Source organism: Spinacia oleracea, chromosome 4, assembly GCF_020520425.1.
Source record: "Spinacia oleracea cultivar Varoflay chromosome 4, BTI_SOV_V1, whole genome shotgun sequence".
In the NCBI taxonomy this organism is placed as follows: Eukaryota; Viridiplantae; Streptophyta; class Magnoliopsida; order Caryophyllales; family Amaranthaceae; genus Spinacia; species Spinacia oleracea.
Window position 1 is genome coordinate 118,663,393 of NC_079490.1, and position 72,089 is coordinate 118,735,481.

Consider the following 72,089-nt stretch of genomic DNA (forward strand, 5'->3'; position numbering starts at 1 on the left):
TTTGCCTCGAAATATAATTAGAGCCAGTACAAATAGTTGTTCCTAAAATAATGTATATTAAGGGCAGCCATTTAATTATGCCTCTAAATATAATTAGAGGCAATATCTTATTTTTAAAATAATATTATTTAAACGCAATTTGATATTGTCATAAAATGTGTTTAGAGGCACCGAAAATAAAGCTAACGTATATATTTCATACATTGTAACCACGGTCAACTATAAGAAATAACCATGATAAAAATAGCAAAAGTAAACCACCAAATTTCATAGGAATCGAAGATTTATCAACTATTATTCAATCTCTAACCAAAAAAATACCATAGGCTTGCAACAACACGCAAGCACAAAACTAATAAAAACCACAAAAAAAACATGTCTTAGAGATTTCTCTAGATTTATCAGCAGGTCAACCGTGTCTGCAGACCAACAATATCAGTAATATGACAGCAGCAAGACAACAGCAGGTCAGCGGGAGAACAGTAGCAAGACAGCAACAGGACAACAGTAGCAAGACAGCAACACGACAACAGCAGCGTAGCAACAGCGTGACAGCAGGAGCGTAGCAGCATGACAGCAGGAGTGTAGCAGCATGACAGCAGGAGCGTAGCAGCATGACAAGCAGCAGTAACAGTAAGACAACATCAACATAACCAACAAATCAGCAGCAACAACAAACATTATCAGTGTGTAACACAATGCAACAACTCTTATCCCGAAGGCCATATAGAGAGTACTATTTAGACAAGCGATTTCAAAAAATAAGATGAGATAAGCTATTATCATGTTAGTTAAAAACAAGGTAAAACAACCATGGTAAGTCTTAAAGTGGCAAGTGACGTATTAGCATCGAGGCAGAAGTCTTTGAACAATGTCCTGCAATAAGTGGAAAGAACAAGCATGACCTGAAATTAAGATTTTGTAAGTGCCACCAAAATGAGTAGATCAATATGCTACACTTGCAAGCTTGTGTTTCCACTAAATTGCTAAGGTTCAGCAACTTGAACCTAACCTACTCTGGAGAATTGAGCATCAAACACCCTTGTGCTAGAGTTAAAACTAACAGCTTGAGGCTATATCAGGCTATATGAAACTATGCACTACTCTTCTCTCTTATATTATAGACTTCCAAACTACCTAATTAGTTGTTTTCGTTATAGATTTATACTATAATGGGTAATTGATTAGAGAATAGTTATATCTATGTAGTTATATGTAATACATATAATAAATAGATTATGTTGAGTGCTTAATTCTGATCAAATAAAATAAGTGTAACTCAATGAAATAAGACAGCAATATATTGCACAAGACACATGAGAATCTTAAATTTAATAAAGTATCACTGCATAAGACACATGACATATATTAAATTCAAACTAGAAAGATCGTATTCAAACTAAATTGAATTGTATTAAGATATCTCAGCACAATTAAGCTGAACCTAGAAATCTGATATGAATCTAAATATGAAAAACCCCAAATACCTATTTCTTAGCAAATTTTTATCACGCAATCTGTGCCAACCCATTAATCCCAACTGTTGGAAACAAGTGCGTGAAATGTAACAAATCTCTATCTAACTCCCTCGCACGAACCAGACATATATTAGATATCAGATAATAGACCACTTAAAGCAGTTCAACTATCATTGGATTAAACTTGAAATCAATAAACTTGTATTACAGCACAAATACAGAAACATATTGCCTCCACCATGAATCAGAAATTACTGATAGATCCATAATTAGAACCACAAGCCTTGGAGAGTGAAAAAAAGATTTTGAAGATCATGAAGTTTAAAAGAATTCCAGACTTTTCTACCATGAAAGATTTTGAAGATCATGCAGTTTAAAAGAATTCCAGACTTTTCTACCATGAAGATTGAAGAGTCTTATTCATACATCATGTTGGAAACTTACAATTGTTCCAATCTTGTATGGTTTCCAATCTCTAAAGGCAGGGATCAAGAGAAATTGTTTGGACCAAGACCCCTAAATACATATAGAGTAAGACATTTATCAGTATTTATTGCATTAAGATTTCCCAGAAAAAATTAAACAGATCCTATAAATCTGGTATGAATCCAGACATGAAAATACCGAATATCATTTCTCCTTCTCTCGAGAAGGGGACTCAAAAATTGATGAGCTCAAGTAAAAGATGAAGCAAATTATTGGATAAAGATATGCAACTTGAGAAACCAAGTGTTGTTGTCTCACCCTAAGCCACGACCGCATACCACTTAGTTGAGCAAGACCCTCATCTGCAGCAAGGCAGCAAGCAATATACCCAATTCCTACAGTATAACTGGTGAATATTTGCACTTGTCAGTTGTCATATAGACAAATAAATAAATAGTTGAGTTTAGTCCTTTCGCTTCTGAATTGTGTATTAATATAAGATTTCAATAGTTTGCATAAACCTAATTGAGCAAATTAAAGCAAATGCAGGCTTTCTCAATTATTTTCAACACATTCAAAGCAGGAACAACATCAATCAAGCATAAACAACAAAGTTCCACAAGAAATTCATCAGTAGACTTAGTAGGGACAAAAAAATTACTGTATTACAAGAAAAAACCAAATGAACCAAAGCCTTAGCACAAATTGCAGAGAACAATGGGAAACTTGGAAATACTCACATAATTAGATAACCTTTGACGAATTAGGGTTTCATAACATAGAAACCAGAAAATCAAATTAATCAACAAAACCCTAATTTTTTTTTAATAAATCGTAATTTTTGAAGCTCAAAACAAGGGGATTTGAGAAAAGAATAAAATTGAGGAGAAAATTACCCACTATTGCTGAGAATGGTGACTCGGAGAAAGGGACGGCGACGAGTTGACATTAATGATAGGAATTTATCAGATAATTTCAAGAATTTTACGGAAATATTTGGTCTTTTAGAGTTTTCTGGATGAGAGAAGAGAGCAGCGGAACCAGTAGCGAGAGAGAGGAGGGACGTCGGCGAAAAACTCAGGCGACGGAAGTAGAGGGCAGCAGTGGTGGAGTTTGGCGTGGGTTGTGGTGGGCGAAGCAGCGTGGATGGTATAGCGTCGGAGAAACCCGGGTTTAAAATGTTGCAAGAGATGAAATGATTTTTTTGCAAACCCAATGAGAAAAGAAACCGACCTCTTAACTTTGAGTAAGCTTGAAGATGAATATGGCCAGATGGTGGTTAATAATAAAGGATTGATTAGAGTTTGTTCCTCAAATTAAGATTTTAGAGTTTGTTCCTAGATTATCGGGTTGATCGCTCGGTTTTGTATTGGGTTGATCGCTTGGTTTTGTATTGGGTTGATCGCTCGGTTTTGTACCGGGTAGAACAGATATGGATTAAGCTAGGTCAGGTTGAAATGGGTTCATTTGTCTAACTGGTTGATTTTGGTTGATTTTAAAAACTAGCGGGTATATTTTGTACACGTAGTTTCAAATTGGGTCCGATTATAACCAGGGCAATTTATAATCGAGTTAACAACTATGATTAGTTTAATAACCAGTATTGAAGAGTATTAAATGTTTACAAATTCTTATTTACAAGGGTTGTACAATAAATATTGTACACCGGAGTAAAAGTTATCTCAAAATGCTTAAAAGTTAAGGTTATATATGTAAAAGTTACCTTTTTTTTAGTGATAAATTTTTTCATTTTAATAAAACTTATTTCTTCAAAATCACTAATAATGTATAAAATTAATCATTTAACCCTTTAAAATGTTTATCTATCAAATTTTTCTTTACTAATATAAAAGTTAATCAAAGCTAAGTTAGAGTTTAAAAAAATTGGGTAAAAGTTATCTTGGTGTACAATAAATTTATTGTACACCTTGTGCGCGCAAGACCTTTTGTTAAATGTTTATCATTGTACTGTATTAAATTATTTATATATTACTTAGGTTTGTGTAATTATAATCGATTAAACACAATTTTATAACATATAATAGTGATATAGAAGTAATTAATTAAGTGTGTATAATATTAAGTAACATTGACATAGTTGACTTGCCAAGTAACATTGACTTGTCCAATTAAATATAATTTACTCCCTCTGTCCTTGAATGTTAGTATCTTTTAGAATCTAAGACAATCTGTAATACCCCGAATTTTTAAAACTTGGTTAATTAGGCTTAATTATTTTTATTTAGCTTAAAATCGTTTTAAATCCTAATTTCGATCTTTATTTTTTTTTTTATTATTTCGAAGTTTTATTTCCCGCGAAATGTTAATATCATTACACGATTTTAATTTCAAATTTACGAACTCAACGACTCTTTTTTTTTAAAATCTTAATTATTTCGGATTTTTACTAATTTCGAAACGTTTTTATTTTATTCGAAAACTAAATTTTATTTTTCGTAACAAAAGATTATTTGGAAACTTGATTTTAATTAAACATTACTATTCTAATTAATTTCCTAAAATAGCATCAAATTTTCAGAAATCTTGCCTAACTAAGTGAAATGACCAAAATGCCCCTAAAGGAACAAATTGGCATCTTTCCTTCTCTTTCCTTGCTATTCACGTTCAAACAACAGCATACAAACAAGAGCAAGAATGAAGGAATTCCTTCATTCCTCTCCACCCACAATTCCGTCCAAATGCATGCCTTGCTTCCCAAGAATTTCAGCTTATTGATCACTCAACTTCACACTATAAACAAGCCACAATTGTCACCATTTTTCCAACAAAAATCAGTTAACCAAAAACTAAAAATCATTCTCTCTTGCTCCCTCTGATTCGAACCACCACAACAAACACCATCAACAACCGCAACTGCCACCACCTCAACCACCAACTACCACCACTATCACCTTCGTCCCACACCACTCAACCACCTCTGTCTCCGCCCAGAACTCATAGGAAAACACCCCTCAAACCTCCCCTGCCCCTCGTCTCTTTCTCCCCTGCCGCACCACCATACCGCAGCCACCACCACTCCCAGCCATCGTCCACCATCACCACCCTGCACCCTGATCTCCGTCGCCCAAAAACCCCCGTCGCGCCGCCCTTATCTCCACCCAAAACCACCCAGAAATCAAACACGAAACCCCCCTGCTTCTCACCCAAAACCGCGCCCCTCCTTCTCTCTTTCGCTGCTCCGCCGCCGCGATCAACCCACCGCCACCGTCGCCTTAGACGGCGCAATCCGGCGACACCGAGCCCCTAGCCGCCCAACCTCCTTCTTCCTTTCCCTCACCTCCCTCGTGCCCCTCCCCTGTTTCCCCTGCTCGTGCCTCCCTTTCCAGAAATCCAAATAAATCAAGTTTCAATTTGAAACTTGATTTATTCTCCCAAGCCCAACTTGAATTAGCCCATTTTAATTGTTTGGACTTTTGGGTGAGTTATACCAAATTTTCAGAATTTCTTAGTTATGGATTTTCATGTTTTGATAAAGTTTAATCATATAATTATTTACTAATAAATTATTTATTATTTTTCAGGTTTAATTATCGATTTTATTAGAAATAAGTTACTAGCTTTATTTATCAAATATGGAATTTAAATAATATTTCCATGAAAATCGATTTATGAAATATATAAATATATTTCGATTAAAATTTCGTTTAATAATATTTTCATTAAATTATGAAATTATATTTTTATTAAAATACGTTATTTATAAATTAATTATTTATAAACTTAATATTTATAAAATATCAATTTTATACTTATTTTTCGATTTAATACTAATTCGATAACTTAATATTTTGAAAGAAATTGGACTCGGGGCTCAGGAAGGACGATCCATCAGACAGGAAGTATAAAAACTACGGTTGAGGTAACGGTTATTGCTAGTACCCGCAATCCCTTCGAAATGTATTTATGAATGATGTTATGAATGATTGATGTTTTATAATGATGTTTTATGATTTGCGGGATTACAAGCATGATTTGATTGAATTATTTTATGGTAATGCAGCTTTATGCAAATTATTGATTTAACGAATTATTATTCCTGAAAGAATGATTTTATGAAATAACGAAATTTAATGGTTTTGTTGAACCACCCTGAATGAATGAGATTTTCCTGATTAATGTTCTATTAAAAGAAATGTAAACATGATAAATAAAAGTGTAAGAACTGGTCAAGTTCCCCTGATATGGAGCCCAGGCTCCCCCTGATAAGAAGCACTGGCTTCCCCTGATATGGAACCAAGGTTCCCCCTGATAAGAAGCACTGGCTTCCCCTGATATGGAACCAAGGTTCCCCCTGAAATGAAGCACTGGCTTCCCCTGTTATGGAGTATTGACTCCCCCTGTTATGAAGCACTGGCTTCCCCTGTTCGTAGGAGACGTCCTACCATGTTTTCTTGTAAAGTCATGACGACCAGAATAAATACTATTAAAAGGAAAAAGATTAATGAAATAATGTTCCTGAAATGATGTTTCTAAAATTAATGTTCCTGAAATGATGTTTTTGAAATGATGCTTCTGAAATATTGATTTATTAAATGTTTTACTATATTCTATTCTCCCTGTTTATTAAATAAAATGAATTGAAATGATGTTACGATGCTAGGGTAACTTGTTACTAAGTCTTCGGCTCACCGTTTTGTTTTCCGTTTTAGGTACTGCTGGGGACCACGGAAACGAGTAGTGGCGAGGATTTCACTATTACCAAGTTCACCTAAGTTAATGTTAAGTTGTAACAAGTTTCAGTAAAGATTCGAGATTAAGTTATGTACTTTGATTAAGGAATTGAGAAGGATGATTATGTGAATTTTTGGAGTTTAATAGCTTATGATTGATAGTTGCCTTGTAATTCCCAAGAGGGAGTTACGGCGGGTAATGTCCCGACCGAATTAGGTTAATTCCGCTGCTAATTATGCTTTAATAAGTGAGTTAGAGGTCGGGGCTTTACAGTTTGGTATCAGAGCCAAGGTTCTGGACCATAAGTGCTAAACCTTACGGGTTTTGCACGTAATAGAATTCAATAGGTTTTAAGCAAAGAATTTTTAAGGAATGAGTTAAAAAGAATATGTTAAAATCATGTTAAGTTAAAATGAAATGAGTGTGAGTGTAGGAACGGGCTAAAAAGGGATTATTTTCCTGTTATTTATGTTTTCCTGATTGAATATGTTATGCGAAATATCGATTATCGAGGTTACTAACGATGCCACGAACGAAGCTCACAACAAAGCGCAATATTCACGATGACGTCGCCCACAATGATGTTTTCCATGATGATTCCTGTGACGAACAATTTATAGAAGACCACGAGGAGATGATGAAACGATTAGGAACTGCAAGTACAATGTCAACTAATCGGTCAAATATTCTCGAAAACGAAATTGAACGAAAATGCATCACTATTTGAGAAAATTTCACCCTGGAATCCACCAATCTATGACGGCAAGCCGATTCGATGGAATTTGAAGAATGGACCAAAAAGATGGATCAACTATTGGAGACTTTGCAATGCCCTGACGAATAAGAAACTAATGTCACGTGGAGGGAAAGAGCATTTCGTCAACCTTGACCAATCATGAACGAAACAACAACAATTCTAGGGTTAATCATAATCCGACACGATCACGACATATGCAAGAGCTTACATGATGAAAGACGAAGATGACGACAAAGCTTATATTATTTTAACCGAACTTCCCTTGATTTCATATTTTTCGTCACATGTCATGTTATGAGTTTCCTACCCTAGACAGACTAGGAAAAGTTTAAGCATTACTGATTTCTCGGAAGAAGTTAAGTTAAGCACGGTTTAAACTCAAAGATTTTGTGAATATGAATTGTTTTGAGGAATTTTTATGGTTATGAAATCTTTAAGGATGATATAAATGTTAGAGTATCAAACGAGCATAAGGTTGTATTTCATGAGTGGTTGATCACTAATTAAGTTGAAGTTATTCTAGGTTTAAAGTGTTAAAGTTATGAATAAAAGTTATTCTTGGGTTACCTTTCCGATGAATGTTTTGGTGTTTATAAGTACAAAAGTCTAGTATCTGAAAAATGATTGATATGCCTTTATTAAGGAAGCTAAGAAGTTATACATGAATAAACCCCATGAGTTATGGTAAAAACCCCGTTTGAGTTGAAGCATGAATAAGATCTTGAGGATTTTACCAAAAGAAGTTATCAAGAATTAATTATCAAAAGATTGAATAATAGAGTATCGAAAGAGCATGAGTTTGTATTTCCTAAGTGGCGAATCAACAATTAAATTGAGGTTTAAAGTATTGAAGTTATGATTGAAATCGATTCTTAGATTACCTTTCCGCATAACTTACAAGGATTGTTTTTATGTAGTTATCTGAAAGAATGCTTGATAATCTCCATAAAGAAAGCTAAGCGAGGAAATGTAAGATTTGCAAAAATGTTATGTGGAAAAATATGATTTATGGTGAAAGCATGAGATTGAGTTTTGCATATAAGTTTCAAGGATCTTACCAAAATAAGTTATCGAGAATTAATCTGTCTATGAGGTTGATGATATCAATGAATGTTATGAAGTTCGAAAAGAATTATGAATGATTGAGGAATGCAATGGAGTTAAGAAAAGGAATCGACGAAATGACATGTCTGTAAAACCAGGTAGTATGAACTAAGTTTCTGGAATCTAGATTGTTTCTGATAAAGGCACGTGTGATGGCTTAGAATTGACCGCCACAACCCAAGTGTTTGTCAAATACTAAGGATAAGTAACGAAGTCATACGTCTAATGATGTAGTTCCTGTCACGTGAATGGACTCGAACCCCCGCAACGAACGTAGTCAACAAGTTGTGTGACGCAGAAGAAAAGATCAGAAATCGAAATCGAAACGAATCGAATAACGGAATTCAATTCAACGACAAGATTCCAGCAACAAGAGACCAATAGAGAATGAAAGCGAAATTTCTAATTATTCTCCCACGAACGATTCGATGTGCGAATGACTATGTTTTCTATGAATGATTATGTTATGGTCAACCATGATCGTGTGTTAGATCAAATGATTATGAATGTTATACTTAATTTGAATTTTCATATGAATTATGTCTATATGATATGGATTATGTTTATGCTGACATGATTGTACTGGTAATCTAATTGTTATTCATGGATGCCGCCTCCGATGGAAGTTCTCCTGAGCTCAGAGTACGAGATTGATATAATAAACAACTTTTACAAATTATTTGAGTATTGCAATTAATAGATAAATATTTATTTTAATTATGTACACATATATTTTCAGAATTATAAGTTGCATTAAAAGTTACTATTTTTGGTAGGAAATATTTTTAAACAAGATCTCGCAAAAGTAAAATAGGAACCTAGTCTATGCTAACGAGTTTGCCCCTTTTATGTTCTTTGCTCCTCGGTCCTATTTTATGAAGTAAAGTGGAGATACGAAGGACGATGGCGGAATGTAATTGACCTTAATGACGATTAAGGATCAATATATAAATTTTGCCCCTTTTGTACTCTTTACTCTTCGATTCTAGGTCTCGAGTTGAAGCGGAGTCCTAAAAGATGATGGCGGAATGAAAGCTAGACATTGTCAGAATTGAAATTGTGAGATCTTGGTTTTAAAATAAAACATCGTACTTTAATTCAAGCGTTTTCAATTTTCAACAAACATTTTATAAATCTAATTTTCAAGTTTCGAGGACGAAACTTTTTCTAAGGGGGTAAGAATGTAATACCCCGAATTTTTAAAACTTGGTTAATTAGGCTTAATTATTTTTATTTAGCTTAAAATCGTTTTAAATCCTAATTTCGATCTTTATTTTTTTTTTATTATTATTTCGAAGTTTTATTTCCCGCGAAATGTTAATATCATTACACGATTTTAATTTCAAATTTACGAACTCAACGACTCTTTTTTTTTAAAATCTTAATTATTTCGGATTTTTAATAATTTCGAAACGTTTTTATTTTATTCGAAAACTAAATTTTATTTTTCGTAACAAAAGATTATTTGGAAACTTGATTTTAATTAAACATTACTATTCTAATTAATTTCCTAAAATAGCATCAAATTTTCAGAAATCTTGCCTAACTAAGTGAAATGACCAAAATGCCCCTAAAGGAACAAATTGACATCTTTCCTTCTCTTTCCTTGCTATTCACGTTCAAACAACAGCATACAAACAAGAGCAAGAATGAAGGAATTCCTTCATTCCTCTCCACCCACAATTCAGTCCAAATGCATGCCTTGCTTCCCAAGAATTTCAGCTTATTGATCACTCAACTTCACACTATAAACAAGCCACAATTGTCACCGTTTTTCCAACAAAAATCAGTTAACCAAAAACTGAAAATCATTCTCTCTTGCTCCCTCTGATTCGAACCACCACAACAAACACCATCAACAACCGCAACTGCCACCACCTCAACCACCAACTACCACCACTATCACCTTCGTCCCACACCACTCAACCACCTCTGTCTCCGCCCAGAACTCATAGGAAAACACCCCTCAAACCTCCCCTGCCCCTCGTCTCTTTCTCCCCTGCCGCACCACCATACCGCAACCACCACCACTCCCAGCCATCGTCCACCATCACCACCCTGCACCCTGATCTCCGTCGCCCAAAAACCCCCGTCGCGCCGCCCTTATCTCCACCCAAAACCACCCAGAAATCAAACACGAAACCCCCCTGCTTCTCACCCAAAACCGCGCCCCTCCTTCTCTCTTTCGCTGCTCCGCCGCCGCGATCAACCCACCGCCACCGTCGCCTTAGACGGCGCAATCCGGCGACACCGAGCCCCTAGCCGCCCAACCTCCTTCTTCCTTTCCCTCACCTCCCTCGTGCCCCTCCCCTGTTTCCTCTGCTCGTGCCTCCCTTTCCAGAAATCCAAATAAATCAAGTTTCAATTTGAAACTTGATTTATTCTCCCAAGCCCAACTTGAATTAGCCCATTTTAATTGTTTGGACTTTTGGGTGAGTTATACCAAATTTTCAGAATTTCTTAGTTATGGATTTTCATGTTTTGATAAAGTTTAATCATATAATTATTTACTAATAAATTATTTATTATTTTTCAGGTTTAATTATCGATTTTATTAGAAATAAGTTACTAGCTTTATTTATCAAATATGGAATTTAAATAATATTTCCATGAAAATCGATTTATGAAATATATAAATATATTTCGATTAAAATTTCGTTTAATAATATTTTCATTAAATTATGAAATTATATTTTTATTAAAATACGTTATTTATAAATTAATTATTTATAAACTTAATATTTATAAAATATCAATTTTATACTTATTTGTCGATTTAATACTAATTCGATAACTTAATATTTTGAAAGAAATTGGACTCGGGGCTCAGGAAGGACGATCCATCAGACAGGAAGTATAAAAACTACGGTTGAGGTAACGGTTATTGCTAGTACCCGCAATCCCTTCGAAATGTATTTATGAATGATGTTATGAATGATTGATGTTTTATAATGATGTTTTATGATTTGCGGGATTACAAGCATGATTTGATTGAATTATTTTATGGTAATGCAGCTTTATGCAAATTATTGATTTAACGAATTATTATTCCTGAAAGAATGATTTTATGAAATAACGAAATTTAATGGTTTTGTTGAACCACCCTGAATGAATGAGATTTTCCTGATTAATGTTCTATTAAAAGAAATGTAAACATGATAAATAAAAGTGTAAGAACTGGTCAAGTTCCCCTGATATGGAGCCCAGGCTCCCCCTGATAAGAAGCACTGGCTTCCCCTGATATGGAACCAAGGTTCCCCCTGATAAGAAGCACTGGCTTCCCCTGATATGGAACCAAGGTTCCCCCTGAAATGAAGCACTGGCTTCCCCTGTTATGGAGTATTGACTCCCCCTGTTATGAAGCACTGGCTTCCCCTGTTCGTAGGAGACGTCCTACCATGTTTTCCTGTAAAGTCATGACGACCAGAATAAATACTGTTAAAAGGAAAAAGATTAATGAAATAATGTTCCTGAAATGATGTTTCTAAAATTAATGTTCTTGAAATGATGTTTTTGAAATGATGCTTCTGAAATATTGATTTATTAAATGTTTTACTATATTCTATTCTCCCTGTTTATTAAATAAAATGAATTGAAATGATGTTACGATGCTAGGGTAACTTGTTACTCAGTCTTCGGCTCACCGTTTTGTTTTCCGTTTTAGGTACTGCTGGGGACCACGGAAACGAGTAGTGGCGAGGATTTCACTATTACCAAGTTCACCTAAGTTAATGTTAAGTTGTAACAAGTTTCAGTAAAGATTCGAGATTAAGTTATGTACTTTGATTAAGGAATTGAGAAGGATGATTATGTGAATTTTTGGAGTTTAATAGCTTATGATTGATAGTTGCCTTGTAATTCCCAAGAGGGAGTTACGGCGGGTAATGTCCCGACCGAATTAGGTTAATTCCGCTGCTAATTATGCTTTAATAAGTGAGTTAGAGGTCGGGGCTTTACACAATCTAACAAAAGTACAATTGTCACATGAATTTCAATAGAATATAACCCGTGTAGGTAGGAGAGAAATTATTAAGAGGTTTAATAGGGATAAATTTTACAGAGTAAACAAGTGGGCCATTTGAATATTTATAAGCTTTTCTTTTAAATTTTCTATGCCCGATAACTCTTATATATGTAGCATAACTTGTGGCATGGGTCAAGTATTCAAGTTTAATCAATTCCAATAAGTTCAGTTAAATTCAAGTTTAGGGTTTAGGGTTGTAGGGTTTTAGGGTTCAAAGTTTTGGCGTAACTTGTTTTTCATTAATATATTTTGGCGTAACTTGTTTTTCATTTCTTTTAATTATAATAATAACAAGCCCATATTTACGGCTATAAACTAAATTTTTGTATTGTTTAAATTAAAATTTAAGTGGAAAATTTCTCTCTAAGTACGTATAATTAAGGTCGAAGGTTTCTGAGATGCTTAAGAGAGGTGCTCAAATGGTGTTGAAGCTTTTAGTGATAGATGGGTCTGGCCCGAACTCCCTGCAGATTATACATGGGGTATTCAATGACACTTGAAGTATATAATAACCTTCATCAATATTAATTATCTATACTTCATACTAAGCATATGTTATGTTCGACTTACTTTGACTTATTTCAGACAAAATAGGTTCATATAAGTTTTGTGAAATTTTTTTTTTTTTGACAAAAATTTTCACAAACAAATAAGGGTATGTTTTTTTCAACTTAATTTGACTTATTCCAGACAAAATAAGTTCAAGTAAGATAATTTAAAATAAGTAATAAGTTTTTTTCACTCATTTTTAGATAAAAAACGTTTATTTCAAACAAACAAGTTTTTTCACTCAAGATAAAATAAGTTCAGAGTTAAGATAAATTCAGACAAAATAATTCGAATAAAACAAAGCCTATGTTTATTTTAGACACAATTTTTTTCCAGATAAAACAGGTTAAAATAAATTCAGTTAAGTTCAAAATAAGATAAGATAAGATAAGATACGATACGATAAATTAAGACAAAGTAAGTCGAATACAATGAAGTCTAAAATAGTTAAAAAGAAAAAAAAAACTATGAAAATTGAGATTGCAAGTCATTTAAACCAATTGAGTAAAAATATGATCTCGACATACTAGTTCTGATTTTGACATGACTTGGATGATATGATATGGACATACCAGTTTTGGTATGGACCTGTTATGGACAAACTGATTCTGATTTTGACATGACCTGGCTGATATGATCTAGACATATCGATTTTGGTCTGGACATGAGAGTAATAAACAAATAGAAAAACGATGGCCACAAGTAGTATATGTTCACCCTAAATAAATACGTACGAATCACAAAAAATGGTCAAAGTCGTAGTGTGAATAGTATAAAAAATAAATGGTGCGATATTTCTGGAACAGAAGAAGTATATAAGATATTAACAATCAACGTTATGTTTTGAAAAATATAAAAAGTTAAAATGATACAACCATTTCTAAATAAAGAAAAAATCATAAATATAATATTAAAAATCGTATTAGTTTTAAATTATCATATTAAGCTCGAATAATAGAGATCGAATAAAATCTAATTAGACTACCCGCCTTCTTTTCAAGAATTTCACTCAAAACTACTACCCAATTATACTACCCCCCTTCGATTAGGCGAATTTCACTCAAAAAATTCATTTCCCTCTTCACTTACCCACTTCAGCGCCATTTCTTCTTGATCTAGGTTTAGGAACTCAACTTGATTCACTCTCAAATTCTGAATTCAATTTTCACTCGAGATCCTAGCTAGGGAGCTCTTACTCGTTAACAACAAAAAATGGTTTGATAACTCTGGTGGTGTTTCATTTTAATTTCATTCATCTCAAGGGCTTAGATTATCACAAGTCCGCATATTTTTCGGGTGATTTTTTTCTCCAGTATTGTTCGTTAATTTCAATTGATTTGAAAGCTATGCTGATTTTTGTTATTCGTAATTGAATTTTGTAGATTTTAAAATTTTGATAGTTTCTCTTATGAGAATTATTTTTTTGCCATAGTGAGTTATGATGATTTAAATACATGTTCTTGTTGTTTACAATATTTGCAATACTTCCACTTTTGGCATGAGACCACTAATTCTTTATTGTTTCTCTCTCCTTTTTAACCCAATTGCATTCTTTATTACTTCCTTTGTCCTTTTTTTTATTGTTCATTGGAAAAAACTTCACTTTATTTAAGACCTGGTGTAAATAATGTTTGTAGGTTAATAAAGTGGCCATATAAGAAGAGAGATAGATGATCACACTTCTAGAATTTCCCTATTTAATGACCACCATTTAACGACAACATCAAAAACATTCTCGTTAAACCATTAAAAAATTAAAAATTAAAAATTAAAATGTATGCGGGTTATTTTGAAAGTTAAACCATTAAAAAAATTTAAAATTTAAATGTACGCGGGTTGTTTTGAAAAGTTGATCGAAAAAATAGAGCGGGCTTCTCTTCCTTTTATGCTCCGTCGGTTCACTTAAAAATTTCAACATACCTCAGACGTTAATTAGAAACCAAACCTAATTCTCTCTCAGCATTTTGCATTCTTCAAATTTCCCACAATTTCTCATTGATTGATGATAATTGATAAAGAATGTCTTTATTCAGCATCCTCCAACCGAAACACTCAATCGAAGACCTTTGCCGAGTTTGCCTCATTCATGTTCTTTCTCTTAACTCTTCCCCTGTATGTATGATCCCTCTCTAATTTTTTCAATAAATTGAAAATTGATTCCACGATTTTCATTTCTTTATTCTGAAATTCATAATTGATGCATTCAGTTATTGATTTTGATATTTGATTTGGGTTAATTATGCAGGTCAATCGCGAAAAACCCCTAATAGAGAAATATCTTGATTTCGTTCGAGTTTAATCAAAGAGTGGGATTGAAGAAGAAATAGGTCAGATTCAGTACTCCGAGAATTACTTCGATGATAATACGAGTAAAGGTAGAAATTTGATTTCAAATAATTTTATTTAGTCTTACTTATTTATTGGGGTTGAAGATTTAGGTTTTGACATTATACTGTATAATTTACAGTGTTCTAATTTAAACTGAAGTTGCTACACCTTTTTACAAGATTCGTCTTCTCTCTAATTAAGGTTGGTTTTTTTCTTATTTAGTTCTTTCCCAGTACATAATTTTGTTTTGTCGCACTTGTGATTGTAACTTAAATCATTTGATTTTGGTGTTTAATTTGCTAAGCGCGTGTGATTGGAAAACGAGACTTAAATGTAATTGCTTGCATTTGGTTTTTTTAATTTCTTATCTGGTTGCTGAATTTTGGATTTATGTAGGGTAATTCAGAATAGGCAGGAATAGGATATTGTGGTATTGTTTGTATGAACAGTTTTATGACAATTGCAGTATATTGAACGAATGAAAATACTCGTTCGAATTATCTATCACGTTGTTGCCTTGTTCGTTCATGTATACTGTCTTAATGGTCTTGTGTTCTAGACAAATTGAGTTGGTTAACTGAAAGAAACCAACACCTGCTCACCAATTATCCAAGGTTCACACGCACAAATAGATAGAAAAGGGAGGAATTTGGATTACTGTATATTGTAAAACACTGGTTCCAAGTTACAAACAGTAGCTTCAGGCTATCAATCTTCCAAAGAGTGACTTTATGTAACAAATCTCTATTACACTCTTGAGAATACACAAAGTCCTCTCTCTATCTTTTCTCTACTTATTTGCTTAGTGTTACTGTCAAGTACAACTCCTTCAACTGATGCTTGTCTTGTAGTTAGGTGGGAACGGTTCTCTCCACCAACCTCTTCTTGTCCTGCTGCTAGGCTAGTATGTTGCTGCCCTCTTCTTGACCCTTCTGCTGTAGACAATAGGAACAGCTTTGTGGTTAGGTGGGTTCATCACATTAACTTGGTTACTAGGTCGCAAACTTCATTAGCCTACTTGATAATCATTGTTTTTGAAACATGCATATCACATTTTGATTTTATGTTCCCATATTTTCGTTTGATTTTGTTTTTGAATATATATTCTTTCTTTCAAATATGTTGTTGTCGAGACTTCTTCTGTGGAACCATTCAAAGAAATAAACCACAAAAAATTCATATTAGCCACCTTTCCCCTGGTTTCCATCTTCTAGAACCAACTTGTTATTCTCTGGAATTGATAGTTGATTTAGATGATGTTTTATATTTCTCAAAATAATGAAGCTAGTTACAGGGTGCATCTGAATTATAAAGCAGCTATATTTGCACTTGAGAAATGTAAGGTACTTTCGCTTAGGTGATAAAACAAAGTATAACATTTTTAAAAAGAGTTAAATCTTATTATGAGCTTTTGGTTATGTGGTTGTGCTCTAGGGGAAAATTGGCTTATGGGCTGCAAAAGGAATGATGTATATGTATGATATACCGAGAATTATTGTATCTAATATATTTTGAGCAAAGTGAAGAATTACATTCTTCCTCAATTTTCACCCACATAAAAGAGAAGTAGGACCTGTCTGGCAGTAAATCAAACTTGTGTATAAGTCATGAACAAGAGCTAGTTGCATCAGCTCTTATTTACGTTACCACTTTGTTGCATGACTATTCTACTCTTATCTGAAGCTTAAATAACAGCAATTTTGACATCCTCTTTTGCCTGGTTTATACCAACAGTATATACACTCTGATGGGATCATGTGTGTTCTGCTGATTTGCTTTCTTGACCGGTGCTATTGCATACTGATTTGCACAACATTAGCCATTCTGGTCTGCATAATTTTGCTGATGATGGGGTGCTGGCTGAGTCCCTGCATAGCTGTTGATTCAGTTCTGTTTGTCTGCTTCCTTCTGATATGAGTTGTTGCATATTAATCTGCACAGTGGTGCTGCTGATGGGGTGTGACGTGGGATGACTTCACAAATACTTGCTGGCAAGGACTAAAAGTGATGCAAAGGATGATTGAAGCATAGTAGAAGCCGTGGAAATTTTAGTTTGTAAAAACTAGTTTAGACCAAAGTTGACGTTAGTTGACTTTGCTAGTTTTTGGTCATTTTTTTTTTTGTTGTTGTAATTTTCTTTGTTTAGCTTTGGTAGGCTAACTTTATTTCATTAAGGTTGCGGTTTGTTACGTGACTAGGTTTGGTTGAGCTTGTATAAACTTGACTTCGTTTTTTGGTTAATAAAATAGCTTATGTACCAAAAAGGGAAAAACAAAATCCAACTACAAATCACATATTTTCTTCACAGGAAAATTGGTTCTAAATTGTGATTAGGCTTTTGTGTTTGAGTTTAGCAAAGATGAAGTGTTTGAATAAATTTACAACAAATTCAAGTTGCCTAAATGATTTGTAGTTGTAAATGGATCCGTTTAAATTGGTCACGGACCAATGGTTGTAAATGGTTCGAGTATAACGGGTCACATGAGGTCACAACTTGATTTATATCATATTTACCCTCTTATATAAATTATCGATATGTAATAGGATGTAATAGGTCACAACTTGATATAGTTTTATTATTTGCTGTAAAAATAGAATGTTTGATGTAAAAATAGAATGTGAGGGACCAAAACAGTATCATGTCTTGATTTTTTTTACTGAATTTAGCAACATATATTTAGAAGATAGTTAGCATGGCAATATATATTTTACTAGTTCAATAATTGTTGAAAAGACTTTTGGAGGCTACCTAGACTTCACTAATGCCAAAAAATAACATTGTAATGCTAAAACAATCTTTTTGAGGCAACTATAATATTACTAATTTTAATAATGAACTTGTAGGGGTAACATCAATTTTAGTAATGCTAAAAAGAACTTATAGAGGCAATCATAATTTTACCGATACTTAAAAAGAAACGTTTAGGGGTAACACAAATTTTACTAATGCTAAAAAAATGTTTTAGAGGCAACCATTATTTCGTTAATGCTAAAAAGTACTTTTTAGGGGCAACATAAATTTCATTGATGCTAAAAAAAAGGTTATAGAGGCAACCATTATTTTCTGATGCTAAATAAATGTTTTAGAGGCAACCATTGTTTCATTAATGCCAAAAAGTACTTTTTAGGGGCAACGTAAATTTCATTGACGTTAAAAAATAGTTTTAGAGGCAAATATTATTCCATTAATGCTAAAAGGTACTTTTTAGGGGCAACTTAATTTCTTTTGATGCTAAAGAAACTTTTTAGGAGCAACCATTATTTTATTAATGCTAAAAAGTACTTTTAGGGGCAGGCTAAATTTCACCGACCCTAAAAATAACTTTTAGAGGCTACCATAATTAACTAATGCTAAAAGGCACTTTTAGAGGCCATAAAAAATGAATTGCCTCAAGGTGTTGCCTCTGTATCTAAATTTTCTTGTAGTGAATCGTACAATAAATTAAGACTTAATTTGTTCATAACAATGAAATAATGAATCGTATAATAAAAAAAAAAATTATTTCGTTCCCCACTTTCAACTAATGAACCTAAATGAGTATTTTAACCTTTTAAATTTTTAATACACTTAGATTTATGTTTAAAAGACTCATTATCACCCACTTTGGTCAATTTATGCACATATACGACTCATTTGTTAAATATATGTCACATTTTCACTAAAATTGCTTATTTCGGTCCCACCTTTCCACTAATGAACCTAAATGATTATTTTAAACCATTTACATGTTTAATATACTTATTTTAATGTTTCATTGACTCATTTCACCTACTTTGGTCAATTTATGTTCATATAAGACTCGTTTGATCATTATCAGTCACATTTTGACTAAAATGGCTTACTTCGGTCTCAACTTTCAATTAATGAACCTAAATTAGTATTTTAAACCCATTACATGTTTAATATACTTATTTTAATATTTCAAACACTCATTCTCACTACTTAGATCAAGTTATGTACATATAAGACTCGTTTGATCATCATCGGTCACATTTTGACTAAAATGGTTTATTTCGGTCCCAGCTTTCAACTAATGTACTTAAATGAGTCTTTTAAAGTCTTTACATGTTTAATACACTTAGTTTATGTTTCAAAGACTCATTCTTTTGGTGAAGTTATGTAATACCCCGAATTTTTAAAACTCGATTAATTATGCTTAATTATTTTTATTTAGCTTAAAATCGTTTTAAAGCCTAAATTTGAACTTTATTTTAATTAACGAAGTTTTATTTCGCTTGAATTTTTGATATTGCTACACGATTTATTTTTCAGTTTATAATTTCATTTTCATATTTACGAGCTTAACGAACTTTCTAAATTTTAATTATTTTTCGGATTTCTAAATTTATTTTATTCGGAAACTAAAGTAATTATTTAACGTTCTTATTTTTATTCGGAAACTAAATTTATTTTTCGTTAACGATATTTATTATTATTTTTTTTTTTTATAAAGAATTAATTTAGCTAAACATTTCTATTTTTAGTAGTTTCCTAAAATAGCAACAAAATTTCTGAATTTTAGTCCAACCATGTGAAATTACTAAAATGCCCTCAAGGAACCAAAAATTCACTTTCCCCTCTTCCCTTGCTCTCCACGTATAAATCAGGAAGGAAATTTCCTTCCTTCCTTCCCTCAAATCAGTCCAAATTCAGATACTTGGACCCCAAGCACCTCATCTTGTTCTTCAATCTTCCTGTATACAAATTCCCTTCCAATTTCAGACATTCAACATCCAAAAATCAATTACCAAAAACTGAAACTCTCACTCCCTTGCTCCTTTGTTCGAACCACCAACAACCACCGTAGGCCACCACTGACCACAACCACCAACAACCACCCCAACTACCCTGACCGCCGTCGTCCCCCAGCACCACCATCGCACCACCATTACCCTCGCCCTATTCCTCCCCTCCTACGTACCTCCCCTGTCCCTCCTCTGCTTTCCTTTTTCCTTCCCCTTTTGCTGCACCACATCACGCAACCAAAGCCACCATCGATTACCACCTCGACCACCACTGCTCGACCACCGCCCCAGCCACCTTCGACCACCACTGCACCTCCCTGAACCACCCCACGTTCCCCTCCCCTGTTCTCTCCCCTTTTCGCACCCCCTCTCTTCCTCGTGGTCCGCCGCAGCATAACCACCATCACCATCGCCATCACCGGCGATAGCCTGCGGCGCCACCCTACCCCAATCACCAGCTACCGCCCGAGCCACCACTCAGCCACCGCTTTCCCCTCCTCCATTCGAACACCCCTTTCTCCCTTCATCGCGGCTCTGCCGCCGCGAACCCTCACACCATCATCGTCGCCTCCAGCGCGGTTTGCGCTGCTGCACCGCCCAGCTCAGGCGGCCACCTCCTCTCCTCTCCTCTCCTCCTGCTTTGCCCTCCCCTGTTCCACCCTCTCTCTTTTGGTCGAATCCCAGGAAACCAAAAACCCAATTACGTGACCTTATTTTATTGCTTTAGCAAACCCAAATCATAAGCTGGCCCAACTCTAGATATTTGGGCTTTGGGTAAGATATATGAATTTTCAGATTTTCAATTAATCAATATTTATGAATTTTGTTTTCGATATAATTATTCACTAATAAATCGTTATTATTTTTCAGGTTTAATTATCGATTTTACTAAATAAATTATTAGCTTGAAATTACGGAATTTAAGTAATATTTTCATAAAAATCGATTTATGAAATATACAAATATATTTCGATTGAAATTTCGATTAATAATATTTCCATTAAATTTCAAAAATATACTTTTTATTAAAATTCGTTAATTATAAATTCTTTACTTATAAAATTTATCATTTATAAAATATCGATTTTAGATCATTTATCGTTGTAGTACTAATTCAATAATTTGATACTTTGAAAGAAATCGGACTCGGAGCTCAGGACGAACGAACCAAGGAAAAAGGCCTGTCAAATCGTGGAATTGAGGTAACGACTATTGCTAGTACCCGCAATCCCCTTATAAATATGATTTATGAAAATATGATGTTATGATTGAATTTATGAATTAAATGTTTTGACATGTCTTATGGATTGTGGGAATGAATTATGATTTGTTTGAATTATTCTTTATAATATGATTTGATTAAATTGTTTCCTATAATATGATTTGATTGAGTTTTCTCATAAAATGATGTTTATGCAATGCTATGGAAGAAACGATATTTTTTATTGATCCCAGGATCAAAATGATAATTTATGTTATTTCAACTGAAATACAAGCCAAGGCTTGGTAAAATTACATACAACATTATAAATGAAAGTGAAAGACCTGGTTTGTCTGGCGGTATATAAACTACCATCTTCCTATCTATCGGTCATGCATGCAACACGGACACCTGTCCACCCATGGATTACGAGCCCAGGTTCCCATGGTTTAGGAGCCCAGGCCCAGGGCCCAGGCCCCATGTTACGATGAGCCCAGGCTCTTATGGGCCCAGGCCCAGTGGAGAATTCCTTCAAGGTTTGTACTTGCCGACACCTAGCATGTTAATTAAAAGTTTATGAATGACGTTTTCATTAAAAGTTTATGATATGATGTTATATTAAATGTTTTACTTATTCTATTCTCCCTGTGTTATTAAATAAAATGAGTTGAAATGAATTTACGTTGCTAGGGTAGTCGTTACTGAGTCTTCGGCTCACCGTTTTGTTTTCCGTTTTAGGTACTACGGGAATCGATGGAAACGCGTAGTTGCGAGAAATTTCACTTTTATATTATTCACCTAGTTTATGCTTGATGTTTATAATAGTTTAATTAAAGACTTTTAGTAATTTATGTACTTGTATTTTGGGAATATAAATGATTATTATATTAATTTGGAGATTTTTATGGCTTATGTATGATGTTGCCTTGTAATTTCCAAGAGGGAATTACGGCAGGTAATGTCCCGACCAAATTAGGTTAATTCCGCTGCTAATTATGCTTTAATACTTGAATTAGAGGTCGGGGCGTTACAGTTTGGTATTCAGAGCCAAGGTTCTGGACCATAAGTGCTAAACCTTACGGGTTTTGCGCATAGTAGAACTCAATAGGCTTTAAGCAAAGAGTTTTAAGATATAAGTTAAAAATAATATGTTAAAATCAAGTCAAGTTAAAATGAAATGAGTGTGAGCGTAGGAACGCACGGGATAAAAGGGATTCATTTCTCCTGTTATGTATGTTTTCTTGATTGAATATGTTATGCGGAATATCGATTATCGAACTTACCAACGATGCCACGAACGAAGCTCACAACAAAGCGCAACATTCACGATAACGTCGCTCACAATGATGTTCCCTATGATGATTTCTATGACGAGCAATCTATAGTAGACCCCAAGGAGATGATGGAACCATTAAGAACTGCAAGTACGTTGTCAACTGAAGTGGTCAAGGATTCTCGAAAAACGAAAGTCACTAATGCGAACGAAAATGCGTCACTATTTAAAGTTTTCACCCTCGAATCCACCATTCTATGACCGCAAGCCGATTCGATGGAATTTGAAGACTAGATTAATCATATGGATCAACTACTCGAGATTTTCGAAATGCTCTAACGAATGGAAGCGGATATCGTGCTAAAACAAATACTTGTTATCGATGTCGAGGAAAAGATCATTTCGTTAAAGATTGTCCTAAACCTTCTCCAACGAATGCCGGAACATCAACCTCGACCAATCATGAACGAAAGAATAACAATGCTAAGGATAATCATAATCCATCACCCCACCAACATATGTAAGCGCTTATATAATGAAAGGCGAAGACGACGCCAACGCTGATATTATTCTGATTTGCTCTCTCTCGCTTTAGAGTCGAACTTCCCTTGATTTCATGTTTATTGTCACATGTCATGTTATGAGTTTTCTACCCTAGCTAGACTAGGCAAAGTTTAAGCATTTCCTTGGAAGAAGTTAAGTTAAGCACGATGCGAACTCAAAGATTTTGAGGATATGAATGGTTTTGAGGAATTTTGATGGTTGTAAAATCTTTAAGGATAATATAAACGTTAGGAGTACCAAACGAGCATAAGGTTGTGGTTGATCACTAATTAAGTTAAGATTATTCGAATCTTAAAGTATTAAAGTTATGAACAAAAGTGATTCTTGGGTTACCTTTCCGATGAATATTTTGATGTTTATAAGTACTAAAGTCTATTATCTAGAAGATGATTGAGTAAGGAAGCTAAGAAGTTATACAAAAAAGTTATGAACCCAACATGAGTTATGATAAGAGACCCAGTTGAGTTGAGCCATGAATAAGATCTTGCGGACTTTACCAAAGTAAGCTATCAAGAATTAGTCTGTCGATAAGGTTTAATGATAGGGTACCGAAAGAACATAAGTTTGTGTTTTGAGTGGCGAGTCACCGATTAAATCAAGGATTATTCAAGGTTTAAAGCATGCGAGTAGAATTGATTTTTGAGTTACTATTCCGCACTCTTTATAATGATTGCTCTATGGTTGTAAGTATCTAAGTGTATTTTCAAGGAATCTAAGCTAGAATTTTAAAGTTATGTAAGAATATTATGCGAAACCAAACATGATTGAGGTTACACATGAAGTTCTGAGAATTATAAAAGAAGTTATCAAGAATTAGTCTTTCAGTAAGGTTGATGGTATTCTTGGTTTACCTTTCCGCGTCTTTAATAGGGATTATTTTTGTGTATTTATCTAAAAGGATGCTTGATAATCTCCATAAAGGAAGTTGAACTAGAGAATGTAGGGTGTTGCAAAGATGTTATCTATGATTTATGGTGGAAACATGAACCTGAGTTTGCGTAAAGCTTTGAGGATCTTACCAAGGTAATTTACCGAGAATTAGTCTGTCTATCAGGTTGATGGTATCAATGAAGGTTGTGAAATTCGAAAAGGATTATGAATGATTGAGGAATGCAATGGAGTTGAGAATAGAGAATCGACAAAATGACATGTCTATAGGACCAGGTAGTCTGAACTGAGTTTTCTATGAGCTAGATTGTTTCTAATAAAGGCACACTTGATGGCTTAGCGTTATCTGCAAAATACGAGATTCATTGATTTAAAATATTAAGGATAAGTAACGAAGTCGTATGTCTAACCATATATTTCTAGCCACGTGATTGGAATGGAACCCCTGCAACGAACATAGTCAACGAAGTTGTTCAACGTAGAAGAAAAGAGCGGATATCAAAGTCAAAACAAATCGAATAAAGAAAGTCAACGACAAGATTCCTGCAGCAAAAAAAAAAAAAAAAAGCTCAAGAGCAAAACGAAAACGCCATATCTTCAAATAGCCGCCTAAGAATGATATAACGTACGAATCACGATGTTATATGTAAACGTGTTATGAATCAACCATGCTCGTGTGTTAGATCAAATGATTATGTTATGAATGTCATGCTTATGTTGAATGTGAAATTTCCAATTAAGGGTTATGTACTTATGATATGCTTTATGAATTTTGTTTATGCTGACATGATTTTATTTGTTATACTTAATCGTTATACATGGAAGCCGTCTCCAATGGAAGTTCTCCTGAGCTCAGAGTACGAGATTATTATTATAATAAATAACTTTTACAACTATTTGAGTATTGCAACTGATAGATAAATATTTACTTTCATTATATATATCTATATATATATTCAGGATTATAATTTTGCATTAAAAACTACTATTTTTGGTGGAAAATATTTTCAAACAGGATCTCGCAAAGTAAAATAGGAGCCTAGTCTTTGCTAACAAGTTTGCCCCTTTTATGTTCTTTGCTCCTCGATCCTATTATATGAAATCAAGTGGAGATACGAAAAGACGATGGCGAAATGTAATTGACCTTAATGACGATTAAGGATCAATATATAATTTTGCCCCTTTTGTATTCTTTACTCTTCAATTCTAGTTCTCGAGTTGAAGCGGAGTCCTAAAAGATGATGGCGGAATGAAGGCTAGACATTGTCGGAATTGAAATAAAATTTTGAGATCTTGGTTTTAAAATAAAAGATCATACTTTTAATTCGAGCGTTTTCAATTTTCAACAAACATTTTTTAAATCTAATTTTCAAGTTTCGAGGACGAAACTTTTTCTAAGGGGGTAAGAATGTAATACCCCGAATTTTTAAAACTCGATTAATTATGCTTAATTATTTTTATTTAGCTTAAAATCGTTTTAAAGCCTAAATTTGAACTTTATTTTAATTAACGAAGTTTTATTTCGCTTGAATTTTTAATATTGCTACACGATTTATTTTTCAGTTTATAATTTCATTTTCATATTTACGAGCTTAACGAACTTTCTAAATTTTAATTATTTTTCGGATTTCTAAATTTATTTTATTCGGAAACTAAAGTAATTATTTAACGTTCTTATTTTTATTCGGAAACTAAATTTATTTTTCGTTAACGATATTTATTATTATTATTTTTTTTATATAAAGAATTAATTTAGCTAAACATTTCTATTTTTAGTAGTTTCCTAAAATAGCAACAAAATTTCTGAATTTTAGTCCAACCATGTGAAATTACTAAAATGCCCTCAAGGAACCAAAAATTCACTTTCCCCTCTTCCCTTGCTCTCCACATATAAACCAGGAAGGAAATTTCCTTCCTTCCTTCCCTCAAATCAGTCCAAATTCAGATACTTGGACCCCAAGCACCTCATCTTGTTCTTCAATCTTCCTGTATACAAATTCCCTTCCAATTTCAGACATTCAACATCCAAAAATCAATTACCAAAAACTGAAACTCTCACTCCCTTGCTCCTTTGTTCGAACCACCAACAACCACCGTAGGCCACCACTGCCAACCACCACCAACAACCACCCCAACCACCCTGACCGCTGTCGTCCCCCAGCACCACCATCGCACCACCATTACCCTCGCCCTATTCCTCCCCTCCTGCGTACCTCCCCTGTCCCTCCTCTGCTTTCCTTTTTCCTTCCCCTTTTGCTGCACCACATCACGCAACCAAAGCCACCATCGATTACCACCTCGACCACCACTGCTCGACCACCGCCCCAGCCACCTTCGACCACCACCGCACCTCCCTGAACCACCCCACGTTCCCCTCCCCTGTTCTCTCCCCTGAACCACCCCACCATCACCATCGCCATCACCGGCGATAGCCTGCGGCGCCACCCTACCCCAGTCATCAGCTACCGCCCGAGCCACCACTCAGCCACCGCTTTCCCCTCCTCCGTTCGAACACCCCTTTCTCCCTTCATCGCGGCTATGCCGCCGCGAACCCTCACACCATCATCGTCGCCTCCAGCGCGGTTTGCGCTGCTGCACCGCCCAGCTCAGGCGGCCACCTCCTCTCCTCTCCTCTCCTCTCCTCCTGCTTTGCCCTCCCCTGTTCCGCCCCTCTCTCTTTTGGTCGAATCCCAGGAAACCAAAAACCCAATTACGTGACCTTATTTTATTGCTTTAGCAAACCCAAATCATAAGCTGGCCCAACTCTAGATATTTGGGCTTTGGGTAAGATATATGAATTTTCAGATTTTCAATTAATCAATATTTATGAATTTTGTTTTCGATATAATTATTCACTAATAAATCGTTATTATTTTTCAGGTTTAATTATCGATTTTACTAAATAAATTATTAGCTTGAAATTACGGAATTTAAGTAATATTTTCATAAAAATCGATTTATGAAATATATAAATATATTTCGATTGAAATTTCGATTAATAATATTTCCATTAAATTTCAAAAATATACTTTTTATTAAAATTCGTTAATTATAAATTCTTTACTTATAAAATTTATCATTTATAAAATATCGATTTTAGATTATTTATCGTTGTAGTACTAATTCAATAATTTGATACTTTGAAAGAAATCGGACTCGGAGCTCAGGACGAACGAACCAAGGAAAAAGGCCTGTCAAATCGTGGAATTGAGGTAACGGCTATTGCTAGTACCTGCAATCCCCTTATAAATATGATTTATGAAAATATGATGTTATGATTGAATTTATGAATTAAATGTTTTGACATGTCTTATGGATTGTGGAAATGAATTATGATTTGTTTGAATTATTGTTTATAATATGATTTGATTAAATTGTTTCCTATAATATGATTTGATTGAGTTTTCTTATAAAATGATGTTTATGCAATGCTATGGAAGAAACGATATTTTTTATTGATCCCAGGATCAAAATGATAATTTATGTTATTTCAACTGAAATACAAGCCAAGGCTTGGTAAAATTACATACAACATTATAAATGAAAGTGAAAGACCTGGTTTGTCTGGCGGTATATAAACTACCATCTTCCTATCTATCGGTCATGCATGCAACACGGACACCTGTCCACCCATGGATTACGAGCCCAGGTTCCCATGGTTTAGGAGCCCAGGCCCAGGGCCCAGGCCCCATGTTACGATGAGCCCAGGCTCTTATGGGCCCAGGCCCAGTGGAGAATTCCTTCAAGGTTTGTACTTGCCGACACCTAGCATGTTAATTAAAAGTTTATGAATGACGTTTTCATTAAAAGTTTATGATATGATGTTTTATTAAATGTTTTACTTATTCTATTCTCCCTGTGTTATTAAATAAAATGAGTTGAAATGAATTTACGTTGCTAGGGTAGTCGTTACTGAGTCTTCGGCTCACCGTTTTGTTTTCCGTTTTAGGTACTGCGGGAATCGATGGAAACGCGTAGTTGCGAGAAATTTCACTTTTATATTATTCACCTAGTTTATGCTTGATGTTTATAATAGTTTAATTAAAGACTCTTAGTAATTTATGTACTTGTATTTTGGGAATATAAATGATTATTATATTAATTTGGAGATTTTTATGGCTTATGTATGATGTTGCCTTGTAATTTCCAAGAGGGAATTACGACAGGTAATGTCCCGACCAAATTAGGTTAATTTCGCTGCTAATTATGCTTTAATACTTGAATTAGAGGTCGGGGCGTTACAAGTTATGCACATTTAAGGCTTGATAGTTCATTATCGGTCACATTTTGACTAAAATGGCTTATTTCAGTCTCAGCTTTCAACTAATGAACTTAAATGAGTATTATAAAGTCTTTACATGTTTAATATACTTATTTTTATGTTTCAAAGACTCATTCTCACCCATTTTGGTGAAGTTATGCACATTTAAGCCTCGTTAGTTCATTATCGGTTATATTTTGACTAGAATGGCTTATTTTGGTCCCAACTTTCAACTAATGAACGTAAATACGTATTTTAAAGTCTTCCCATGTTTAATACACTTAGTTTTATGCTTCAAACACTCATCATCACCCATTTTGGTCAAGTTATGCACATTTAAGCCTCGTTAGTTCATTATCGGCCACATTTTGACTAAAATGGCTTATTTCGGTCCTAACTTTCAACTAATGAACTTAAATAAGTATTTTAAAGTCTTTCCATGTTTAGTATACTTAGTTTAATGTTATAAAGACTCATTCTCATCAATTTTGATGAAGTTATGCACATTTAAGCCTCGTTTGTTCATTATCGGTCACATTTTGACTAAAATGGCTTATTTTGCTCATAACTTTCAACTAATGAACTTAAATAAATATTTAAACCCTTATCATATTTAATTTACTTTGTTTTATGTTTCAAAGACTCATTATCACCTAATTTGGTGAAGTTCTGCAGATTTAAGGCTCGTTTGATCATTATAGGTCACATATTGACTAAAATGGATTATTTCGGTCCCAACTTTCACGTAATGAACTTAAATATGTATTTAAAACCCTTTACTTGTTGGAAAATTTGGTAATATTAATCCAACCTTTGACCGATTTTCTTTTATTAAGCCCACCTACGACATATTTTTTAATAATCCCACCTTTATTACCCAACAACTTTTATTGGGCCCAACAGGTCATAAAACTGTTGTAAGCGGCATTATTTCTCTACATGGCAGTACTCTCTCTCGATATATTCAGTCATCATCATCAATTCATCACCATCTCGTTGACTTTTTCACCGATTACCGGCCACTTAAGCCCAATAAAAGTCGTCGGGTAGTAAAGGTGGGATTATTAAAAAATATGTCGTAGGTGGGATTAATAAAAGAAAATCGGCCAAAGGTTGGATTAATATTACCAAATTTTCCTTAGTTGTTTACCATACTTAGTTTTATGTTTCTAAGACTCATTCTTACCTACTTTGGTCAAGTTATGCACATTTAAGGTTCATTTGATCATTATATGTCATAGTTTGACTAAAATGACTTATTTCGGTCCCAAATTTCAACTAATGAACATAATAAGTATTTTAAACCCTAAATATGTTTATTATACCCATTTTAATGTTTCTAAGACTCATTCTCGCCTACTTTTTTTTTGACAAGTAAGAGAGGATTTAGTAAAGTTATGCACGTTTAAGGTTAGGTTGTTCATTATATGTCATATTTTGACTAAAATGACGTATTTCGCTCTGAACTTTCAACTAATGAACCTAAATAAGTATTTTATGTTTCAAAGACTCATTCTTGCCTATTGTTGTCTAGTAATGTGTATTTATAGCTTATCGATCATTATAGGTCACACATTGTATAAAATTTATTGTTCATTCCTAACTTTGAAATAATGAACCTAAACAATGAACTTAAAAACTATTCATGTATAGCATTCTTATTTGTATGATCCTAAGACTCTATCACCACCTACTTTGGTCTACTATGCATATTAAGGGCGCATTCGATCAATATAATTGATTTATTGTCCAAAATGGGTAGTTCACTCCTAACTTTGAAATAATGAACTTAAAAAATAAACTTAAAACCTATTCAGGTATTCTTATTTTTATGATTCTAAGACTCACTTTCACCTAATTGGTCTAATTAATGCACGTTTTGGGTTCCTTTGATCAATATATCCAATTTCGTTAGTGCTCCAAACTGAGATTCCAATATTTCGGGAAGCAACAGCTAGTACAGCAGCAGTACATATCATATCAAAGAGGAGGCATTTAAGTAACATTGAACCAATAACAAAACAACAAGCCAATATGTGCCAAAATGCATAAGACAAGGGAGCAGAATAATAACTGAGACTTCACAGCAAAACCATCTCAGAACAACAATACAAGAGCAGATCAACACCAAGAACAGTACAGATCAAACAGAATAGACAATAAACTTCAGAGAAAGAAAGATAAGTCCGGATCCTTGTTTCCATAGGTGGTGACATGACAGACATCAAACAACTACCCTTTTGCCATAGATTTCGTAGATGGTGACATGACTGAAATCATAATTTTGACAAGTAGAAGCATAGAAATCTATAATGCTTCAAAAGATTTCTAACACCAACATCAAATATCCCCTTCTAATTCAAGAGTTAAGAAAGGAACGTCCAAAACTAAAGCAATCCTACACCAAGTCCCCCATTTTCACAAGCAGACCAGAAACACAAACGAAACATGTGCAACACAGTAGAAGAACAACCAACAACATAAATAGTGGAAACAACAACAACAACCGGAATAACATCAACACAACAATAGCAGAAATAACAACAACATTAGCAGATACAACAATAGAGCTACTTACCAAGAATAGCAGATTTGCAAGAAAATGTGAAACTGCTGGACAAATCCCTCAATCTTCATATATGTTTCTGTGTCAGAAGCAACTTCCTTATATGCAGGCTTCACAGTGTGTTAATCCAACGTCATACACTCCAAAATACTTGTTCCCTCTACAAACGTCGATCAATGTATGATTTATTGCTTCACTGCAATTAGATTAGAACTTAATACCATTTGCATCAGCTGAAAAATTGTCACGCAAATCAGTTAGAGAAGTCCTACACATTAGCCTATATGAACGAGGCCATTGACACTCTCCTGAAAAAAGACCAGACAGTCACTGATATCAATGTACACATAATTGAATAAGATGAAAAATTTCATTAAATCGCAATGGAAGAAGACGCTGATTCAAGTCTTAAGCTTGTGTAAAGCAAAGGAAAACTAGAGAAACAAAAGATGTGAACTCACAGGCCAAGCATATGCATCTTTTATATCGTACATGGTAGAAAATGTTACATCAATTACTCTCACATATCTGTGACAGATAAGGATTACTTGAGCTTCAAAAAAAGCAGAAGATACACCGACAGAACCAGAGGAATCACTCACTATTCCAGCCTTCGGGTTTTCCAGCTACAAGCTTTGGAACAACTCTGGCCGAGTGAATTTCAACTCTACATAAGAAAATTTAGCAATATCTTCAATGATAATTCGCATGATTCAATTACGTAGTAAACTGTATAAGAACATTCAGAAAAAGTCTGATAAGGGATATACATATCAGGTGAAGCTTCTGGTGAACATCAGCAGCATCAAGAATTTCAAGAGCATCCCACACCTAATTTAAAGCAGACACTATTCAATTAACTTCATCATGTAATGTCACAGACTTGACACCAGAAAAGATACGAATTTCAGGGCCTGAATCACACCTGAATTTACTATATATTCACCAATATCAACCCGTAAATTACCCATTTAATTCAAAACCACAAAATAAAAATCACTAATTAAAATTAGAATCAAAATCAGAGAAATTGAGATTTAGAGATTATGAACAAGAGTTGAGCAACTGAAATTCAGAAATTAGTAATTAAAAATAAAATTAGGCATGAAATCAGGAAAAATAAACGACCGAATTAGGTTAAAAATTATAACCGATAGAGATAAATATGAAAATCGATTATTCAGGACAAAAGAATCAAATAAAATGGAAAGAACATCTAACCAATTAGCTAAAGAGTGATTCGACCGTATGAACTTGAATTTTAAATCAAAATTAAACTAAAACGAAATTTGAATCACATAGGTAAAGAGTAATTACCGGGGAAACTTGAATTAAGCATAATCGTTGAAGGATTTGTTCAAATTAGGGCAACTCAAAGCTTCTGGTTGTGTGGGTGGATGGGGGCGACTCAAGATGGAATATCCTCGAAACTACGTTCTTCATCTCAAAAGTGGCGATGGCAGAAGCAGCAGCGGTGGTGGAAGAAGCAGCGGTAGAAGCAGAGAAGGGGAAGGACGAGGAGCGGGAAAATGAAAAAAATCACAGCTTTCTTTTTGTGGGAAATCAATTGTGGGCTGTCTCTATTTTTGGAAAAAATTTGTGCTACTCATTTTTAAATGAGCCGCACTTGAGTTTAAAGCCCGCACTTGAACTCAAGTGCTGCAAATTTTCTAAAATGAGCCGCACTTGAAGGGAAGCACATGTCGATTTTTCTACTAGTGTATATACCGCGTAAAACAAACCCAAAGAAAACACTTTGTGCAGCTTAATGTTAGTAGGTTAGTAAAATGAGATAATACAATAGCATAATAATTGAATAAACATAAAGTTCCTCAAAAATATTATCTCATATGAAGAGTACGTGTGTTATTCAGATAGAACGCTAAAATAAGGGGGGGGGGGGAGTTGTAGTATGTAACTTGCTAGCCAATTTTTGCGGAATTATAAAGGAACTTAAAAGCAAGTATAGAAACAATGCAAGAGAGATCTTACAAGGAAGCTTTCTAGGATCAACTAGAAAGAAAACTTAGACCCACTAGGATTTCAATTCAAACTCATATCACTATAGGGAAACAACTCTGTTACAAACCTATAAGGAATTGAGGCATTACTTGAGTTACTCTACGAACTCAAGTTCCCAATAGTTGTTCCCTCAAACAACTACGCTCTCTCTGACTTCCCTAGAAGTTTCTCTTACTCAAAGCCTCCTTGTTTCTCTCTTATAGACTTCGCTCAAGGCCTACCGAAATACAACAAGAACTCACTCAAGTTCCTACCCCATACACATCAAGAACTACCCAAAACTTGATACAAGAATTCACTCAAACCCTTGAGCAATTCCCCTTTACAAGAGTTCACTCGAACCCTTTCCCAACTCTCAAAACAAACTCTAAAGATTGATATCCCTCTAATATGTAGAATATGAAATAACAATGAGGAACTTAGAACTTCAAGGAACTTGGAATTAATAGACTAGCTCAAACACGTGGAAAACAAATCATATTTCTTTTAAAACGTTTTTCCTCTTAAACAACAAGACCTACTAGAATGACAATGAATGACAAGATCCTCTTTTATAGTGTTGGAACTCCTAACAGCTCCCCCCTTAATCTCCTCAACTAACTTTCATGTTGCCATGATTCTAGGCATGTTCCCGTTACCTATTCAGTTGATGAGAACGTGGGAGTCAAGGTTCGACGAGCCTGAATTTTCTCAACAGAATTCCCATTTGAAAGAGCGGAAATAGAAAAACGTGACTTAATAAAACCCTTGGGGAAAAAGTAACGTTTTGTAAAATAGGATCCAAGGTGTGTTTTCCAAAACTTAATTTTTTTTTTCTTTTTTTTTCTTCACAATAAAATTCTATTTGTATTTTATAAAATCTTTCTTTAGAAAATATTAATCTTATTAGAGAAACTTTATTTTACTACTTTAGATCACGTGCAATTCCTCCAAGTTCCTTTTAATTAGTACCTTGTTGCATAATTTTTGAGGTTACTACATACTTACATGAATCCTAGAAAATAAGCTTTTATTTGATGTCTTCATGTTCCATGTTGCTCCGCATGTTGGTTGTTCCTCAGTAACTTGGCAGTGTTCCCTTCAGGAACTTTCACGTCTTCATGTTCCATGATGCTCTGCATGTTTGTTGTTCCTCAGAAATTCGGCAGCTTCAGGAACTTAATTATGCCAGCTTGATCAGTTTCTCTGATTGTCCAAGTCTGCATGCTTTGACCTTCTCTTGTTCCTACTCTGGAATGTACTCCTGGTTTTCTTTGAATAGAAACTTAAACATTTATTAGTAAAATTTGCTTGTCATCATCAAAACCATCTATACCTAGTCTATACCTAGTATTTAAAAAGGAACACCATAGATTATTAGAAGCCATGTGGCATCTCTCCTTTCATCCATCATTTTGTTTTGTTTTTTTTTTCAATTTTTCTTTATTGTTTCTATGATTTACAACTTCTAATGCCTCTTCCACTCTATTTTCCTTATTCAACATCAAGTTATTAATAGTCTAATATACTCATTAGTCTCTTCCACTCCACCCCTTTAACATCCAAATATTTATTCAACATATAATTTTTATATTTTTCCAACCTTCAAATTACACCTCTATTTAATTTATATATTACCAAAAATCATAATTAATCACTAATTAAAACTTCAAAAGACATCTTAACAACCACTATACAACTATGAACGGGCTCAAAAGCTAGTTTAGATCAACAACGTGAATTTTCATTATATTCTTTACTCTCTTAACCCTTTTCCTTTGTTATTGGGTCATTATAATTCATCCTTTCGGATAGTTAAGGTGGTGGTGCGTTTGTAGATCACAAAAGAGGTATATTTGTTCTCTCATTATTATAAGGAAATTTTGTGAAACACTACCTTAATGTTTGGACGTTTTGTGAATTACTACCTTATAAAAACTTTTTTATATTTTCCTAGCTTATAAGTTTGATATGTTTTAGTAACACTACCTTGTAACAGAAAACGTTAAATCTCTCCGTTTGTGGATCCCACCCCAACGACTTTATTCCATTTCTTTTTTTCCTCTTTCTGAATCTCTGTTCTCTTCTACTATTTCTCAATCTTTGTCCTCCCATTTCTCAATCTCTTACTTCTCTTTCTCAATCTCTTACTTCTCTTTCTCTTTCTCAATAACTCAAGAATATGACCACCGTGGCACTTTACGCGCGTATACACAACAAAATCTTTGGATGACCTTGCATCTGGACTTCGCTTCGAGCTTCTTCAACGTCCCTTGTTAAGAATGTGGTATATTGTCAACTCCACCGTTGAAATAACAACAGCGCATGTCAATCAGATCATATAAAAGTACAACAGTTTGCCAATAACTCAAGAAAATCAAGTTGAGGTTGACTGACAAACTATTTCTTTCCATCTCTGCTAAAATAATGTGTTTGTGGATTCTTATTAGTTATCGTGTAACCTGCAACTATATCAAATGATAAAGGATATAATGTGGACGTTGTTTGCGAGTCGTAAATAACTTAATTCAATGACAATGAACTGTAAAAATGGGTTTATCCAGGCTTTCCATAGAGATCACAGAAACAACAGAACTTTCTAGATCTACTCTGATCATGAAAATTATTCAATAAGTGCAGCCTCCTATGACGTGAGCAAGGTTTCTTCTCACTAGCGTTGGAATTATCAGTAAATAAAAGGAAACCTTTCTGCAATTTGGTATCGCGAGCTACTTGATCCTGTCAATGATGTGAACTGTGAAGATAGGAAAGCAAATGCAAATTCCTCCTGACGATTTGATAAATGTTGTTGGACCCTCACAAGTACATGATGGAGTTGCTTCATGGCATGTGTCAATGAGCAAGAATACAGGTTCACCTTTGCTTTCAGCTGCACTAGGTACTATTACGTTCGAATTCATTATCATTCAAAACCCAGAAAAAGTTCCACAATTATCAAGTTCAAAAATCCTACTCAATTATGATAAAAATACAGTTAATTAAATTGAACAAACTTGTAATACCTAGTATTTTATAATATTTATAAGTATATTTTATTATATTTATAAAGCATTTTACGATTTATTATCATTTAAATAATATTTAAATGTATTTTATTTAATGTATTTTAATTAATTAGAATATTTATTATTTTAATTAATTACGAAACGAATTTAATTCTTGAGTCGGGAAATTAAATGAGTTGCAAACGATATTTAAAGGCTTCGGGTTTTAAATGAAAAGTCCAATTCGTTTTATTAAACGAGCCCAATCAAAAGATTTTAATTCAAGTCCTAAGCTAGCTCAATTCTAATTTCCTAAGCCTAGCCCATTACAATAAGGAGCCTATAAATAGGACTCCTCATCATTAAATGACCCCCTATTTTGTCATAAACCCTTTTCTCTCTTTCTTGCCCAACACTCCTCTTTCTCTCTCCCTTTGTTCGACCGGCTCACTCGGCCCGCAAGCACGAGCCTCGTGCTGTTGCGTCGTTGCTGCTCTCCCTTGTGCCCTCGTGTGCTGCCGCGCCCAGCGCCCAACACTCCCTCTCTCGCCCCTCGCGCGCCAGCGCCCGCACTCCCTCTCGTCGCTCGCCCGCAGCGTGCCCTCGTGCCTGCGCTGCTGCTGTGCCTTGTTGTTGCTCGTGTGCTCAGCGCACACCCCCGCTCTCTTGCCCCTCCTCTCGCGCGCGCGCCCCAGCGTGTCGTGTGCCCTATCCCGCGCGCAAGCGCTGCTGCGTCCCTTCGCCCCTGCGCGCACACACGCGTGTGTGTGTGTGTGTTGTTCGTGTTCGTAATTCAATTTCTTTTTCTCCCAATCACTATAATTCGTGGTTGTTTCGTGCTATAGGCCGGATTGGTATAATTCTCTTCTTCTATTCCTATTCTATTTAAATTTCGTATTTTAAATTATAATATTAATATTGTTTTGAGTAATTAAAATGCTGGGAACCGGTTATGAATACCGTGGTTTGAGGATTTGCGTGTTGTGATTCATTAGGGTTGTTTTAATTATTAAAGGATGAATTTTCAGATTTGTTTATTGAATAAATCATTGATTTTTATGATAATAAACTAGTTTTATTGGGATTTTCAAGTTAGGGTTTTAACCTAGACCTAATGAGTCAATTGATTAGCATAATTAGGTGATGATTTTAATCACGATAATCAATTATATTTTCAGATTTGAATAAAGGCTTAAAGTGTCGATTTTTATTGATTTTAAAGGCGGAAAAAGTATGTTTTGTACTAGGATTGATTTCGCAAATCGGGACGATTATATTATTGAAAAACGATTGAATTCTAAAGTTTAAAGGAGGTTTTAAATTTTATAAAGTTGCTGGAAATTTAATGAACATGGAAATAATTTAAGTTTCATTATTTTGATGATAGGAGGTGATTTCTAGTTGAGTGCTCGTTATTGCAAAGTGGCCCCTACGCTTAGGTATTCAAGGTACGTACAAGTCTAGGGCGACCACACCTTTTGTCAATGACATTACATGATTGTTGATGATGTGAATTATATTATGTGGAATCATGTTTATTTTGGTGAACGAGCATGTGATTTGTGATGTTGGATTTATTGGATTAATTGTTGAACAAGCATGTTGAAATTATTATGAGTATGGATTTCATTGTCAATCATGTTGTTCAATATTTATGCATGTATGGTTTGTTTCACATGCAAGGGATGGATTATTTATCTGTATGCTATTGTACGGGATGTCTAGCATACTTTGAGCCAATCATTCGTGCCTCGTTGTACTACTTATTTTACCACATGTGAAGGGTTAGCTCACGTAAGTCACCGCACATGTAGAGTTCACTTGGGAATATTATGTATGAAATGAATTAGGATTTATCGTGCAAGGGCACAACCCTCATGTTAATGTGCATGATGTGGAGTCTCACTTTGGTGAGGAGGAACATGGTAGTAATTTCACAAGTGTCTTGCCTTGTTGATCACAAGTCCTAAAGCATTTAAAATAAGATTGTTTTGGTTGTTGTTTATTAATTGAATGAATGTACGTTGTTGAGTCTTGAGTTCACCTCTAATAAAATATTAATAAACGTAAAGTGCAACCAGAACAAGCTTCAAAACTCTTGGAACGTATATACCTTGAGTATGAACAATGTGGGGAGTCTTTCCGGAAAGCTCGTACTCCTACTAATGATACAAGACGTTGTTTCATTTATAATATGCGCAGGAATTCCGTTGGTATGGCCCGACACTCGGTATGGCCCGAATTTATTATTTATTATTTGGTGTATGGTTGGCTCCCATCACCTTTTTCCTTTATGGAATATTCTTTTGGCCCGTTCGAAGCTTATTCTAATTAAATTGTGAGTCAAGAGTCGAGTCTTGTATTCATAGTTGATTGTTTATTATTATATGGCTTTTGCATGTTGATTAATACTTAGTGAGTGATGCATGTTTTAGTTTCAGTTCACTCTATTCTTGTAAGTACTCAGCTTTTGCTGACTACGTGCTTTGTGTGTTTTGGTCATGACCTTTGCCTTAATGACCCTATGATGATCTATCATTTGCATTTGCATTGATGGGGAGTAGAATAATATAGCAGGTTGGTAGATCGGAATCATGTGGCTTGGGATGATCGAGAGAGTTGCATGTTTTCGTATTTTGAACTATTTAACTTTACTTTAATTATGTTTGAAATGTTTGAATTATTTATACTTTGGGTTTTGGGCCATTATGGTTCCAAATTGTAGGAGGCCTCGATATTTCATTAATTATGTTTTTTAAAAGTTAGTTGACATTAAATTCCGGTGCGTAATTCTGGTAATAGCCTTAACCGTTATCACGGTGGCGGTAATACTTTAGTAATTCCTTTATTTTAAGTTGAAAAATGATTTTATAAAAGCAAGGAATTATTAGGGTGTTACGAAACTAGAGGGTTCAACATTCAAACTAGTAACTGTGAAATGTATATAATTCACGAATTTAGGAAGAATGCAACCGAATTGATTGAATGTGAGAAATTCTAAAAGGGGAGGAAAACTCACAAGTACATGGCAGCTTCCTCAGCAAGTCTACCGCTTCACGAAGGAGAGAGAAGTTGAAATTGATATACTACAGAAATGAGAGGACAAAAAGTCAAAGATTGAGAAAGAGAAGTAGAGATTGAGGAACGAGAGGACAAAGATTGAGAGAGAGTAGTAGAGAACAGAGATTGAGAAAGAAGAAAGAAAAATGGAATAAAGTCGTCGGAGGTGGGGCCCACAAACGGAGAGATTTAACGTTTTCGGTTACAAGGTAGTGTTACTTAAACATATCAAACTTATAAGGTAGGAAAATATAAAAAAGTTTTTATAAGGTAATTCACAAAACGTCCAACATTAAGGTAGTGTTTCACAAAATTTTCTTATTATAATAGGGTTGGTCCCAAAACAACCTAGCTTCGTGTCCGCTGTCCATTTGTCCAACACATTTCATATGAGTTGATGTAATAAACAAACTCCTTTAACATATTTTTCTTTCTTTAATTCAAATGGATATTATAAAATGTAAGCACAAAATAAATCATATGGGTTTGTATATTCTATCAAACTCAAGCTGTCTTATAGTTGCTTGGCTTTCTTTCTAATATTATTCCCAAATCGAAGGATGAGCACTAAAAGATTTAGGTCTTGTTCTACTGATCGGAAAGAATTAGACAGAATCAATTTAAATAAGTTGAGTTTCTGATCAAGAAATCATACATTCATACCCCCACTAAATTTAAATAATTAGACTTACATTATTTTTAAAATAAAGGGCCACTTAAAGATCAATATTCACCAAAATTAGTTCACAATTTAGACAAATTATATATAAAAAGTTACTACGTGCGTGGTATTCTTATTTATGGCACTATTTATTAATCAACTTTGACAGTCTTTCTTTTACCATTATTAGTCAAGTGAGATTTTGTTAATTTCGTATCAATGCTATGATTTCAAATATCAAGTTCTTATAATGTTTACTTATACGCATTTAGATATATTAATACGCGCAAAAGAAATATTGCATGTATTGTGGAAATGGAAGAAGTATAAAATAATGAATTTCGACAAGTTCACATTTGGGTTTACGTGTAAATATTACGTTCAAAGTACTTGACAATTACGAATGAATTTGTTTGATATTTTGAGTACGATCACAAAATTCTTTTGGTACATAGAAATAAGAAAACCTTGAGATTGAATAAATCGATATATTCGTGTTTTTATACCAAACTAGCTACTTTTTAAATTTGAATTATCAAAATAATTATTTTAAAATTGTATTTTGAAACAAGTTACTATTTTGACGATTTGTTTTTTTTCTTTAAAGGGAACCGGTTTGGAATTATTTTTTGGATTCCCATTTTTATACTTTCTGGATTCTTTTTATTTTCCTAAAACCTAAGTCGACATTGCTGGTCGGTGGAGATTTGCTAAAATTTCTTCTATTGATTTAAATTATGAAAATTGATTCACATGTACTCCGTATTCTCATTGCTAGCATGACAAAAAGCTCTGACTCTTACGGATTAATTTGTTGCTTTATATTGGAAGAAAGTTGTATTGCCCACTTGCGAAAATTTGAAAATTGTATCCTAATTAGCTTAATCTTCATTTTTCCAAGTGGAATTAATCAAGTTCGTTTAATTATGAACTAGTATTTGGGCCCGGGCGATGTCCCGGGTTGATACACATATAAAATTTTTAAATAAATTCAATACTTTGTATTATTAAATTGTCATTTATTATATTTTGTTATGAAAAAATAATATATAATATGATTTGGAGTAGTGGTTAATTGTTTGGTTTACAAATTAGAGGTCACGGGTTCAAGACTTGTACCACACATATTTATCATTTTTAAATAATTGTGTATGACATGGAACGTTGGAATGAGATTAGTGCGAGTGTCACGTGGCACATAGGCTTGTTTATCAACGCCTTTTAATATATTAGTATAGATATAGATAGTACTCCGTACTTTGATGAGATTTACCTTATTTAATTGTAGTTAGTTTTTTTTTAGGTACTCCATCCGTTCCATAATGTTCCTCACTTTTTCATTATGTGCGGTCTCCAATGCACTACTTTGACCGTTAATAATTTTAATTTCGTATTAATAAAAATTATAAAAAATTGATATTTAGAAAATTTATATTGAAACGAATCCAATGATATCCCACAAATTAACATTTATACTCTTAATCATACTATTAATTGCGGTCAAATTTTTTAAACTTTGACCACATAAATAGTAAACATGAGGAACATTATGGAACAGAGGGAGTATTTAATTGTATTTAGTTGATTACATACATGTCCTTTTAATTGTATTTTAATCGTTGATATACACGCTGACTAACTCCTCTTTTATTTATTTTATGGAAGGAACAACTCTTCCTTTCACTGTAGCATATAAGTTTTGTTTGTTTCGTACTTGTTACGCAACAACGAAGATTATTATTATTAAACTAAAAAGGTAGGTTTTACATCGATATCGGGATTGACCCAAAAACTTGCGACCCGATAAAATCACAGTAAGAACAAACCCACCAAAAGCTCCCATAAACTGTACAACAAAAACAACCAAAAAACCTCAACTGGCAAACCACTCATCATATTAGACATCCAAGCTGAGGGAACACCACACATTCCTACTGAATTTACCCTGTGCCAGATCTCGCACTTCCTTCATCCATGGACTGCACGCTACTTCCCACTCCCCTGCTGCTACCACGCACTGGAATAGTTGTTGTTACCGTTGTTGGAATGGTACCAAAAAGAATCGAAGTAGAAACCACCTCGCATTCACCATCCTCAATAGGAGGGGCTTCCAAATCAATAGGCATGCTGCTGCTTGTGGCACGCAACAACCTTCCCTTTTCTGCATCCTCCAACTTCTGCAAATCCCCCTCATAGGCAATGGCTGCGAATGGAGGAGGGCTCAAAAACATCTTATGCCCTACCGCCATATCAATCGCATAAGAAGCTAACTCATGAGCCACCTTGTTCTTCACCTTTGGAATGTGCTTGACTACAATCGCATGAAATCTGGCCATAAACTGAGCTACATCCACCAACACTGGTCGTAATTCATCATGATATGCGTCATTCACAGCCTCAAGCATAGTAACTAAAACCTGCGCATCAGTTTCCAGCTCCAAGTTTTGAATGCCATAATCTGCTGCCATTATCAACCCTTCTCTAACCGCATATAATTCCGCAGCCAATGGTGTGATGGCATTGAATTTACTTGCAAAACCCATATACCATTTACCTGTGGCACCGCGAAAAACTCCACCACCTCCTGCTTCATTCCTTGCTTTCCAGCTACCATCCGTGTTGAGTTTCAAAAACTCATATGCTGGTGGTAACCAGATTAACTCGTCCTTACGCACCTGTTCCTTTCCTTTCCCCTGTAGTATCTTGTTAGTAGCCATTAAATCCACATAAAAAGCAGAGTAAACCGAAAATTACTTTAACATTTTATGATAAAAAACAACCCGATTCCGAGCCTTCCAAATATGCCATAGAGAAACACAGTAAGTAACCGACCACACAGGCCCTTGAGCTAAATTAAACCTATCCCAATCCCTCCAATCCAGACTGAAAAACGTTTGCAACTTAATTTTATGATTGGGGACTAAACGAGTAAAAATATAATTCCAGAGAATACTAGAATCCCCGCAATCCCTAAACAAGTGTAAATGAGTTTCATCTAAGAAGGTACAACGACAACAAGTGGAAGAGATAACATTCAACCTCCAATGCAACCTCTCAGCTACCGGTAAGATTTCATGACAAGCGTTCCATAAGAGCATTTTGTATTTAAAAGGAACCTTAATTCTCCAAATAGACTTCCAGTTAAACTCATCTAGAGTAGGAAGAGATCCAGCGTGGCTATGAAGTAGAAGGAAATAAGCAGATTTTACCGAAAAAACTCCATTCTTGGTAGGCACCCATCTTATAAAATCCTCCACACTCGACCTATTAGCCAAAGGGACTGATCTAATCATGTCACAAATATCTGAGGGCAAAAAATGAGCAACCCTAGAGAAATCCCAATGTCCATTCCTAATAATATCACTCACCCTATAATGCGCTATACGATCAGGAATATCCTTACCTATCCATTTATATAAAGGACCCACCCAATGATGATACCAAAGAGATGTATCCTGCCCGTTACCTATACCAATGATAAGACCACTCTACAATAAAGGGCGACCCTGAAGAATATCCCTCCACATCGGAGATTGGTGAGATCCCGAAATACAATCAAGAAAATTAGCCCGCTTAAGATACTTTTCTGTAAAAAGACGAACCCAAATTTTGTCTGGACACGTTATCATTTTCCATCCTAGCTTGGCCATAAACGCCAAATTCCACTCCCTTAGCCACTTAATTCCTAATCCACCCATATTGAGGGGTCTAGTAACATTATCCCAACTAGTACGGACCATGAATCTAGACCTATCCACCTTATTCCATAAAAATTTCCGACTTGCTTTCTCCAACTTGCTAATAATGACACTAGGCAAAAGAGAAGTTTTCATATTGTAAAGAGGGTAAGTATTAAGAACAGATTTGATTAAGGTGCATCGTCCTGCCATATTTAACAATTTAGCTTGCCACCCTTTAATCCTATCTAAAGTCTTATCCAGTAAGCCCACAAAATTAGCGATTTTCAATTTATGAGGTCGGATATCCACCCCTAAATACTTACCAAACGAAGAGGTAATTTTCAAACCATGAGTATTAGCAATAGAACTACGAACAACATGCGACATATGAGTAGGGAAAATTAAGCTAGACTTTTGCATATTAATACGAAGACCTGATATATTCCCAAAATTGTTAAGCACATCAAGCATACTGTTCATATTCTGGGCAGAGGCTGTACCAAATAGGAAAACATCATCTGCATAAAACACGTGGGAGATCTTAACTGTTTTCGAAAGAGAAATGGGTTTCCAATTGCCTAGGTTAACCTCACTTTGAATGAGCATAAAAAGTCTATCTAGGCATAGCACAAAAATATATGAGGACAAAGGATCACCCTGACGAATACCCCTAGACGGCAAAAATTCCCTAGTGATGGCCCCATTCCAAAGAACACTAATACGAGAAGTAGTAACACATGACATAATTAAATCAATTAAAGGAGTGGGGAAGTCAAAGCTAACTAAAGTATCCCGAATGAAGCTCCACTCTAGGCTGTCATAGGCCTTGATCAAATCAAGTTTAAGGGCCATCATTTTCCTGCCCTTTCTACTTTTATGAAATACATGGGCCATTTCTTTAACTAGAATAATATTATCCTCAATGCCCCGTCCCTGAATAAAACTAGACTGGAACGGACTAATAATTCTATTCAAAATGGGTCTTATCCTACTGGTTATAATCTTAGTAATGAGCTTATAGATTGTGTTACATAACCCAATGGGCCTGAACTCTCTCATGGTCTCCGGGGCATCAACTTTGGGAATAAGGGTAATGAAAGATCGATTAATATCTGAAGGAATGGCTGCATTAGTGAAACAAGAGGAACAGAAACGAAAAATGCTATCCCCCAACTCAGCCCAATACTTTTGAAAGAAAATGGGCTGGATGTCATCTGGGCCTGGGCTCTTTATGGGATCCATTAACTTCAGATTGTTCCAAACCTCCTCCTTCGACACAGGTTGTATCAAACTTAGTCTTTCTTTATCCAGTAAGGTATTGACATTGGAATACATGACTCCTAAACTACTCTTGATCAAAGTGGTTTGGAACAGAGTCTCAAAGTAGGATACCGCTAATTCCTTCAAACTCTCTAAATCTTTGATCCAAGCACCCTCATTATTTTTTAAAGTTAGGATCTTCCCCCTACTCTTTCGGACTTTAGCAAGAATATGAAAATACTTGGTATTATAATCCCCAAATTTCCTCCAATTTATGCCTGCCTTTTGCGCCCAAATCAATCTCTCCTTTTTAAAAATATCATTTAGTTGACTAAGAAGATCTTTTTCTAAACTTACCAAAAACGGACTATAACCCCTAGACAAGGCCAACTGAGTACCTTTAAGACGAGCTATTAATCGCTTTTTTTGCAATCTTAAGTTGCCAAAAACATTACTATTCCAGTTAGGGATAATAGCCAAAAAACAATCTCTACCCTTAAGAAAATCAAAATCACATGTTGACCAATTATTTAAAAAGAAATCTTTAAAGTTCGGATGTTCCATCCAAACCTCCTTACAACGAAAGGGAAAGGGACCAACTAACACATCATCATAAAGCGAAACAATAATAGGACAATGATCGGAATGAGTACGAGGTAAATGTTGTACCTTAGTATGCGGAAACGTATCAATCCATGGCGAGTTTGCAAGGGCCCTATCAAGCCTTTCCTTGATCAATCCCGCTCCATCTCGAGCATTGGTCCAAGTGTACGGGTTACCATGATACCCCAAATCAACCAATCCTGCCACATCCATGAAATTTTGCAAATCCGTACATTGCCCACTTCGAAAAGGGCGGCCCCCCATTTTTTCAGACTGCGACGTAACCTCATTCGAATCCCCTACCACCAACCAAGGAGTTTCCGGCAGAGGGAGGGTGTCAGCCATATTTCTCCATAAAGCGTGCCTCGGACCCGGAACACTTGGGCCATGAAGACCCGTTATTAGCACTTCTGGCTTGACATTTTGAAAATGAAATAACACATGGAACTGATTCACATCTTCAGAAAAGAGGATCAAATCGCATTCCGTTTGTTTCGTACTTGTTATTAAACTCTTATGGCGAACTCTTCCTTTCAATTTATAAAAAACTTGTTTCATAGAAGGACATTTACAAATTTATGGCGAACTCTAGGAAAAAAAAGTTGAAGCTCGATTGGCTCGTAATTGATAATATGTTATTATAAATACATTTACAAGTGGTTTCATTGATATTTTTGTTAGAGTAGTCTTTAAGAATGGTGAGTTTTTGTTGTTGGGAATTGTCCCACATTGATAGAATGGAGATGTAAAGAGTTGTTTATATTAGTAGACCACCTTTTATGTTTGAATAGAAGTGGGCCTACTAGTAGGGCTAATGTGTGCTCTGGGCTTGGGAGTGCTTGTGATAGGCTATTAATATTACTATATATTAATAGCCAAGATTAGCACTTAGTTAATATTTAATTACGTTTTTTGGTTAATCACGTAATTAGCGGTTAATTAACTTCCTCTTAATCTTATCTCTTTATTTTGAACAGTTACGTTATTTCAAGTCAGTTTCTCTGGCTATTTATATTACTAACTGTTCTCATTAATCTCTATCTTCTTCTCTTCCTCTCTATCTCAAAAACTGCTTCTACGTTCATATGGAAATTATTGCTTTGCTACAATTAATCTCAGTTTAGGGAAATCATGGAAGTATCTTAGCCGGTAACCCATAGCAAGAAATAGTGGGGGCTAATATTACTTTAAGGACAGTGATTATCACGGCCATAATTCTTCATCCCATAAATTATATCTAACAATTTTAACACTCCACATGCAACATTAAGCTCTCAGAAATTGTTATTGTAGTATTCCACATGAAACATTAGCAACGTGATTAGGTTGAAAATGGAAGTGGGGGCATCTTATATAAAAGCAAAGACAAAAAGAAGGGTGAAAATTAAATAGACATTACACTATTGATAAGAATAAGAAAAAAAATAAACAAACAAGGAAATTAGGGGTATGTAGGTAATTGCACTATTGGGTGAATAGTAATATAAGTTCAATGCTTTATAAGTGTTAGGATTATAAATACATTTACAAGTGGTTTCATTGATATTTTAACATTCCACATGCAACTTAAGCCTTCCGAAATTGTTATTGTAGTATTCCACATGAAACATTAGCGACGTGATTAGGTTGAAAATTGAAGGGGCGGGGTATCTCATAGAAAAGCAAACACAAAAAGAAGGGTGAAAATAGACATTACACTATTGATAAGAATAAGCAAAAGAAAAACAAAGAAGGAAATTAGGGGTATGTAGGTAATTGCACTACTGAGTGAATAGTAATAGAAGTTCAAAGCTTTATAAATATTGGGATTTGAATGTTTATAAATAAAATACTTATTTTTTAGGAGTGATTTCCGATAATAATGCTAGATGATTCTAAAATTTCTAAAATACGTTCAAATTTATGTCAAGTCCCATTTTATTGTCCATGTAAGCAAAAGTTAATAAAACATACCTTTTTTTACAACGAACCGCTAATTCAAAAATGATGATTTCGTATTGAAGTAAACAGACATCTGAGTTAGCGGTTTTGTGGAGTAACCGCCAACTCAAATAGCGATTTACTTTTAAACATTACACCACATACACTGCCACAGTTCCACATACTTAGGATTACCAAGCTAATTTCTAGCATCTACAATTCAAAAAATTACAATTGATAATCTTGATCGATTATGATCAATTAGCAATCTCATACATAACATAATCAAATAAAAAAAATATAGGGCAATTTACCTTGTTGCGGTCACCGTTGCTGGTGGTTTGGTGGCAAATTCGCAAAAGGGATTTGACAGCGGTGACAGTCAATGACTCTTCTGGCGATGACGGTCGATGACTCTTCCAGCGGTGACGGTCGATAACTCCTCCAACGGCGACGGTGACGGCCGGTGAGCGACATAAGGTGATCGAGAGATCAGAGAATTAGCGGGTAGAAGGGTAGAAAAAAAATTCGTTCACAAATAATTCAACACAAAAGTTGAAAATAAAAAGTGGTAATTTACAATTCCACAAGAATTGAACAAAAATAGTATCAAAATTAAAGAAAAAATTGGAGTTTTGCTGCTGCCAGAGTATTCAAGAGAGATGCGGGAAATGGAATTGTCGTGCCTTTTTTTCCTTTATTTATTTTATTTATTTTTCTGTTTAACTTTGGTGAGTCATTGCAGTTGTGTTCTTTTTCTATTGTGTAAAATAAACCGTAATCTCAGATGACGGTTCAATAAGAACTAAACCGCCAATTTAAATAACGGTTTATCCATTTAACCGCTATTTCAATTGGCGGTTTATGCTGACTAATTAATAAAAAAAAGTAGGCCAATTTTCTTGCTTATGTGCCCCATTATTTGAGAATTTTAACAAATCATTCAACATTATTGTCGGAAATCGCTCGTTTTTTAGTCAAAAATAAAAGATACATAAGAAAACAAATCCAAAAATATGGTTCACTATATAAAAAAATAACCAAACCAATTAAAACAGAGTTAAGCACAAAGATCGGGACTAAACTTTTAATTTTTTCACCGTTTGGGACCTATAATATTTTTTTGCCGTATAGGACCTGCTATTCACTTACCTACCAAAATTAACCCATATAAACAAAAGGTTAGTCCCTTTGTTAACATACATGTGACAACAACTTAGTAGTCTTACGTGGCAGTTTCTACTACATTTTCTTTTTCCTTTAACATTATTTTTATTTCCATCAGTCCTTTTCCTTTGACCACCATTGTTTAGCAACTTACCCAACCAAACCTAGAACATATTACATACCCAGGTGTAGACACCTACTTTTGTCCCCATTCCCGAAAGGGAAGGTTCGATGATGAGAACGTAAATCTCCGCTTGGCAACGCATCTCCTATAAAATAACGAATCTCAAATCACCCTTTCATTTCAGCCAAACCTGCTATTTATAGAAACCTGCTAAAAATGGTAACTGCCGTAAGAAGTAGTTGTTAAAAGTGGCAAGACATAACAGATAGAAATCTGACAGAATTAGGTGTTGCACTCCAACATAAAGTCCTAAAAGAGATAGAATTGGCAAAGGAATTCTATTCCTGTTATAATTCGAAAATAAGAGCTACGTATTAATTAAATTCCTAACGAACCCAGAGTTCGTAACGGGCCCAGACGCATTCCGTCATAAGTTGATACGCACTAAGAAACTCGGATAAGTCTCAAAAGCTCCGTGATTAAGAGTCCAAATCTGACAAAAGGCACAACTCAGACTCTATTTTCAACGCCTGGGTCTGGGCGCCGAAATCTTCGGCGCCCAGCCCTGGGTGCTGAAAATACATGGGACGTGTTGTCTCAGAATTCTCTTTGGGTTCGGATTCTAAAGATCTATCTTTCCACCAACTCTTTCCCTATAAATACAGCCTCATAATCGACGAAAAAAGAACACACAATTCGATAATCTGAGTATTGACTCCAACCTTAAGCCTAAGCCCCACGCTGCGAAATTGATCCCGCGTTCTGTCGCAATCGACCCAGAAGTCGAACAAAACGTATCCTGTCCCTTGTAGCTTGAAGAATTAAGCCTGAATACCGGAACATTGCTTGGAAACCCGAGATTCGTTAAATAAAAGGAGAAATAGCAAAGCTAAGTGGTTAGTTTTCTGAGAACCGCGACGCACCTCTCAAGGGTGCGTCGTAATGTGTCCCTTCGTATGATTTAATCGCTTTCATCGCCCTTTTATAAAATTGTTAAACTATTAATTTGATTGATCTATCACGCCTAATAAAAGATAATACCTTGGACAATTGAACTATCATGCTAGGTACCTTAAATCAATCTAAACAAGATAATCACGATCGATTTAGTATTATGTGTTGCATATTGCTAAAATCAATTCAGAATAGTTTAATAGTTTAAACGCATGTCCCTTCAATTATTTATGCTGAGCTAGTAAGGATAACCTGCCTCTTGAGTATTATCGATGAGCACTTCTCTCGGTAGTAACAGTCCCCCGAACTCTCAATCTCTGCCCTGCGGGTGTACGTTGAGCGATCCTGTAACACCCTAATAATTCCTTGCTTTTATAAAACCATTTTCCAACTTAAAATAAAGGAATTACTAAAGTATTACCGCCACCTTGATAATGGTTAAGGCTATTACCAGAATTACGCAGCGGAATTACACCTACTTTTGTCCCCATTCCCGAAAGGGAAGGTTCGATGATGAGAATGTAAATCTCCGCTTGGCAACGCATCTCCTATAAAATAACGAATCTCAAATCACCCTTTCATTTCAGCCAAACCTGCTATTTATAGAAACCTGCTAAAAATGGTAACTGCCGTAAGAAGTAGTTGTTAAAAGTGGAAAGACATAAAAGATAGAAATCTGACAGAATTAGGTGTTGCACTCCAACATAAAGTCCTAAAAGATATAGAATTGGCAAAGGAATTATACTCCTGTTATAATTCGAAAATAAGAGCTACGTATTAATTAAATTCCTAACGAACCCAGAGTTCGTAACGGACCCAGACGCATTCCGTCATAAGTTGATACGCACTAAGAAACTCGGATAAGTCTTAAAAGCTCCGTGATTAAGAGTCCAAATCTGACAAAAGGCACAGCTCAGACCCTATTTTCAACGCCTGGGTCTAGGCGCCGAAATCTTCGGCGCCCAGCCCTGGGCGTTGAAAATACCTGGGACGTGTTGTCTCAGAATTCTCTTTGGGTTCGGATTCTAAAGATCTATCTTTCCACCAACTCTTTCCCTATAAATACAGCCTCATAATCGACGAAAAAAGAATACACAATTCGATAATCTGAGTATTGACTCCAACCTTAAGCCTAAGCCTCACGCTGCGAAATTGATCCCGCGTTCTGTCGCAATCGACCCAGAAGTCGAACAGAACGTATCCTGTCCCTTGTAGCTTGAAGAATTAATCCTGAATACTGGAACATTGCTTGGAAACCCGAGATTCGTTAAATAAAAGGAGAAATAGCAAAGCCAAGTGGTTAGTTTTCTGAGAACCGTGACGCACCTCTCAAGGGTGCGTCGTAATGTGTCCCTTCGTATGATTTAATCACTTTCATCACCCTTTTATAAAATTTTTAAACTATTAATTTGATTGATCTATCACGCCTAATAGAGATAATACCTTGGACAATTGAACTATCATGCTAGGTAACTTAAATCAATCTAAACAAGATAATCACGATCGATTTAGTATTATGTGTTGCATATTGCTAAAATCAATTCAGAATAGTTTAATAGTTTAAACGCATGTCCCTTCAATTATTTATGCTGAGCTAGTAAGGATAACCTGCCTCTGGAGTTATCGATGAGCACTCCTCTCGGTAGTTACAGTCCCCCGAACTCTCAATCTCTGCCCTGCGGGTGTACGTTGAGCGATCCTGTAACACCCTAATAATTCCTTGCTTTTATAAAACCATTTTCCAACTTAAAATAAAGGAATTACTAAAGTATTACCGCCACCGTGATAATGGTTAAGGCTATTACAAGAATTACGCAGCGGAATTTAATGTTAACTAACTTTCAAACCATTATAAATAATATTTATTGAGGCCTCCTACAAGTTGGAACCATAACGGCCCAAAACCAAAGTATTAAAAATCCATAAACTCCAAAACATAATTAAAGTATAATTTGAAATAGTTTCAAAGCACAAAAGAATGCAACTCTCTCAACCATCCCAAGCTACATGATTTCGATCGTACTTTGATCTACCAACCTGCTAAATTAATCTATTCCCCAACAATGCAAGTGCAAATGGTGGATCATCATAGGGTCATTAAGGCGAAGGCCATGACCAAAAGACACAAAGCACGTAGTCAGCAAATGCTGAGTACTTACAAGGCTAGAGTGAAATAAAACTATAGACATGCATCACTCGCTAAAGTACTAATCAACATGCAAAAGCCATTTATTAAACAACAAACGAATCATGAATACAAGACTCGACTCTTGACTCCACTCTTGACTCACAATTTAATTAGAATAAGCTTCGAACGGGCCAAAAAAATATTCTATAAAGGAAGGGTGTTGGGAGCCCACCAAACACCAAATAATAAATAATAATATCGGACCATACCGAGTGTCGACCCATACCGACGGAATTCCAGCGCATAATTTAAATGAAACAACGTCTTGTATCATTAGTAGGAGATCAAGCTTTCCGGCAAGTCTCCCCCCATTGTTCATACTCAAGGTATATACGTTCCAAGAGTTTTGAAGCTTGTTCTGGTTGCACTTTACGTTTATTAATATTTTATTAAGGCGAACTCGAGACTCAAACAAACATACATTTAATAAACAACAACCAAAACAGTCTCATTTTAATCCTTTAGGACTTGTGATCAATAAATCCAGACGTAGTGAAATTACTACCAAGTTTCTTCTCACAAAAAGGTGAGATTCCACATCATGCCTATTAACATGAGGGTTGTGCCCTTGCACGACAAATCCTAATTCATTTCATACAAAATATTCCCAACCGAACCCTACACAAACACGCACACACGCACGGCAGCCCACGAGGGGCGCCTATGCGCGCGCGGCCTGTGAGCTCGCAGCCCATGCCACGAGGCCCACACGCTGTTGTGGCCTTGGCACGCGCTAGGCCTGCCTTGCGGTGGGCCTGGGCGCTGCCTTGGCTTGGGGCGTTTGTGGCGCGTTGGCTTGCTGGGCGATGGCTCGGCTTCGTGCTGGGCCTTCGTCCGGCAGGCCTCGTCCGATGCTTATTCGTACGATGCGCTTCCGATTAAATTCCCGGTTCCGGAATTCATTTTCGATACGAACAATTTTTAATATTTCCGATTTCGGAATTAATTTCCGTTTCGAACAAATATTTAATATTTCCGTTTCCAGAATTATTTTCCGATTCCGATAATATTTCCGATTCTGACAATATTTCCGTTTCCGGCAATATTTCCGATTCCGGCAATATTTCCATTTCCATTAATATTTTCCGATACGTACCATGTTTCCGTTTCCGGCAACATCTACGACTTGGATAATATTTATATTTCCGATACGATCCATATTTCCGTTTCCAGCAATATCATCGTTTCCGGAATATTCATTTCTTGCTTGTGACGATCTCAGCTCCCACTGAAACCAAGATCCGTAGATTCCGAATATCCATAGATGGAGTATTTAATGCCATTAAATACTTGATCCGTTTACGTACTATTTGTGTGACCCTACGGGTTCAGTCAAGAGTAAGCTGTGGATTAATATCATTAATTTCAATTGAACTGAAGCGGCCTCTAGCTAGGCATTCAGCTCACTTGATCTCACTGAATTATTAACTTGTCAATTAATACTGAACCGCATTTATTAGACTTAACATTGAATGCATACTTGGACTAAGGGCACTATTTCCTTCAGTCTCCCACTTGTCCTTAGGGACAAGTGTGCATTACCTAATTCCTTTGTCACTCGATGCTTGCTCTTGAACATAAGGTAAGAGTTGTCATCCTTATTATGTCCAGAGGTGTTTCTCGGTTTCAAAGTTCAACTGATCAAATAAACAGATAATCATAACCTATGATTCATCCGAGCACGGCCATGCATTTTACAGTTTCTAGCTCTCCGAGTGGCCTTGTACAACTTTTAAGCATCTCATCCCGATTTATGGGAGGACAATCCCAATCTTGCGATCTTGAGATTAGACTTCGTTTGATAGGTGATTACCTGAGCGTTGCCTTTATAGCCTCCTTTTACGGTGCGACGGTTGGTCAACGTCAAAGCAACCAGTTCTCAAACAAGTAATCTCAAATCACTCAGGTATTGAGGATTTAGTGTCTAATAATTTTAATGAAATTTACTTATGACAGATATTCATCTCTTACAGTAAAGTTTCATAGGTATGTCCGATACTAGTCTTCCCAAAGTAAGTATCTATGCAAATGATTATGACATTGCCATGTCCACATAGTTCAAGAAACAGAACTACTAGTCATCTTGCATTCTAGTCGTCTAACGTTCTCTATGCGTGCAATTTTATAGAGAACTCCGACCAGGGACCATTTTCAACCTTTGACATTCAAGTTCACTTGATAGACATTTCTTAGTCACAGGACTGGTCCTGACAGTCTATCTTGAATATATCGTCAAATTGAAGGGACTCATCATTTAATAAACCATAAATTAAATGGAAAAAATGAATTCTATTCATTTATTGTGAATGATTAACCAATAATGTTTTACAAAGAATTAACTCTAAAACTTTAAAACATTAAACAAGGACATCAAAGCCATTCTCCAATATGCTTGATTCCCATAGCTGCAGTGTGCGAGTTGTGCTTCGCCTGCGGCAGAGGTTTAGTCAATGGATCTGATATGTTGTCATCAGTTCCAATCTTGCTTATCTCGACTTCTTTTCTTTCAACGAACTCTCGTAGAAGATGAAATCTACGAAGTACATGCTTGACTCTCTGGTGGTGTCTAGGATCCTTTGCCTGTGCAATAGCTCCGTTATTATCACAATACAGGGCTATTGGTCCTTTAATGGAGGGGACTACACCAACTTCACCTATGAACTTCCTTAGCCATATAGCTGCCTTTGCTGCTTCATGTGCAGCAATGTACTCCGCTTCAGTTGTAGAATCCGCAATGGTGCTTTGCTTAGCACTTTTCCAGCTTACTGCACCTCCGTTGAGGCAGAAGACAAACCCAGACTGTGATCTGAAATCATCTTTGTCGGTTTGGAAACTTGCGTCTGTATAGCCTTTAACAATTAATTCATCATCTCCACCATAGACCAGGAAGTCATCTTTGTGCCTTTTCAGGTACTTCAGAATATTCTTGGCAGCAGTCCAATGTGCCTCTCCTGGGTCTGACTGGTATCTACTCGTAGCACTGAGTGCGTACGCAACATCCGGGCGTGTACATATCATAGCATACATTATTGAACCAATCAATGATGCATATGGAATGCCATTCATTCGTCTACGCTCATCAAGTGTTTTTGGGCACTGAGTCTTGCTTAGAGTTATTCCAATCATCTTTTTAGATCTATCTCTGTAAATCTTGATGCCCAATATGTACTGTGCTTCTCCTAGATCCTTCATCGAAAAACATTTCCCAAGCCAAATCTTGACAGAGTTCAACATAGGAATGTCATTTCCGAGAAGTAATATGTCGTCGACATATAATACTAGGAAAGCAATTTTGATCCCACTGACCTTCTTGTATACACAAGATTCGTCTGCGTTCGTGATGAAACCAAAGTCACTGACTGCTTCATCAAAACGTATATTCCAGCTCCTTGATGCCTGCTTCAATCCATAGATTGATTTCTTTAGCTTGCATACCTTTTTAGCATTCTTTGGATCCTCAAAACCTTCAGGCTGTGTCATAAACACAGTTTCTGTTAAAATGCCGTTTAAGAAAGCGGTTTTGACATCCATCTGCCATATTTCGTAATCGTAATATGCAGCGATTGCTAACATTATCCGAATAGACTTTAGCATTGCAACTGGTGAAAAGGTTTCATCGTAATCCACACCGTGGACTTGCCTATAACCTTTTGCAACCAATCTAGCTTTGAAAACTTCAAGTTTCCCATCCTTGTCCTTTTTCAGTTTGAAAACCCATTTGCTTCCAATGGCTTGGTAGCCATCTGGCAAATCGACCAAATCCCATACTTGGTTTTCTGACATGGAGTCTAATTCAGATTGCATGGCTTCTTGCCATTGCTTGGAGCTAGGGCTCGTCATAGCTTGTTTGTAATTCGCAGGTTCATCACTTTCAAGTAATAGAACGTCATAGTTCTCGTTTGTCAAAATACCTAAGTACCTTTCCGGTTGAGATCTATATCTCTGCGATCTACGCGGGGTTACATCTCTAGGTTGACCATGATTCTCACCAGATACTTCTAAAGATCTCTGAGTTTCATCCTGAATGTTATTTTGAGCATTCTCTAGAGTTTGTTGTTCGACTCGAATTTCTTCGAGGTCTACTTTTCTCCCACTTGTCATTTTGGAAATGTGATTCTTCTCCAAAAAGACACCATCTCTAGCAACAAACACCTTGTTCTCAGATGTATTGTAGAAGTAATACCCCTTTGTTTCCTTTGGATAGCCCACAAGGATACATTTGTCAGATTTCGGATGAAGTTTGTCTGAAATTAATCGTTTGACGTATACTTCACATCCCCAAATCTTAAGAAAAGACACTTTTGGAGGCTTTCCAAACCATAACTCATATGGAGTCTTTTCGACAGCTTTAGACGGAGCTCTATTTATAGTGATTGCAGCTGTATTTAGTGCATGTCCCCAAAATTCTAATGGAAATTCGGCCTGACCCATCATTGACCTAACCATGTCTAGCAAGGTTCTGTTCCTCCGTTCCGACACACCGTTCCATTGTGGTGTTCTAGGAGGAGTCAATTCTGATAGAATTCCACATTCTTTCAGATGGTCATCAAATTCATAGCTCAGATATTCACCGCCTCTATCAGACCGTAGTGCTTTAATCTTCTTGCCTAATTGATTCTCTACTTCACTCTGAAATTCCTTGAATTTGTCAAAGGATTCAGACTTATGCTTCATTAGGTAGACATAACCATATCTACTGAAGTCATCAGTGAAAGTGATAAAGTAGCTTAAACCACCTCTAGCATTTGTACTCATTGGTCCACATACATCTGTATGGATTAAACCCAATAGTTCAGTTGCTCTTTCTCCAACTTTAGAGAAAGGTTACTTTGTCATTTTGCCAAGTAAACATGATTCGCACATACCATAATCCTCTAAGTCAAATGGTTCTAGAATTCCTTCCTTTTGAAGTCTTTCCATGCGTTTCAAGTTAATATGGCCTAATCGACAATGCCACAGATAGGTGAGATCTGAATCATCCTGTTTGGCCTTTTTGGTATTTATGTTATAAACTTGTTTGTCGTGATCTAATAAATAAAGTCCATTGACTAATCTAGCAGATCCATAAAACATCTCTTTAAAATAAAACGAACAACTATTGTCTTTTATTAAAAAGGAAAATCCCTTAGCATCTAAGCAAGAGACTGAAATGATGTTTTTAGTAAGACTTGGAACATGGAAACACTCTTCCAGTTCCAAAACTAGCCCAGAGGGCAACGACAAATAATAAGTTCCTATAGCTAATGCAGCAATCCGTGCTCCATTTCCCACTCGTAGGTCGACTTCACCCTTGCTTAACTTTCTACTTCTTATTAGTCCTTGTGAATTGGAACATAAGTGTGAGCCACAACCTGTATCTAATACCCAAGAAGTTGAATTAGCAAGTATACAGTCTATAACGAAAATACCTGAAGATGGAACGACTGTTCCGTTCTTCTGATCTTCCTTTAGCTTCAAGCAATCTCTCTTCCAATACCCCTTCTTCTTGCAGTAGAAGCATTCAGATTCAGAAGTGGGTTGACTGACCTTCCTCTTTTCAGACTTGGCGCCAGTTTGCTTAGTTGGGCTGGCCTTGTTGCCACCTTTCTTAGCATTCCTCTTCTTTCCAGATTTCTTGAACTTGCCCCCACGCACCATAAGCACATCCTGCTTATCACTTTTGAGCGTCTTTTCAGCGGTCTTCAGCTTACCGTGAAGCTCAGTGAGCGTTTTGTCCAGACTATTCATACTGTAGTTCAGTTTGAACTGATCATACCCGTTATGAAGAGAATGGAGGATGGTGTCTACAGCCATTTCCTGAGAGAATTGCTGATCCAGCCGACTCATATTATAAATGAGTCCAATCATTTTGAAAACATGTGGACTTACGGGCTCGCCTTTCTTAAGCTTGGTCTCAAGAATTTGCCTATGAGTCTCGAATCTTTCGACTCGAGCCAGGTCTTGGAACATGTTCTTCAACTCACTGATGATTGTGAAAGCATCTGAGTTGATGAACGTTTTCTGCAGATCTGCACTCATGGTGGCGAGCATTAGAAATTTCACATCCTTGTTGGCATCAATCCAACGATTGAGGGTTGCCTGAGTGACCCCGTCGCCTGCGGCTTCGGGCATCGCCTCTTCTAGGACATACTCCTTTTCTTCCTGCATAAGAACTATTTGCAAGTTCCTTTGCCAGCCAAGGAAGTTTTTCCCGCTCAACTTCTCCTTTTCGAGAATTGATCGAATGTTGAATGAATTGTTGTTTGCCATAATTAAAACTACAATTGAAAAGAATAGACAAATAAATGACCATTCACACTTTCTCTTAATAAACTTAAATTCTAGCATACATGCATAATTCAATGTTCATTAAGCATTTTATTCAAGTTATGTGTTCCGACAGGTGTGAATAAAATGATTCCAAGATCCTAAAATCCATTGAAGAATTAAGCACATTATGTATTTAGACTCAATTCTAAAATCTTTTAAGTAAGCAAAAGCCTTTTGCTAATAGTCTAGAAACTACTCTTGGTTGATAGGTATGTCTAAGAACTTATTAGGTAAACCCATCGATTTTGCCACGACATAAAAGGACTCCTTACTTATATCGTTGAGTTTCACCAAAACTAACATGTACTCACAATTATTTGTGTACCTTACCCCTTTAGTATCGACAAGTAACACCTCACTATGGCGGAAAACTATTACTAAGATCGATGTAAAGGATATCCAAGTAAGTGTTATTTTGGCATGGCACTTTTTAACTCAATTTTTTTTTAAGTTTGGAACTTAAGGCTCTTACTATGTTGGTTAGATTTTAAGTGAACTAAAATCCTTAATCATGCAACATAATCAAGCCACAATCTCATGCATAATTAAGACACATTTAAAGCAATAAATAACTTAAAGAATGCATAAGATAAATGTGATCTAGTATGGCCCGACTTCATCTTGAAGCTTCAACTTCAAAGTCCGTTTTGAAAATGGAAACTTCGTCTTGAATTTCACTGTGGGAGGCGCCATTTTCTCCAAATAGGATAAGCTATAATTAAAAATAATTACAACTATTTGATGGTACGCAGACCATATTTGAATTGAAAAACAAATTTGGTACTTTAGACCAATTAAATTCAAATTCATGGTACGCAGACCATATTTTCTATCCTATTTGGGCCATACTAGTCACTTCATAACCTGCAAAACAGTACATATACAATATATACCATTCATCCATTCATTATCATGAATGGCCCACATAATTGGTTAGTTAAAACACATTGTATGCATCATATAAACATTTGCAGCAATTAATCAAGGGCACCAATAATCTACCAATTATTCAGTCCTTATTAATTCTAATCAAGTTGTTTAACCTTAAAGGATTTGTAGACCTAATCAAGAGTTTATGACTAAAAAGGGCTCCCACTTAAACCAATAAATTCATATGCTTTACTAATTTTAAACATAAAAATGTATTTCTAGTCTAACCGGAAACATACAAATTTAATTAAAATTTAAAGCTCATATAAATTTATAATTAAATCCATTTATTTAATTTATTTTTCAGTCGAATTTTAAATTAATTCAAGGTTTTTAATTTTAGTAAAATAATTAGAATAAATAAAATTTATAATAATTATAATATTCAAAATTAAAATCCAAGAAAACAATTTAAATTATTAATTTTAAAATTAATTAAAATTACATGAACTGAAAATTTCAAATTAAAATTTAAAACTCGACAATCATAACATGACGAGCACTTGGGCTTGCGCCCAAGCCCCATCGATTCCACGACCATCGCTGGCTCATGGAACGTCATCGCAGCAGCCACGCGCAAACGCCGCAAGCCAAGCTACGCTTGCGCGCAGCGTGCCCGCCCATAGCATCGCAGCAGCTACGATGTGCTCGCTCGCTCGCTCGCGCAAGCATGCGCTCGAGGCCACACGTGTTGGCGCGCTGAGCTGCGATCGCTTGGCGACCAGCTCTCGCCCTCGCGCGCGCGCGCCTCTGCTTGTGCCGTGCCATCGCTGCTCGCCCATCGCCCAAATACGCGCAGCGCTCAACACAAGGCAGGGCTGCTGCCTTGTGCTCGCGCGCCATCGCCTTGCTCGCTGCATTCGCACCGCATGGGCGACGAGCTCCCTTGCTCGTTGTCGCATGCCCGCACTATACAACACCCCTTAAGGGTAACACGTAGTGTCCATTCCTTTGTGCGTGCAAGTTTTATGAGCGATTGCATAACAATTTAAAATTTTTAAATCAAAATTAATGACAAATTAATAAAATATATTAATTTCATAATTTTAGGGCGAAAAATCGAAAATTTATTAATCAATTAATTTCCGATTAATGATGGATTCAAATCTAGGTCATAAAAATTTAAAATTTAACACAAATTAACAATTTTTATGGTGGTTTTTAATCATAGGTATCTAATTAAATTATTAATTAATTATTAAAATCAAATCAATTCTAAATTATTCGAATTTCAACAAATTAATCATAATTACAAATTAGATTGCATAATTAACAAGGCTAGGCATTCAAACTTGTTAAACATATACAGTAGGTCAATCAAAAATTCAAGATTTATTAACAAGAATCGCAAATATTTAATTTAACATCTTAAATTTACAAACTTTTGCGTTCGAAAAACTAAAACCTCCGAAAAGTCATAGTTAGGCTTCGAATTTGGGAATTCTGGGTTCGGCCGAAAAAGACTTTTTTTGTCAAAATTTTAGAATGCCTTTTACATGCGGAATTGACAAAAAAATCACTCGATTTGGATGAGTAATGAAGAAACTTCCGAAAAACTGCGTACATATAATTAAATAAACGCAATTTGCAATTAATTAACAATTACGAAAATTAATCACCCCTTTTAATTCCTTGAAAATTTGTAATATTTAACCATGTTTATGCAATTTAGATTATGAAAATAATAAGAGGCTCGTGATACCGCTGATAGGTTATGATACATATGACAAAACATAAATCATGCGGAAAAACCATAAAGCCAGGAAAGCATATTATTTACACATAATCATTTAGCATAGTTTAGGTGCATACACTTTGTTGCGTGCCCTCCCTAGCTGCGCCCGAACCGAACAAGAACAAGTCTTTAGGACTCCAAATGTCGTCCCTCCGTAGATAATCCACAGTACGTCCGGATCCGCCTCAAGATTGACCAACTAGAATCGCCCTTAAGGTACTAGGATTTTCGGCGAGGTTAGTGCAAGTGTATGGCTGAATTTTTCTTTTAAAAACTTACCTTTAGAAAAATTCAATCGTCTCTGTAAATAATTACCCTAGCCACTTATTTATAGAGGTATGGAAAAGGAACTGGAATCCTATTAGGATACTAATTAATTAAACTAGAATCCTAGTAGGACTCTGACTTAATTAATTTATCCTTTTAGGATTAGGAATTTAATCATATATCAAATCCTAATAGCTTTAGGATTCTTGTACGAACACAAACAAACACACACGCACGACAGCCCACGAGGGGAACCTATGCGCGCGCGGCCTGTGAGCTCGCAGCCCATGCCACGAGGCCCACACGCTGATGTGGCCTTGGCGCACGCTGGGCCTGCCTTGCTGTGGGCCTGGGTGCTGCCTTGGCTTGGGGCGTTTGTGGCGCGCTGGCTTGCTGGGCGATGGCTCGGCTTCGTGTTGGGCCTTCGTCTGGCAGGCCTCGTCCGATGCTTATTCGTACGATGCGCTTCCGATTAAATTCCCGGTTCCGGAATTCATTTCCGATACGAACAATATTTAATATTTCCGATTCCGGAATTAATTTCCGTTTCGAACAAATATTTAATATTTCCGTTTCCGGAATTATTTTCCGATTCCGATAATATTTCCGATTCTGACAATATTTCCGTTTCCGGCAATATTTCCGATTCCGGCAATATTTCCATTTCCATTAATATTTTCCGATACGTACCATGTTTCCGTTTCCGGCAACATCTACGACTTGGATAATATTTATATTTCCGATACGATCCATATTTCCGTTTTCGGCAATATCATCGTTTCCGGAGTATTCATTTATTGCTTGTGACGATCTCAACTCCCACTGAAACCAAGATCCGTCGATTCCGAATATCCATAGATGGAGTATTTAATGCCATTAAATACTTGATCCGTTTACGTACTATTTGTGTGACCCTACGGGTTCAGTCAAGAGTAAGCTGTGGATTAATATCATTAATTCCACTTGAACTGAAGCGGCCTCTAGCTAGGCATTCAGCTCACTTGATCTCACTGAATTATTAACTTGTCAATTAATACTGAACCGCATTTATTAGACTTAACAATGAATGCATACTTGGACCAAGGGCACTATTTCCTTCAATTTGTTCTCTACTAACGGATCAAACTCTTTCAAGTATTTTTTTGCAGACACTTCAACTCCTTGAGATCCCCTCCTCGAACGGGACCTTTATTTGGTTCCGTGGACATTAAAAAAAGTAAGCTAGACCGTTTTTTTGTGACCTCATAATGGATCACAAATCTTCCATCCCTTAAAGTCTCCCTTTTCAAAAGATCATTATTAGACCATTGCCATCTGCTGGCCACAACTACGTGAGGAATTTGGATCTGAAACTGTTTTGCTTCCTTAATTGTTGGCTCTGACACCCCGGATGCATAAAAACAATCCGCGAGGCATGGTGTAAATCACCAAATGCTAAAATAGCAGAGAGACTGAAAAAGGTGAAAGGCAACCTCAAAGAGTGGAATAGATCGAATTTTAGCTCGATTGAGGAGCATATTAGCTCCAATGAAAACAAAATACAATTACTAGACCAAATTTCTAATAGAAGAAGCCTAAGCAATGACGAGGTCGACGAAAGGTAGTCAACCTAAATATAATTGTGGAAGTGGATGAAAAGGAAGGAACAATATTGGTCCAAAAACTCTCGCACTAAGTGGCTAAAGGAAGGTGACAAGAACACAAGGTACTCCCACACTCTTGCTTCCATTTGAAGACGCAAAAATAACATTGAACAAATGGATATTGATGGTATCCTGGCAAGTGACCCACACGAGATACGGATGGAGGCCGACAGACATTTCAAGACTATTTTCACCGTAGAACATAATATGAGACCCACTTTTGATAATCTTGGGTTTAATACCCTAACAACGGAGAAAATAGCATTCCTGGAAGATAAATTCTCTCATGAGGAGATAGATGGTGTTGTGGCATCATGTGACCCATCAAAAGCGCCGGGGCCGGATGGCTTTAACTTTGCCTTTATAAAAAATGCTTGGTAGGTGATAAAAATGATATATATGAAATTGTGGAGGAATTTTGGGCTACTAGTCGTCTCCCCCGTGGGTGAAACATGACATTGCTATCTCTAATCCCAAAAGTCAAAGGAGCATGTGGCTTCAAGAATTTTCGCCAGATAAGTATGGTGGGGTTTGTATAAAAAAGTGTCATTAAACTTCTTGCAAGACGCATCCAGAGCGTAATGAGCACTGTCATTGGGCACCATCGGTCCTCATTTATAAAAGGGCATCAAATCCTTGACGGCACGCTCATTGCAGGGGAAAAAATTGATTCTTGCCGGAAAATAAATCGAAAGCCATCATCATGAAGCTCGACTTTCACAAAGCATTGACAATGTATCATGGAGATTCTTGGATTTGGTGTTGGTACAAATGAACTTTCCAACAAAATGGCATGACTGGATTACTTCTTGTGTCATGTAAGCTTCAGCCTCAATTCTGATTAATGGTTTACCCACTACCCCCATAAAACTTCAACGAGGTCTACGACAAGGTGACCCCCCTCTCCCCCATCTTATTTAATATTTTGGTTGAATCTCTTAACTTGATTATTTAAAAAGTAACCAGTACAAGACTATGGCAAGGGATAGAGTGTTGGAAGTAAAGCTTGAAAAAGAAATCTGCCCTATGGTCACTGGGCGGATGGTGCCCGATCGGGCGCGCGTATAATATGAAAATGGACGGGTAATTCGCCCGTCGGGCGGTGGGCGCCCGATCGGCCGGACCATCGAGCGGATACCAAAAGACGTCTTTTGGACGTTGGATTTGGTTCCTCGTGATTTGATGAGCGGCATTTATGTCGCTCTAAGCTTAGGATTTTATAGAATTTTATTATGCTTTTTGGTATTTTTGTATAGCTTTTGTTACATTTTTATGCCCTTATACCATCTTTGCACTTTTCAGGAAAAATGTTGGAGAATGATGGGAAAAGAGTGGAAATATGCTCGAATCAGGCCCTTGCGATCGCACGGGAATTCTGTGCGTTCGCACGGGTCAACAGACTTGGCCTTAAAGTCAATCAGGCCGTGCGATCGAGTTCTAGAAGTGTGTGTTCGCACAAAATCGCAAAAACGATGCAGGAACTATTCAGAATTTCGTGCGCTCGCACCAGAAATGAGCCCGCTCGCACTGATTTTTTGTGTGCTCGCACAAAATTTCCGTGCGAGCACATAAAGAATTTTGAATATTTTGGCTAAGTCAAGACCGTGCGATCGCACGGATTATGAGCCCGTTCGCACCATGCAAAGAAGAAAATCGTCACTGAGAACGATCGCACAGATCTGGAGCACGTTTGCACCTGTGCGATCGCACCTGGGTCTCCGCGATCGCATCGCTGCGCGGGCTGGCTTTTCGAGTATAAATTTCTATTTTTAAGGGGATTGTATAAATAGATTTTTCACTTTTATTATTAACAATTAATTTCAGAATTAGAATTTTAAGAAGTTTTAGAAAGTTTGCTCCTCAAGCTTAGTTTTCTAGAGAGAGAAACTCCATTGCTTTGAAGCTTCAAGTTGTGATTTCTTCAACTCTTCTCAATTCCTTGCAATTTTAATTCAAGTTCTTAGTTCTTTGTTCATGCTATTTTGTTATTGTTCTTTGATTGTTCTTCAACTTCTTGAATTCCTCTTTGCTTTGTTTTTAGTTTCATTGATTCTCAATTCTTTAATTGATTTTGCAATTGAATGCTCAACTTCTTGATTCTCTCCTTCTACTCCTTCAATTACATGATTGCTTGCCTAGAATTCATGAATTGCCTAGTTTCAAGTATGTGTAGTGAGTAGATTTAGGTTAGGGAAAGGGGAGAATCTAGGGGCTTAATTAGGGGAAATTGATGGTTGAATGTTGATTGATTGATGTAATTAAATTTGATTTAGTGATAGGATATCCATGACTAATTGAGTAGTAGTTGCAAATACTAGTTGATTGGAATTGATTGGATTGCATAGCTTAGGTTTGGCAAGACATTGTGAGCCTATTTTGTGCAAGTGAATGGTGGTTCCTATATGCAAGTTTATCTAGTTTAGGATTAGGCGAAAGCTCTTCCATAGATTGGAGATGCTTCGCGTGCTCCATCCGAGAGGTGGTGAGTACGGCATTCGATTCCATTCCCCTATGCACTAAGTCGTTGCATCATCATGATTGCTTGATTGTTTAGATCGTTTCCCCCAATTCCCTAGGCTATCCCCGACTCCCTAGCATTTTCCTATATTGTTTAATTCCTTGATTGATTAGCTTTGTTTCCTTAGAAATTAATTCAAACCAAATCTTGTCTAAACTAGCTTAACACCTTGACTCAATGCACACCGTTTCTATGGGACGATTCCTATACTTACCGCTATAACAATATAGCCGGTTAGTTAGTGGTTTATAAATTTTGTTTGGTCGGGTGGTTTTCTTTTCAACGACGGAAAAACACCTTATCATGATTCCTTTTATAAACAACCTTTTTGTTGATATTTTGAGTGACTTAATTGTTCCAATTATGTTGAGTTAAGTTGTTTGATGATCCCCTTGATTAAGGAGGTTATTAAACTCTTCATAATCATACTTAAGTATATTGATAATGGTCATTGGATTCCTTTGAATCCTTTGGTTTCCTTGGGTTGTTTTTTATTCCTCCACTAAGTCATATGTAACCTCCCTTTTACTGATTTTGATGAGTTGTTCTTTGTGGTTATTCTCCGTGTTTATGGAGATAATTAAATCTCTCTTGATTATGAGTCATTTTATTATTCTTTATGGTCATTGATCTCTTTAGATCTTTAGAATTCCTTTGGTGGTTGGTTTTCCTAAAACCTTATACCTTCCTTCACTTCTTGATTGGAGTATTATATATATGTTCTTTCATTCTTGGAAAAACCAACATAAGAAATATTCACACTTGTTATATATTCCTTTCCTCCCTTTCCTTTCCTTATTTTGGGCATAAGTTTATGTGGCTCCATCTCATCGCCCAAAAGTGCCTTTGTGTGATGAGAGTTGTGTAAACCTTAGGGTACGAATCGGTGAATATAATTGTGCACCCCGGTTGCACCGAATCTCGTTTTCAAGGCAGTGGTTTGGTTACCATGGCGCAACGATTTCCTAAACACGTTCTTATTCTTATTCTAGTATTTTGCCTTGAAAACCCAATTATTACAACATAGAGGTATGCAGAAACAGATTTAAACTCTCACACTTGCAATATGCGGATGATACAATTATGTTTTTCCCTCCTAATCTGGAATATCTCATGAACATCAAAAGATCCCTTATATTGTTCCAATAAGCTTCTGGCCATCAAGTGAACTTCCATAAGAGATCCATTATTGGAATTAACATCGACTATACATGGCTAATAGCCACGGCTGACACACTGCTATTGAAAGTTGGTAACTTGCCTTTCACCTACTTGGGGTTACCAATTGGGGGCTCCTCGTCCCGAATTGCTTCTTGGGATCCAATCATTGATCAAATTGGTAAAAAATTAGCTTCATGGAAAGGGAACTTATTATCACTTGGTGGTCGTGCTATTCTACTCAAGGCATCGTTGTCTAGCATACCTTTGTACTATATGTCCTTATTCCCAATTTAATGGGCATAATCGAAAAATAGCCAAGATTCAAAGTCAATTTCTGTGGTGTGGCTCAAAGGATAACAAATTCCTATCTCCTATTTCTTGGGAATGGGTACAACTTCCGAAGGCACTCGTTGGTTTGAGCGTTGGCAATCTATTACATAGAAATTTGGGTCTATTATTCAAATATCAGAAATTTGGGTCTAGTATTCAAGGGCCTTGGAACCACAACTTCATCATAAACTTCATCCGTGGGGTGATGTACTCCATACCAGGGATCTCCATCATCCATAAGGGTCGGGAATAGAACATAGTTGCATACTCTTTAGCCAAACTAGGCCTTCGCAGGAAGGAAGCTTTCGTGGCTTGGCTCTAACAACACAAGCTTGCACCTTGGTTTCTTTGGCTAATATCTCACAATTATTCTGATATTATGTATTGTATGTAGGGATTTCTGTAATGCTCTATTTAAATGCCCCATTCTTGGGCCTATTAATAAGACAATTCATAATTATCAAAAAAAAAGGTCAGCTAGGAATGTTGGTGGATCTAGCCGAAATTGTTTATGGGTTTTTGTCTTGAAATTTGGGAACTTGTTAGGTTTATATGGTGAGAGTTTCTGAATTTTTGTCAATAGAAAATTAGAGGGAGGGGGTTTGGTTGTTCAATTGTTTGAATAGATGGATGTTGAATTACATAATCTGCGGGGAATGTCCCATAGCAGCTATGTGTTATTCGGTCTCACAAATTTCCCGATCCTCTCCTTTGTTTTGATCTCCTTTCAGATCTCATTTTCACCATTAATGACAAACCCAAGGTCTTCCTTTCTCTCTCTTTAATCGCGCCATTAGATTTATGTTGTTGCAATTATGATGAGAGTTTCTGAATTTTTAAATTTAATTAGATGATTAATTGGATGCAACGGTTATGTGGTTGAATTATCGATGAATTCTCTTGGAAATTACCCAACATCCTTATCTTTTTCCTCTCTGGTTTTCTATCTCCTCGAGGCTTAATTATGTTCCGTCATATTTGATATTTTGATGTATTTTGGGTGAATTTTTGTTTATATAATGTTGGGTTTTTTTGGTACTTTCGATGGAGTCGCCACCAATCAAGTTTTCGGGGCCGGTTTGGAAAGACCATGTATGACTGGGATACGGCAATAAGACTTGAAACCGTTAGAAACTCGGGTAAGGGAACGAGACACTTATTTGAGCAAAATTTACAATTGGTTCAAACAATACAAGCATCATTTTCGGAGTAAAATCTTAACATGACACTAATATTTAGGCGGGTGAGCATGCATGATTAGAACATCGAATTTGCTAAGTTTGTATGGTGATCACTTTGCTTTAAGTCAAATTTAAGGGAACCTAAGCTGGTTTGTCCAAAAATTATCTTTGTTAAGCGTGATTAACTTTTATTTTGTTGATTTAGCATGTTATGTAATAAAATCAATAAACAAGTAAAGAATCATCACAATAGAAATTTAATGTGCGGAATTAGTACAGATTATACACCACCTAGAAAAAGTACTAGGTGTAAACCACATTTCCTAGAAGGACTAGGCAAGTAAAGTTGCATAAATAGTAAGTGCAAAATTGAAAGGTGCAATATTTAAAGGTGCGAAATTGAAATAAGCAATAAATAAGCAATAAAGCATTGAACTTGTGTAGACACCTACTGTTGTCCCCGTTCCCGCAAGGGAAAGGTTCGATGATGAAAGCATAAAAACTCCACTTGACAACGCATCTCCTATGAAATAAACGAATCTCGATTCCCCATTTCATTTCACCCGAAACCTGCTATTTATGGAAACCCGCTAAAAATAGTAACTGCCGTAAAAGGTAGCTTCTAAAAGTGGCAAATCATAAAAGATAGAAACCTGTCAGAATTAGGTGTTGCACTCAACCATAAATCCTAAATGAGATAGAAAACCGCGAGGATCCTATTCCTAATAGGATTCGGAAATAAGAGTTACGTATTAATTAAAATCCTAATGAGCCTAGAGTTCGTAACGGGCCCAGACGCATTCCGTCACAAAATTGATACGCGCTAAAAGACTCGAATTAATCTCAAACTCTACGGATTTTAGGAATCCGAATCTGGCTAAACAAAACTGCCCAGACCCTATTTTCAACGCCTGGCTCTGGGAGCCGAAATCTTCGGCGCCCAGGCCTGGGCGCTGAAAATACCTGGGTACGTCTCTTTTCCTAATTCTTTGTGGATTAGAACTCTGCAATTCTATCTTTCCACAAACTTTTTCCTATAAATAGACCCCTAGTTTCGACGTGAAACAACACACAACAACACATAATATATTCTGAGTATTGACTCTAAACCCCTTAGCCTAAGCCTCTCGTTGCGAAGCTGTTCACGCGTTCTGTCGCAATCGATCCATAAATCGAACAGAATGTATCATGTCCCATAATTGAGATTCGTTGAATAAAAAGGAGAAATAGCAAAGTCAAAGTGGTTAGTTTTCTGAGAACCGTGACGCACCTCTCAAGGGTGCGTCGTAACGTGTCCCTTTTCGATGATTTAACTGCTTTCCTCGCCCTTTTTATGAACTGTTAAACTAACCTAATATGATTGTTCTATCACGCCTAACAAATATGATATTTTTGGGAAATCGGATTATCATGCTAGGTCCCTTAATGCTATTTAAATCAGATAATCACGATCGAATTAGTATTATATGTTGCATATTGCTAAAATCAACTCAGATTAATTTAATAGTTAACGCATGTCCCTTCAATTATTTATGCTGAGCTAGTAAGGATATCCTGCCTATGGAGTTATCGACGAGCGAATTACTCCTCTCGGTAGTTACAGTCCCCCGAACCCTCAATCTCTACCTTGCGGGTGTACATTGAGAGATCCCCACACCAGGGATCACAAGGGAACCTACGGCCGTCGTGGTCAAACATAATTGCACTCCCTTTATGTCACGATAACCGGGTTTTGTCAGTTTTTCTCATTGTTGTTAAAAAACTGAATGGCGACTCCTATATTACTAGTCAATTGGGTGTATACTCACAGGAAATCCAATTACACTTGATTGAATAAAAAGAATCGTCACACCCACGAGGGACAAGGTCACGCATTAGCCTCGCGCTTCTTCGACCCCCTCACAGTGGCGACTCTGCTGGGGATAGTGAAGGAAATACTCGTGCTTGTAGGTAATCAAAATAGCCGAAGGGTGAAACGATCCTACCCCGCGTTTATTTCCCCATCAAGTAGGGACGACCTGAAAATCAGCATATTAATGTGAACGGACAGAACCTCATAACGAATCTCGGCTCCCTCGGGAGTTGGGACTAAGGATACCTTTTTTCGCCAATAGGGGGGTGCATACGCCGCGCATGTTTCCCACTCGGTACTTGGGCAGGTAGTACACCTATCCCGAACCCAATCGCTCGCCCATTAGGTCCCTCTCGCCTGCATGCCCCCTTGGCTTGCACTTGCGGGTTGGCCTCTTGAGCGAAATTCGTCTGTTGAAGACATTACCTCGACCGGGGCATGTGTTGGATCTACGATAGAAGCGGTACCAAGCCAGGCGCAAATAAACTACCCATAGAAGCCTATCATAAACTACGTGACATATTTAATTTTCAAATCCATGTTTGTAATGTAGTTATGTGTAGCGAAATGTGTGATTGTGTGTGACAAGCTATCCTAGAAAACCAACGACCTTAAAAATTGCCCAAACATTCAAAGACTAATTTGCCAAAGAGTTATACCGAAACACGTGTTCCGCAAACCCGAATGATCGCCACAAAAATAAGCGACGCTCGGGATGGCCTGTAACGAATCCCACGAACGTTGCAACGCGTAAAGGACGTTATTAGGCGAGCACAAAAAATTAAAGTCGCAAGAACAAAAGTAGACAAAAACTGAAAACGAGTACCAGTCAGGGACGCATTTTCAGCGCCCCTGGCTGGGCGCCAAAATTTCTCACGCCCACTTCTGGGCGCCGAAGTTGCTGCCTGGCCTTTTGGTCAGGCACAGCAGCCTCGGTGCCCGCGCATAAAAAAATATATACGTAGCAAAAAAAAAAAAAAGACTTTTCGAAAAATTGCTACGAGGGCGTAAGAAAAGCACTCGATTTCAAAAGCGACTCGTAAAAAATTAATAACTCTTTGTGTCGGCGTTAGGCCTCCTACGACGACAATGCTCGGCACCCAAAACCGAGCATGCTAATTAAACGACCTTGAATGTCACATGGGCAAAGTATTCAAAAAATAATGTTCAAATAGCGTCTTCAAGAAAAATAATGTTCGAATGAAGTTTTTTAAGGAAAAATAATGTTCGATTAAAAAATAAATCCGAGTCTAGACTAGGCTATGCCAAAGTACAATCTAAATCCTAAGTCTTAGTTGTCTTATCCATAGAATCGGTCCTAATACTTGGTGTCGTTCTGCAAGTTAAAAGGTTAAACCATATTGAGTCTCCCTTCCTAACATTTAAATCAATAAGCACCCACATGTAATTGTCATCCCTTGCTAAGAATCCACGACCTGAATACTCTCTCACCAATAAAAAGAATATACTATAGTATTTGCAAAATGGAAACGGTCACATTCTGAAAATCATTCCCCCATAGTTGCACAAACCCCAAAGTGAACCTAAGGTGTCAATACCGTTAGCAAAAATTAATAGCCTCAAGGCTTAGGATCACATTGGGTCACGACTATCATAGTCCTCTCGAGTCACTCACTCCTTGAAATACTACTAAGTACGGACTAAAAGATTTTCCATGAATGCAACATGACCAACCATGAAAATACCCAAATCGGCATACCATAAGTCTACCATTGGGGTAAAAGCAATACACACTAAGAGAGAAGCCGCACTAATGATTCTAGTCTTGCAAAAATAAAAATTCGATCTCCCAAATTAACTACCTTGCCAACATTAAACAAAATGGCGCATGACAAATGAACACCCAAGGGTTAAAATCTAAAGTGTCAACCAACGAAAGTTATGGTCCAATTAGCCTAAGTCTGAGAGTTGCTTGGTCAAGTATTATAGGCTTACGTCACGTCATTATTTTGAGTCTAGGCCACCTCCTTGTATTCATACACGGGTTATAATCAGAAAGATTAATGAAAGTTTGAGTCTAAAATCACAACTTCCAATTAAATCCCAGAAACTGGAATCTGAAAAGAAACAAAAAATTGCTTTCGATGTAATTCTTTCGTTAAAATTCAATAAGGTAAAAACAACATTTTGAATCTACGCTATTTTCATATTTTAAGAAACGACTAAATACGCTTGCAAAGTAAGACAATTTAAAGGTCCACCCTAGGCCTACTAAAATTAAAGGTCCACTATAGGCCTACCAAACGAGGCTCACTCAGTCTCGCCTCGTGACTCAAAGACCACAACCATCTACCTTTTAGCCCAAATTAAAAATTGAAGAATTTATGTTGGGGAGAAATCCCAAGCAAAAAAGAAAGAGAAAAGGGAGAGCGAAAAGAGCAAACCATGAAATATTAAATAGAAAGAGAAAAGGGAGAGAGAAAAGAGCAAGCCATGGAATACTTATCCCGTAGTACAACATTTACCTAAGTAAACGAAGGAAAAGGATTGAGTCAACCAATCCAAGTCATAAAATTCTACGATGTCTACCCCTTTCCAATCCTTATGCTCTTAGACGCCTTCGCTCTGGGGTCCCTGTTCAGCTCATTTAACCTATCCATGTTCTCATGACCCAAGAAACCATTACCTCGACTCTTGTTCTTGAACTCGTTGTCAACCGCAA

General features: G+C 36.1%; 1 protein-coding gene and 1 long non-coding RNA gene across 5 annotated transcripts; both read right to left on the reverse strand.

The window, feature by feature from the left end:
• Nucleotides 1–244: 244 nt before the first annotated feature.
• Nucleotides 245–36,971, reverse strand: LOC130472513 (uncharacterized). Of its 2 annotated transcripts, XR_008932987.1 has the most exons (5): nucleotides 32,175–36,971; nucleotides 31,628–31,688; nucleotides 31,319–31,524; nucleotides 30,870–31,165; nucleotides 245–2,310 (listed from the first exon to the last, which is right to left on the reverse strand). It is a non-coding gene; the product is annotated as an uncharacterized lncRNA (long non-coding RNA). The 2 variants fall into 2 exon arrangements; XR_008932986.1 differs by lacking the exons at nucleotides 30,870–31,165; nucleotides 31,319–31,524; nucleotides 31,628–31,688; nucleotides 32,175–36,971 and adding an exon at nucleotides 2,801–3,567.
• A 4,240-nt stretch (nucleotides 36,972–41,211) lies between these two features.
• Nucleotides 41,212–47,897, reverse strand: LOC110785273 (uncharacterized). 3 transcript variants are annotated; one of them, XM_056827242.1, is made up of 3 exons: nucleotides 47,362–47,897; nucleotides 45,194–45,506; nucleotides 41,212–42,277 (listed from the first exon to the last, which is right to left on the reverse strand). In XM_056827242.1, the coding sequence occupies exons 2-3, from the start codon at nucleotides 45,470–45,472 to the stop codon at nucleotides 41,525–41,527; spliced, it is 1,032 nt and encodes a 343-aa protein (XP_056683220.1). In that variant the 5' UTR covers nucleotides 45,473–45,506; nucleotides 47,362–47,897; the 3' UTR covers nucleotides 41,212–41,524. The 3 variants fall into 3 exon arrangements, with proteins under 3 accessions (XP_056683220.1, XP_056683219.1, XP_021845413.2); XM_056827241.1 differs by having other exon boundaries at nucleotides 41,213–42,277; nucleotides 45,194–47,260; nucleotides 47,362–47,896; XM_021989721.2 differs by having other exon boundaries at nucleotides 41,213–42,277; nucleotides 45,194–47,896.
• Between the last annotated feature and the right edge of the window lie 24,192 nt (nucleotides 47,898–72,089).

Bases quoted from the DNA above. Each gene is read 5' to 3' on its own strand.
- LOC110785273 (XM_056827241.1), bottom strand. From the start codon at position 45,685: ATGAAACAAGTTTTTTATAAATTGAAAGGAAGAGTTCGCCATAAGAGT. The intron at 42,278-45,193 runs GTACAACATTTA...AAGATACTACAG, and splicing joins ATACGTTTCCGCATACTAAG to GGGAAAGGAAAGGAACAGGT.